This window comes from Gymnogyps californianus, chromosome 2 (genome assembly GCF_018139145.2).
Source record: "Gymnogyps californianus isolate 813 chromosome 2, ASM1813914v2, whole genome shotgun sequence".
In the NCBI taxonomy this organism is placed as follows: domain Eukaryota; kingdom Metazoa; phylum Chordata; class Aves; order Accipitriformes; family Cathartidae; genus Gymnogyps; species Gymnogyps californianus.
In genome coordinates, this window is record NC_059472.1 from 63684260 (window position 1) to 63756348 (window position 72089).

At 40.8% G+C, this 72089-nt stretch overlaps 2 protein-coding genes across 2 annotated transcripts; one reads left to right on the top strand and one right to left on the bottom strand.

The window, feature by feature from the left end:
• Nucleotides 1-401: 401 nt before the first annotated feature.
• Nucleotides 402-15036, bottom strand: LOC127013119 (cytochrome b5). Its single transcript, XM_050891739.1, has 5 exons — nt 14861-15036; nt 6660-6788; nt 4940-4969; nt 2360-2394; nt 402-1510 (listed from the first exon to the last, which is right to left on the bottom strand). The coding sequence occupies exons 1-5, from the start codon at nt 15002-15004 to the stop codon at nt 1432-1434; spliced, it is 417 nt and encodes a 138-aa protein (XP_050747696.1). The 5' UTR covers nt 15005-15036; the 3' UTR covers nt 402-1431.
• A 3601-nt stretch (nt 15037-18637) lies between these two features.
• C2H18orf63 (chromosome 2 C18orf63 homolog) lies at nt 18638-35411 on the top strand. Its single transcript, XM_050892622.1, has 15 exons — nt 18638-18695; nt 18953-19122; nt 19729-19807; nt 21237-21293; nt 22707-22818; nt 24008-24049; nt 25031-25107; nt 26517-26626; nt 27285-27381; nt 27476-27561; nt 28125-28302; nt 29426-30502; nt 31487-31603; nt 34015-34102; nt 35398-35411. The coding sequence occupies exons 2-14, from the start codon at nt 18989-18991 to the stop codon at nt 34069-34071; spliced, it is 2223 nt and encodes a 740-aa protein (XP_050748579.1). The 5' UTR covers nt 18638-18695; nt 18953-18988; the 3' UTR covers nt 34072-34102; nt 35398-35411.
• The last annotated feature ends 36678 nt before the right edge of the window (nt 35412-72089 follow it).

Sequence of the window (72089 nt, forward strand, 5' to 3'; positions counted from 1 at the left end):
CAATTTTTTTTTTTTTTTTTTAAAGGCTTATGTTTACATTAGCTTTCAATTTCATTTGACAAAGGGCCTAAACTGCATGTATCTTCCCTGGTGCTACCAAGAGGCAGCCCTTGGAATAGTGTTTCAAGTCCTGATGAATGTCAGGGAGGCAGAGCTTGCAGGGCCAAACCACTGCTAAGTCACTAGTTGGTGTTGAGGTCATGCTGATGAAAACATTTACCTATGCTAACTGCTCCATAATACACTTTCTCACTTTTTATGTGAGACTTCCCTGCATAAAGGAGATATCCTGACTTTCAGCATGCACCATCAAACAGATACTTCCAAGAAGTGTCCCAATATGCAAGAGCATCCCTTCCAAGGCCTTCAAAAGACTTTGAAATGAATGTATTTGAGCTAGCAAGAGTAAGCAACTAAATCTTTATTCATGATCATTTACATATGACTAAAAACATTCACCACAAAATGCAAACAGTTTTCTTGTATTTAGCAGTGAAAACAGTCATCTCTTCGTAGTAAAGCACCAAGGAGCACATCACAGAACAGTCAGAAACAGATTCCATGTATCAGTTTTTCCCTCACAATGTACATGACAAAATTGAAGATTTTATAAAAGTCTAAAAGTTCTAGAACAAATTCTAAAGTCACCTGAGTGCTTGGCAGGAACAGTATTATTTAGTAGCAGCTACTTTTTTCTGCCTTTTTTGCAAAAAAGAGCTACTTTTCACAAAACTGAGACAGACATCATTGGGCCAAACACTGGGTTTCATACTTCACCTGAATTTTTCAATGGGAGCCAAACAGAACAGTTTACTAGCAGGAGTATCCACAACAACTGTAAGAGCAGATGTCAAGAGGAACAGAAAAAAAAAAAATCAGCTCACTATAGCCTGATTGGTAGGGCCAAACCACTTACAGGCACCTACTACCCACTACTCCACTCAGCTTTTTCCATTACATTTAATTAGCATTTCATTCAAACATACTACATTTAAGAAGACAACGTGATTTTAAGTTAAGTACGTACATGGACAAATACATGTACACAGTTTTGGTAGTCATTTAAAGCTTTAAAATTTATATGTAAAGAGAGTCCTATGGACCCCATTACAGATTAAAGAGAAGTAACCAGAATCAGAGTGTTACAAACGAAACAATATTCTAACACAGAAACCAATACAGTTATCAAATAATTCATTAGAGAATAAAATTGTTATACAAAAAGAGAAATGCTGCCTTTTTATCACTTCAGAACAGCAAATAAGAAGGCAACATTAAGAAAAGTGCACAGCAGAAAAGAATTGTTCAGTTTTCTGAAAAAGTTGAATTTTTCTTCAGACATCAGGCTTTTGTCCGGAAACATATTGGGTTAGGATTGCTTATATTCTCTCCCAGATCAGTCTCTTCTTGCATTAGTTCTCAGTAAGGCGTTTACTCTGACATGTAGGAACGATACATCAGGGCCACGATAATTGCTGCTATTGCCGGGATCACCCAGTTGGACCATGAACTAGAAGGAAGTTTTTGAAACAGCAGTTTAGGAAGTGACAACCAGCAAGTTTAAGAAAAGAGTCATTGCTTAAAGAAATCCTTCCTCCCCACTCCAACAAATACTTCAAATTTAGGGCAACAGAACACCTGGGCTGGCCAGTAATACTCTCGCCAAGTAAAAAAGCTTGTAGTGTTAAGGCTTTGTACTAGAGCTTACAAGAAGTTTGCTTACTAGATAAGAGTAAGACTCTAGACACATTTAAGTCATGGCGTGCTGCCCAGAATATCATTCATTCAAAAGCCATTTAAATAGCAGCATCACATGACACTTTCAAGCACCCAAGCTCCCCACTCAGAGAGGCATGGAACAGTCCTCTGAGGTTTCAGCAATAGGCAATTGTCAGCACGATATAACTTTATAAAGTTTGATTCAATGGCGTTCCAAAGTGTTTTTCCCCCCACCTCCCAGTTCTGACAGATTTTCCTTCTTATAGACACAATCCTCTTATGTCCCTTAGATGCAACAGTTGTAGCAAATTTTAAAAGTGAGGTGTCAATGTCAGTAAAAAAAGTCAGTAATGGCACCAAGTGTCTTCTATTCACCTGATAGACTCCAGAAATGAAGGCTTGTGCAACAAACCATTTGTTAGATACTGATACATATCAATGTGAGAAAAAAATCTAGCTAGTAAGCTAACAGGCTTGTGAAGTGACACATAGATGCCAACTTGGACTTTACGTGGAACAGAAATTTTCACACACCATCCTCTGACATCTAAGCTTCCAGCAGATAGAAGCTATTCAGCTTTCTAAGCTTCAGAAACATAATGAGGAACTTCCAAGTTTGACATCAGGTGTCATACTATACCTGGAATTAGACTGAGCAGTGGTAATAAGAGTTTCCTGGAAAGCAAAGCATAAATAGATTTACATCAGGCAGACACCTCTCTCCATCTTAACTAGCCTCTCAATTTCTCAAAACTCATTAAGTGGAACTAATTTAAAAACAGTTCAGTGCATTGCATTTGGAAAGCATTTTCTCAGCATTCCTACAACAGACTGTTGTATTAGAAGCTAGCTAGCAGCAGCTTCTGTAGTCAACATTGCATCAAAAGTTATTAAAAAAATATCATCACAAGGAATTTTGCTGCAAGTTTTCCATGAAGCTAACTTCAACCTCAGGTTACATTTGAAAAGTTTTAGTTGCCTAAAAGATAGAGATCCCTTATCTGCCTAAAATCTAATTGAAAAGACTCTGAATTAATACACAAATATTTCTTATATCAAATCTACATGAAGAAAGCTACTAATTTACATCCACGAGGCTTATTAAACTCAGTTTAGTGTGGTGTTTCAGACTGCATAAGAATCAGTCAAATTATAGTTGTTTCTGATACTGATTTGAACTTCTTGTTCAGTTTCCATAGAAAAAGCAGCGCTACAAGATCAAATCCCAGTTGGGTACACGTGCACAATTTATATGAAGACTTATTAATCTGAATACTACTAATTGCATATGGCCCTAAGTGCATTTAAGAGATCCAATCATTAAAACTGTACTTAAATTTAGTGGTACAAGATCCATCACTGAAAAATTAATTGCTTCAGTATCAGCATATTTGCAATTCATTTGACGAGCAAAAGATTCCTAACATCCTCTCATAGGTTCAAACAGGCTACTTTTGCAAGCACCCAAATCATCATAGGTTTACATGTGACAAATACCATGTTTAAAAGAGTAAGACTCAGTGACTGCATCTATACTGGTTTTGTGAACATCTCCATGAAAAACTAATCCCAAAGCCAAACAGCATGGAACAGCTGGTGCCCACACTATCAAGGCTAACACCTTCTACAAACAGACTTGCCACATCCAGTGCCAGGGGATGGTTCCCCCCACACCAAGACAGTAAGAGAAATGTGGCCTACCTCATCAAAACCTGTTTTTAAACACTGACACTGGACACGTACACTGAGGGTACTTTAAATACAGTGCAAGGATGAGAAGGACATTTGAAAGCACAAGGCCTTCTGACAGCTCCTACAGAGCCAGGACACAGGGCCTAACCTGTCACGTTACCCACCCAGAGTGCAATGCAAAGTGAAACTTATCAGCTACACCCACACATTCTGCTGGAGGAAAGCACTACAGCTTCCTTCTGGAATGATGGAACACACACATGTAGCATAGATAACTACGACCAGCACTAAAACAAGTGAATAAGCCAAATAGGAGTGTAGTAAAGAGTCATTTGGACACATCTTAACTCCCAACTGACCATGCTTTGGCCAAACTAATATTCCAAGTACTTCAGTACGTTCCTGTGAGCTTAATCAAGGGATTGTATACTACAACTCCCACTGGGCAGTCTGTTTCTCAGTTACATTTATGGTTGCTGCTCTTACAGCTTAAGTGTAAACTGCCTTGAATCTCAAAAGAAATCTGAATAGCAGATGTTATTGTTGGTGGGAGGAAGCTCTGAATTCCAGTCACCACTCCATTTCTTATTTTTATTAGTATACTAGTTCCAGTCCTTAATTAATAATAAAATTAATAATTGCCATAGCAAACATTCCAGGTTTTTTTTTTTTAAACTTTCTTTCCTTTAACTTATTCCTATTATTGGAAGATCTTACAGAAGTGATTGCTTCTTAAAAGTAATCTCTCAAAGAGAGTAAGAGTTAGCAAGAGTAAGATCCTATTCCTACTACACTTCACTTAAAAATAATCTTCAACTATTTCCTAAGCACACTGCTGTACTGTTAAGCCAGCCCTGAGCAAACATCCTCTATACACACAGCAGCAACTGTACAAATTAATCCCTGATGCACTTGCTCCTTTAATGGACATCTGAATTTCATGAGTTTGATAGCTGAGTGCCAACACAACTTTACTCTATTAAAGACAGAAAAAAAAAATAGAAAATAAGTGCACTACTGCATTGACAAGACACTCAGGAAAATCTACTGAAACAGTCAGGAAGCAAACAGTATTTTCACCTTGAAAAAGGTTCACAATTGCAAGTTAACTAATCTATAATACAGTAATCAAATGCCTCTACATTCTCTATCTACTACTGTTACCAATATATTGTTAAGCATCACATTTTTTCCCGCACAAACGCTTATTAGTTTAATCCATTCTGTCTATAAACTGATATTTTTCTTTAACTGAATACTAGAAAACCATTGACTGATTTGAGACCCACCTTTCTGCTACAGTTGAATGCCACCACACTTGGTAACCTCTTGGTTCAAAAACCACACAAATTAAAGAAAAGAACAGCTAACAGGAAGGCAGATCAACAAGTTTAAGAGATTTATGACCTGAAACACTACACTTAAATCAAGCTGAATTACTTTTGCCTCTGGGAGTATACCATTTACAGACAGACACTGTCCCTAATACCTAAAATAAACAATGTGGCATTTCAAGAAATGCACTTACTGTTGGTTTCTGAAGCTTCCCTCTATCGTCCTGCAGGAAAACAAGCAAGAAACATTCAGACAAAAACCCAAAGCATTCAAGAAAAAAAAAAAATTTATCACTAAATTCAGTTTGCAATTCATTCTGTTAATGTGTACCTATTTTTACCTAGGAAACAGACTTGCCAAAGAGTAGATGTCAGTGTATGATTTTGAGCTACCATAAACAAGATCACTTCCTTAAATAATACTTCCCAGTATACAATAAATAAGTGAAACCCAAGTCTCCAACATTTCATTATTTCTTGTGCCCATGTTTTTGCATTTCCTTTATCTCTAAACAGTATTCATAACCTTAGCTATACACTGATTACAATCATATTAGTTTACTTCTACCTCGTCTACTCATATTATCAGGCAAAGTCATTTAACTAGTTTTGGTCTGATGTCCAGTACAAAGGTCCCAAATTCTATGGATCTTCCATAAACTAATTAAGTTTTACCTGAAATTGTCACATTCACTACAAAAGCCCAACAGTATATAATCTTGATAGTTTAATGTACAAATACAGCACTGTCAAGCTGTTTGTTTCATATCAAATGAAAACAGGCACTTAAACAAGGAAGAACTGGACTGGTAGCCAGATTAAGAACAACTTTACTGGCATCAACTACCATCTGAAATAGATGACAAGCCCACAAGGTTATAAGTGTGCATCAGAGCTGAAGTATTTCATATTAAGAGAAGCTACATTATTAATATTTATCAAGAGAGGACCCAAGACAGATACAAGATCAGGAATCTTACTATGAAATATGCTACTCAAGACAGTGATATTTACCCTGAATGCAAGACAAAACATACACAAAATAGACAGAAGAGGAAAAAAAGAAGAGGCAGGCATGGGCAGCAGAGTAGAGCAGATGGGCACACTAGCAGCCTAAATCTCTAACAAGTGGTTTTCAACTATTAAGATGCAGGAGAGCTTAAATAAGGCCTCGCTGAAGGAAGCCAAGGCAGCAGCTCTGTAGCTAGAAATAAAGCCTTCAAAGCTTAAGGCAGCAGAAAGGTGCTTGTTAGAAGTACAGGAAATGGTTAAGGAGAGTATAGAAAAGAGGAAGTAACAGATGATCCAGCAGGAACTGATCATGAACAACCCTGACAACTATAAGTAGGGAACACTGATACAGCACAAAACAGGGGGAGCCAGAGAGGGTGAAGGCAGAGCATCAAACTAGAAGATGCTTACAGTAGCCATTTTCTAAACATATATATGAAGAGCCAGGACTGTACTTTTAGATCCAGATGGAAGCCTGGCATATATATTTACAATGATGAAAGAATGAAAGCGGAAGTTAGTAGTCACTCTACATATTGACATAAGAAAAGGTCTAGACATTCTGACACATCAGTCACCTTCAGGGGTTATAGAGTGTTGTTATAAAGCTCACAGGGTACACCAGAAACGGCATGATTCCATATTCAGTTTATTCAAGAACTAAGCTGTAAAATATTTCAAAGCAGCAAACTTGTAGATGCGACCATCCTTATGCTACACTAATCAAATCCCTTCACATTGGGGGAACCTATCTCCAGTCCAGGTCCATCCACAAACAGCTGCAGGGCTGGCATCCAACCAAACTAGCAGCTCTCCTTTATTTTGAAGTAAATTACCTGAGAAATAACTAGATGCAAAAAAAACTATAGTAAACAGCAAGTACTGGTACTCTCACATACTCACCGGATGAAGTTCCCCAACAATAAAGGTTTCTGACATTGTCCTTGCATCTGTGGAATGGCCAACATCTTCAAAGTTCTCAGTAGCATCTCCTCCAGCTTGCTCCCTGAGGACCTCTTCACCACCTGGGTGCTGCAATTTAATGAGTTCGAATTTGTTACTGAAAACCATTCCACATCCTAAAAATGGAAATTCTTCATTTCTACATTCCTAAAAATAAAAAAATTGTCCTTGCAAAATCAGCTGCTAGACTTCTTAGAGCAAACATAAGCCTCTGAATAACTAGAGAGGTTTATGTATTCTCTGAAGCCAAAACCGAGGAAGCTAAGTCTCTACTCCATCAGTGATGGAGCATTAAGAGGTATTACCCCTAGCAAATAAAGCATTTAGAACTTTATGGGAATCAGTCAGTCTTTTAATAGCCCAACTATTATCTAAAGTTACATTCCATGTTCTCACTTCTGCAGGAAATGTGTATTTTTATTCAAACAACACTTTATATAGCAAAAGAATAAAAGCCAAAAGGTATAAGTTGTAGCAAGAACATTCCAGGTAGATACAAAAAAAAAGCTATTCACAAGAAGAGCAATCAAGCGCTGAAACAAGTTGGCAAGGGAGCACACAGAATCTCCATCCTTTGAGGCTGCCTAGACAAGGCACTAAGGAACCTGACCTAAGTTAATCCTAGTTTGAGCTGAGGGTTGGACCCAATAACCTTCAAGGGTTCTTTCCAAAAGAAATTACTGTATTATTATCTAGTAAGCCAGCTACTTTGGAACTGCTTAAGCACAACTGAAAGCTCATATAAAACACCAGAACAGCAGTTTGGTTTTAGCAGACTATGGAATGCCAAAACCACACTGCTGATAAAACCCTCAGATTTAGAGCAGTCGTCTCCCAGCACCTCCTAATACTTCAACCCATCACCATTCCCTTAACCTAAATCCCTGCTCTCCATTGACTTTTATTGTTCCCCAGGATGCACTTTTGGGATTGCATGCAGTTCCACATTTCCATCCATCAAATATATCTTGCAGTATGTACAGACAGAGTTATTACATCTTCTAGTTCAGTGAATTTTCTCAGCTTCAAGTTACTCATTCATGTAACAGATAAGTAACATGCCATAAAAATTCACCACTCAACTTTTAAGAAGGAAACTACTATGTAAACACCAGGAATTATTAGGTAAGCAAGTTGAAAACACTTTATTACTACTGCCTTGGATTAAGGCAACCACAAAATAATTTCTAACACTTTACCACTGACAGAGGAAACAAGGCTTTGAAGCCTCAATTCTGTTTTTCATGCTTCTGACTACAGGATCTAAAATGATGAAAATAGACTACATTTCTACTACTTAGGGTCATCTTGCCTGGAGTATAGCTGAACAGAAAGGCTATGCTTAGACAGTAGATGAAAGAAGTGACATAAACATTTCTGCTAGTCTAGGCAATTCAGGTTAGCATTTACTTCAAATCCACCATATTAACCTCCTATCAATCTTTCTCTTCCAACAAAAATAAGACTTGTTCATACAGACCAGGAAGACACAATTACTATCAGTTTCCAGCAGTACCAGAACTCCAAAACTGGAATCTTTGCATTAAAGGCACACATTTATTTTAATCTGTTAAGAAAGTTGCTTTTTTTTTAGGAAAAAACCAAACAAAAAACCAAACAAAAAAAACCCAACCCAACTCTTTTTTTATAAGAGCCAAGATACCACAACTAGAAGGGTAAGGGATCCCTACCATGACTAAGCAAAAGCAAGATTAAGCAACTGATAAAGAGATTAGGCACAGCAGCTGAGCCAAAAAAGGTTAAAAGAGTGCATGCAGAGTAAAGATTATGCAAGCAGACGTGCAAATATGGCATGCTCACCAAAATCCTGCCCTTGAATACATTCTGATAAGCATTCAGGGAAAGGACTGGACAAAAGTTGAGGGATCACTCAAGTTCAGTGACTTGAAATGTACAGCACATTTAAGCAGCTGAACTGGGGTCTGGCAGGCTCTCCCAGATACTGCCACAACTAAGTCTTCAAAGAATTCCTTCAGCAACATGGGGTTTGGGGGTTTGTTTTAGTTTAATACCATGCTAAAGAATTGCACTTCCCAAAACAGAAAAATAAGTCTAGCATCTTCAGCAGAAAAGGCAAAACTCCTTGGAAAACACACTCAATAAACAAGACATCAACAAGTGGCAAAAGGCAAAGTTAAACTACCCATAAAGCACTAGTAGCATGTACTCATGCATTGCAATGAACCCAAACCCTACTCATACAAGTAGATAAAACACTAGTTACTCCAGTAAGTTGTCAAGATCACATGGTTTACACTAGTTCCCCCAAAATATTCACCAACCAGCCAAACAAGTGGATACCTACCAGTATAACTGCATATACATTACAACTATTTCAGAGTACTTTAACAAACTACCTGCAGGTTGCTGACTACAGAATGATCATATGCTATTGTTCCCAAATCCCTCCCTTGTGCCACTACAAAGTAATCATGTAGCTATATGCGCAGCTTCACTGAGGCACTCCAGCTTTTCTCTGCAGGGTTAGTTTTTGGTCTAATTAGTAACTGATCCCTCTGTCTACAAAACCACAATGTTAGCGTCACCACAGTGACCATGACCAACCCTCTCAGTAGCTATCGCACATCAGCTGAAGGGGACAAACTCACTCTGACCTCTGCTACCGTAGCTGGACAACTGATAGTGTTTTTTCTACCTTAGTCTTGCTGATGTGAGGAGAGAATCACATACAGAGTTCCTAACTTCAGCCATCTAGCAGATGTTACTAGTAACCTACTATACACACATAAAAGTACTTTGAAGCTAAACACTTTGCTTTTAGGTGGCACCTCTGCTTAAAGATGCAAACTTGCAAAAAACTAGCACTTAATACAAGTAATTAATGAAAAGACTTCACCTCCCCTAATGAAAGGGAGCAACTGTAATGTCTCACAAAGGGCAAGAAGACTTTTCTATCAAAAGCTCAGCATTTTCCATGGTTCTCAGTTTGTTTATACAGGGCCTTTGTTCACACTTCTGCATGGTAAACAAAGCTTGCTATCAGAATTTCTACTTTAATGAAGAGCCTCTGGATAGACCCTGGAACTGGAAGCCCACGAGACTATACAGATAATGACTCCCAAACCGAAATTCTGCTGATACAAATAACTAAAGTGTTTTTGCAGGCAAAATTGTGGTTCAAAGGAAATGAAAAAGCTTTTGCCAGTAAGTTAAGCTAGCCTAGCTCATTCCTAGGACATTCCCAATATAAGAACATAGATATTTCAGTTACATGCGTAACAGAAGTCTGCACAAAGCCAGCGCTAGTACATATCACAGACTAATTCCTAACAGCAGCACATTAGAAAGTTTTAGATAAAGCAAATAAGCAGTTAAATTCACTGCTCTCATCTGGGTCAGAAGTCTGTGATCACTTCATCCTGAATGCCTATCACCTCTTCTCCCCCTTGCTACAGTCATGCAACTTTCTCAGTGTCATAGTTCAAGACTCCATTAAAGTATAACTATCTTAATTCACAATTCCTGCCCCCTCCCCCTTCCCATACTGGGAGAATCAAATCTAGGGTCCAATTTAACTTTTGGGGAGATTAGCAAAAGTCTCCACCAGTGGCAGTCTTATAAATTCAAGTTTTGCTTTCTGCACTACAGGGAATGAGAAGCAGGAAGGGGCAGCAACAGAGCCAGAAACACCCAGAGAACCTCAGCTTTATTGTGCAAGACAGACAGACTAATGCTTGTTTGTTTTAAGGGCACGTTCATGCCATCTGAAGAATCCTCCAAATTATTTCCATCAACTATTTAAGTTACAGTACAGAAATTCTGTACTCATGTAAAATTTCAGGAGCCTAGGAGAGTAGATCTTTCTATGAGAGCAGATTTTTGAAAACTTTCAATGTTTCAGATGAACTGCAAAAGAAATGCCCAGTAGCTGGGTGCCCATTTTCCCACTTAGAAAACAATTACGGCTTGCAGTATCTTGCATAAGAGTGCTAAGAAGTGCTATTTTTCAAAGCATTTTCAAATCTTCCTGGAAGCTTCATCCGAGCTTAAGGAAGTGATAACACTGGTTTTAATCCTTAGACTGCAAGATTCAGCAATAAAAATTCACATGGTACATTGACAGACTTCAAAATGTGCTAGTACCGGCACCTTTCTATGTAAGCTATTCATTACCTTAAACATGGAAGGTATTATGCTACTATTCCACAATACCATCATACTGGATGAAAATAACCGACACACAGGGGAGAGAACATTTTTCATTCTGATAGAGTAAAACAATATTTGTTTTTCTGCACTTTATTTGACCAGCATTCCAAAACACATTTTGTGGGAGCTGTCTGTTCTGTTTAGAAACAGTGCTATGAAAGCATAAGTTCATACCTTATGAAAAACCTGTTTTCATTGGCCATTAATATTTTCGATAAATTTTGAGACCACTAACAACTGAAGTAACCTAAACAAGGTCTATATTAGATGAATATTAAATACATACCATAGTTAGTTTCCAGAATAAGGAATTTCTCTCAGGTAGAGACGTTCCTATGCTTGTTAGCTTCTCTGCCTAGGTTAAGGAATGCAACCAAGTTCCCATAAAAGCCATAGGGAGGACTTTCACCACAATGGGAAGTAGATCAAGACACTGATCATTTCACTGTTATTTTTATAGGCCCAGCTACTCTTGTTTAGCTCATTAGATTGACGTCAAAGCCTGACTAGTGCGATTGCTTTATTAAACTACGGAGAAATACTATCAAGCATTACCAACATACTTAATCATTAATTGACATTTAATATTATTCATATATGTAATTATCTGTAATACAGATATAGCCATAAGATCCTGCTGGGAGTACACATGCATGTCTAGTAGCTATCTTCACTTAAATGATGTAGGACCTGAAACTATGAAAAAGTTTCCCAAATATTCTATAATATAGGTCCAACAGCCTTGGAATGAAAAAGATGCTATACAAGTTTCTGGTCTCAAGAATAGTCTTTCATGCCAAGAGCTTTCAGATACTGCACTCCAAAAGCCGAGTCCAAAAGTCTCTGGATTTCCTCTCCCAGAGGATATACTTTGGTAATCAAAGAAAATTCAGAGATATATATTCAAGTTTTCCTGAGATATGCCATTTAAAAAAATATATATAAAAAAGCAGTTGCTGGAATTTTCATCTTCAGGAACCCCTAGGATAAGGTGTCAAAGTGCACAATTCTTTTCTCCTCCAGCACTTCATCTGTATTTCAAATGATCTTTTTTAAGCCTTGTCCTTAGGGAAACCAAGCTAAGATGGCCACACTATGCAATGTCTCCACTCCTTTTCAGCCTCACCCCTCCCAGCACATATACATCACCACCCCCAGTCCACTTACTATCAACTTCAATCGAGCGTTCACACAGGCTGATGGTTCCCAAAAACCAAACAAGTTTCACTAAACATCTACAAGCTTTACAAAGAGACAACAGCTGGACAGAGAAAATACACCCTTTAAGTATTGTAAGGGAGTGAAAGGCAGCAGCGTACTTTCACTTACTAAGCATGAGAGCATCCAGGGTGTCTTTAGCGCTGAAGCACTGTAAAGTTTTCAACTTCATAATCAATAAGAAAATATTTCCATAGGTTAACACAGTGCCTGGAAAGATGGCTTGTTGAATTAAGAAATGGGACTGAAGTCAGCTTCCATTCCCAGTTCTTCATTCCCTAGTAAACTGATACTTTTCCTTATTTACTACCTGGGAAGAGCAGGAACGAGGTGATGCTTTAGCTGTACATCCTCTTTAGTACTACTGGACTTATTTTAGTAGCCTACATTTAATTCTTGAAATAGTTTAAGCTCTTCTTACAAGCTTATAAGCTCTTCTTGAAATATTTTAAGTTCTTGCAAGGAACTGCAAGAAGTAAAACTGAGTTTGACCAACAGTGCTATTGAAACAGCTAACGTAATCCCCATTTCACTGAGAAGCGTTTACCGTACTCCAGAACGCACCAGCAAGAGGCTAGCTCCAACTTCTCCTTATCGGTCACATGTAAATGCCTCACGGTGTCTGACAGTGTTGAAAGAATTAGCACATTACTTGATAAATTAACCAGGCATCAAAAGCATTCAAAAAAAAAGGTAAAAAAGTGTCCTATGAAATATTTTAATCCAAGGGTTCCATCCCAAAAATCACCAACACAATGAACATGACAATATCCAAGAGCTTTCCTTAGGAGCATAACTTCATTTAGATACTTCGTTGAACATAGTTATCCAATCTCATTCATTTATTATCTCTGAGTATGACCCAGAAATTTCAGCTCCAAAACCAGCCATATTGTATTGAAAGCTGTTTAGTGTGAGGCTAAAGTTTGACCCATGTGTACCAGAGTGCATCAGACTTCCACAGTTGTCCAAGAAACAATTATTTAACTGCTTACAGACAAACTGAACTCTTTTGATATGCTCCTGAATTAGCAACGTTATCCTGAAGGCTGAAATGAAGACTTTATTGGAAAAATTTGCACAAGGTAGTGCCTCTTAATATTTACCAATTTCATCACATGTACTGAAGGAAGAAGCTGTCAGCTTGTCTGTGCAACTAAAATCCAAAAGCTCATTAGATCCTGGATTTTTTTGTGAAGCATGTTTTTCTCCTTGAGTTGGGTTTGTGGGGGCTTTGGGGTTTTTTTTTTTTGGTGGAGGGTTGTTTAGTGTGGGGTGTCGTGTCCCCCCCAATCTGGAAGTGCTTATACAATTATGTATCAGCCAAAACTGATCAAGTTTCCAAGAACAGCTACTTCAGTTTCTCAGGCTGCATGAAAAACTGCATTCTCCTCCAGGGCTTCTATAATAAAGTTGGCCTTGCCTTCCCTGCATAACCAAACAAACATTTCCGTAACTAAAGGATGAACCAGACCAGGGACACAGCTAGATGAAAAATAATCAGAGAGTCAGTAGATCAGTTTCACAATCCACCTTGCTGAAAAACCAAACAATTTGTGCTGGCACACAGCTTAAGAACAAAATACTACCTGTGTCAACACTGCCTTTGAAAAATTGCTTGTCAACCTCTTATTTGCAAAATGCTCAATTAATACTTCAAGTTTAAAGTGTTTACAACCACAAAAATCAAGATGGGGCTACAGAACTACTAAGGCTTGTCCCTACTAATCTGAACTGTATTCTCAAAGAAATGAATTTAAATCTGTAATAACACTTTTTAACTGCATGCTAGGTCTTTGCAGATTAGGAATAATGGGAGTGAGGGAGAAAACTCAAAATATCATGAATAAATCCTAGCTACAGTTAATACTGAAAAAAATTGCTCTGTAGTTGCATTTCTGCATCTCCACAGAAGAATGTTTTAGTCCAATAACTAAAAAGCTTCTTTATTAACCATGACTATCAATGATTACATCAATTATTCATCATCATCATCAAGTGATCAAAACCATCAGTCGTTACCTGGGGGGAAAAAAAAAAGACAACCAAAGGCATTCAACCTGACCACTGTACTCTACTAAGTAGAGTTTGACCTTTTGCAGCTTCGCAGTGCCCGGCTGCATGCCCACGCGGAGTGTATCAGGACAGCAGTACGAGCACAAAGCCTTTGGGGAACTTCGGTTTCTACAGTGGCAGAAAGTTCCAAGGCAGGCGAAGGGAGAAAGCAGTTCCCAGCAGCGGATTACACGCGAGTCGGGGACCGCGTGCTCGGCGCACTCGGGTTTTTCCTGACCGAGAGCAGCCCGACGGACGGCCGCTGCCCCGCCGGAGCCCGCCCCCGCCGTTAGAGCCGCCCACGCGCGCCCCCGCCCCCAACGGCCGCCGGCCCCGCCGCCCTCCGGCCCCGCGGGCGCTACAGCGAGGCCCGGGGCCGCCACACGACTGTTTCTCGAGAGCGCTATCGCGGCAGGCCGAGGACGGCACCCTGCTGCACCGCACCCACAGCGGCCGCCTCCCGCCCGCGGCCCGGGGCAGGCCGACGAGAGCCCGCAACGGGCAGCCCCCGCCCAGCCCCTGCCGCCGCGCCCCCGGCCACGGCGCGGGGATCCGGAGAAGCCAGCCGGCGAGCCTTCACCGCCCCACGGGGCTCAGGAGGCGCCAGTACCCGCAGCGTCCCGGCAGCGCGGCGCCAGGCCCCCCCGCCTCTCCTTCGCCCCTCCCCGGGCACCCACCTCGTCCAGAAACTTGGTCACATCGTAGATGCGGTGGTGCAGGATGATCCAGGTGCTCTGGCTGTTGTTGTGCTTCTGCACCTCCTCCAGCCGGTAGTACCGGCCCCGCCACGACTCGCCCCCGGCCTCGCTGGAGCCCACCATGTCCCCCGCGGCACAACGCTGCCCACAGCCCCCGCTCCGCAACGGGCTATAGCCCCGCTCCCACGCGCGCACGCTGACTGGAGCCCCGCCGCAAGCCTATCACCGCCCGACACCGCCCCCTCCCCTCCGCCCGCCCCCTCCCTGCCGGCTTCTCATTGGTGGAGCGCAATGCCTTTCAAAGAAGGCGTCAGGCTGGCGACCGAGGTGGCCGCGGGGGAAGGACTTGTCGGGTGGGTCGGCGGCCTCGCGCGCCGCCCTCTTCCCGCCCGCCGCGGGCGTGAGCGGCGCCCTCCACGTGACCAGCCGCCGGTCACGTGGCGCGCGGGGTCCCGCTGCGGCTGGCGGGTTAGGGGGGCGTGGCGCCCGGGCAGCGGTCGCCGGCGTCGTCCGGGCCGCCGCCGGGCTCCGAACCCGCAGCTTCCTCCCCCGCAGCGGGCGCATCGTGCTGCGAGGGGAGGTTACCCCAGCGCTCGTCCCCTTTGGCAGCGGTTGGCTGCGGTGATCGCCGGCCCGCGTAGCGACGAGCTGATCATTTACTTTCACCTCCCTTTCATCCCCGCGGCTGCCGCCGGTTTTCTCCGCAGGCGCGGCGGGAGGTGCGGGCGGGCGCCCCCCGTGCCGGCCGGGAGCACCCTGCCCTGTCCTGCCCGCTTTTCCACACGGCCAGGGGCTGGGGCTGGGGCTGGGGCTGGCCGGGGAAGTCACACACCCGCCCCCACACCCCCCGCGCGCGCGGCGGTTGCTCGCGCCGAAGGCGGGAGGCGCGCGGCTGCCTCGGCGACCCGCGTGGTCCGTGAGGGAGCCCGGCGGAGACAGCCTGAGGAGCGTCCCTGCCAGAGGTGCTTCCTTACAGCTCCTCAAAACATCCCGGCTGTCGCAGGAGCCCCTCGCCCTGCCTTGGGAGAGCTCTGCCGCAGGCCTTGAGCCGAGGCTTCCCTGTGACACCCCCCTGCCTCGCTGCCGGCTGGGCTGAGGGCACAGGGAGCAGCGCCTTCCCCTTCTCTTGGTGACGCCCTTTCACTCACCCGCCACCCTGTTTTCCTTCAGTTTTGTTTAAGCTGAAACCCGGTTCCTTTTCTCTGGCTTCAGATGTGTTTGATGGCTTTGTTTGCTTGTTGGGCCAGAATGGGTCCCACTGTCCCTGTCACAGCAGCACCCTGTGCTGCACTGGGTCATGCCCGTACGCTACTTGGGTGCCTCAACAGCAGTAGCCCCGTGTACACACTCCGGCGTCATTACAGGCCAGGGTTTTTTTGTGGGGTTTGTGTACAGCATAACTTCAGTGACATAAAATTTACCCAGTATGACCTCTCAAGGCACCTTTCCTCAAAGCTGGTGCTTAGGTAGTTGTTTTGTACCCTGTGCACGTGCTGTTGGTTATCTGTGTGCAGGACAGCTTCATACTTCCTCACTGAATGTCACCACGATCTTCAGATCCTGTCTCTAGTTCATTACAGTCAGCCTAATGGGAAGAGTAGCTACTGTCCCTCACAGCTTGTTATTCTCAGCTTTAATAAGGAGGCTTTTCATTCCATCTTCCAGGTTGTTACTGAAAATAACAAATATCACCGCCAAGCTCTGTGATTTACCTGTCTGTTTTGACAGAAAACCAGCGATAGCCATTCTCCGACTGATGTCCTGTTCAGCTTAGCAGGAGCTCTGTGGTAGTTTCAAGTTCACGTGTTGTGATAATCGGCATCTAAAGATGTCATTTCTCCCACACACGTTAAGTTCTCCTACTTGTACAGAAGGCAGTTGGGTTTATTTCCTATGATTTATAACTGGTAGTTCTATCTTAACTGGTAGTTCTATATTAACTGGTACTTCTCTCTTTATCCTCTCCCCTGAAGGGAGAAGCCATTTGCAAGCACTCTGTCCCATTAGCTTTTAAGATCACTGGGAAGGTTTAACTTACGCTGAATACAGCGAGTGGTTCCCACAGGGGAGTTGGCCTCAAACAGCAAGCGGATCACTGGAGCGTTGCAGGACATGTTTTACAACATCTTTGCCACAAAAATCCCCAGTTGGCAATTTAGGATTCTTTTAAACATTACGAAAGCTGAGGACCCAGCCTGTCTTTTCTGTGTTTGCAAACAGACAAGATTTTTTTCTCATTTGTTTAAAATGGTCCTTTCCCTTAAGCTGTAGCTTTTGGAATTCTCTGATGAAGTGAATGTCTTGGCTGGCATTTTAAAAAAATCTGCTTTTCATGATTGCTAGAAAAAACTTGAAATGTGTTTTCCTTTAAGAGTAAGAAACAAGGAAACGTTATTTTCTTTTAAATTGCAGTTATAAAACACAGACCTTATGATTTTTCTAGGATATGACTGAGGTTAATCTTTTTAATGTGTTACCCTGTAAACAAGGCAAAGGAAAATCATCTTTGACGTTGTTCCTCAAAAAATGTTTCCAGTTGATCATTTTTTGATCACGATTTGCAAAATTGCATTTCAGGTGAATACCTGGTGACTTCATAAAATTTGGAAACAAAAATTTTATTGCCATCTTCACTGCGCTGGTAAGACCATTTCCCAAAAGGGGGGAGAACTATTAAAACAGCTTTTTCTGGTGTGCAGTGTTTGTTCCTAGCTTTTCATAACAAGCAGACTTTCTACCTGCCTGTTTTTCTTTGAAACACTTTGATTGAGAAAGGTGCTGTAGTTAAAAGGTGTATTTGCTTTAAATACTGGAATGTTAGATGTTCTTTTTTTGTCAGAAATATTCTAGTTCCTTTACACTGAGCCTGGCCTGTGCTGCAATGCACAGGAGCGTACAACAGGCATCCAACAGGGCAGGTAACAGCCATAACTTCATATTACTCCCACTCACACGAAATTCGTTAGTACTGCATCAAAGGATCACATTCTCAGTCTGAAATTCCGGTTCTTTCGGTTGGTGCTTTTTACGAAGTTCCTGACAGAGTTGCAGCACATCTGCTCAGTGGTACGGCAGTGAACATACATGTACTCTGTATTCTAACTTCGCGTGAAATATCAGGTCATGTGCACTTCAAGATAATGATTGTGGCCTGAGCCCAAAACTGCCTCATACTCTTGAACACAAAATACAGTCAATAATTTCTGTTATGAGGCAAAGCTTAGGATGTGAGAGACAGCTTTGGTAGAACCACTATATGTCTAATCACATTCCACTCCAAGTACCAACTATGTTTTCTTCATCTTTTGATAAATATGTAGGAGTGTACCCATTAAAAAGTCCCACCAAGACAAAATGCTGTTCTTCATACATTTCTCCTTTGATAGCAAGAATGGGAGAACAAATCATCTGTGTTCATTATTAATCATATAGCTGAATGCTGTTCTGGATTAGTACAGCTTTCAGCCTGGTGTAAGACTGTACTCCGTTCTGCATAGGTTAGAATATGGTGTTCACCTGTCACTTGAGGAGAGAGATGGATTTAAGCAGGGAGCACACAAGTTCTCTGTACCACTAGGAAGGGAGCCTGGTGTGGGGAAAAAGGAAAAGATTTCCAGTGTGCCTCCGTGTTTCTGTGGTTTTCATTCTCTCCCACAGGCCAGCCATGGTCTTCGTATGACTTAGTGAGGAGATTGCTGTTGAGCTCCTGGGAATTAAACTTTCTTGCCAGACAGGAGGAGACCAACATTGCAGAGGGATTCCTCAGCTCTTGCATCCCAGATATATTCCAGCCCCAACGTAGACTGAGAAGAAGGTGGAAAGGATGCTTTTGTCATTGTCTTTACTCCGAATATTTTGACTCTTGTAAATAATTATTTTTTCAAGTATAATGCATTATTTACAGCAAAAGTATATTGAGCTGTCTGTTTTAGTTGACCAAATTATGTTATGTTGCCTACCTAATCTTAATCAGAAGATAACTGATTATTCATTTACCTGATACCATATACTTCTAAAGTTCTGTAAACAAATATCTGCCTTATAAAAATGAATTAAAATTTTTCTTTTAAGACCCAAGTGCCGCTTTGGGGCAATCGACAATATAACATGAGTGACACCAGGCACCAGTCTCTGTTCTTTGTCAGTCTGCCGGAGCTACAAAAACTCTGTGCCACTACAGTAACACTGAGTTCTCAGCTACCGGAAACTGAGACAAGGAGTACACAGATAAAGATTTGCAGGTAAAGAATTTTGAGGGTTATTATTTTCAGAAGCTGTTGGTGATTGTTATTCAAAGATTTTATTAGCATTACTAGAATGAACTGTAATAAAATCAGCAACATTCATATCAGCAGCAAACAGTATAAAATTGTTCAAAACAGTATTTTTTGGTGGGGGACTTACTGGCTATTGGGGAAAAAAACCCACATTTCTATTATATTTTAAATGTCATCAGCTAAAACTAACAAGGCCACCTACTTCAAATTAATAAATAGTTAAAATTAATCTGTGTTCACTTGCAGAGTTGGAATACATATGTATGGGCCTTAGTGTTCACCAAGCATTATGACATTCCCTTTAATAGGAAATGGGATAAATGAGAAATTCTGCCCAAGGAGCACTTTGGGGAGTTCTGTTCATGTGCCAAAGGCCTGTAGTCTTTGTCTTAGATCACTGTGGGTGGGTTAAGAGCAAGTAACTTGGACTAGTCCAATATATTATACTGAACCACTGGAAACCGATTAAAAGTGGAATGTATTATGTTTGCAGAAGGTGAGGAAAATAAATTTGAGACAATCAAGTACAGAAAATTATTTTTTAATTTTTTTCTAACTTTTTTTTTATAGACAGTTATTATTCCTGCATCAAGACATCCTTTCTGCACCTGTTATTGGAACACTAAATCAAATTTCAGTTGTAATGGCGGTCAGTATCACTGTGTAAATAAGTATATGTAGTTACATACTGTTGTAGATGAGCGGAATGCAACTCACTCAAAAGAGAGAAGCAGCAATATGTTTTATGGAGGTAAAATAATAATTTGACAGAGTTCAATAAGTTTTGTGGAATTTAACAAAATTTTAACAGTGGTTTGACAAGGTTCAATAAGTTTGATGGCAAGGTTCACCTTATTAATTACTGCATGGAAGAAACATACAAAGGAAAATTGAGTTAGAATAACTCATACAGAGACCGGAGGCACGAAAAGTAAAGAGGACCCTCCCATTGAGTCATGAGGTTCAGAGTGGACCCCCTTGCTTTCCAAACTCCTTTTTGGAGCCTAGGTGTGGCTGGATCCAATCTTAGTCTTAGACTTGGTCAACGGTTCATGTCTAATGGAATTATCCATACAATGTTTATAATATCTGAGTAGCTACATGGATTAGTAATGCTTCATAGTATTAATTCAGCATGCTATCAGTCACCGAGGATCTGTCACGGGTAAGGGATCTCTCCGCCTTGGGTAAGGAAGGATCTCTTAGTCTCAGGTAAGGAATCTCTAACCTTGAGTGGCGTCCCTGCTCAAGGGGAGAGTCACATGGCACGCAGGCCAGCTGCCATTCAGGGAGAGCTCAAATTGGGCCCATCCTGATTTTAATATTTATAGGGTGAAGTAGTTGGCTGCTAGTTGATAGTATAGACAAGACAGATGCCTTCGGTTTAGCTCTGATATCTTGTTCTGTACTTTGTTTATCTTGTACTTTTGGGTTTCAAAACCACCTTTTGAAATATTTTTCAAGACACCTTCACTCCTTTGTACATGAGCCAGGGGCTTTCCAGCTTGCAAGTTCACCCCAAGGACATGAGACCTGTTGCTTCTTGATCAGCCTGAACCAAAGTACAGCTAGGAGTCAAGCGTATCTGTCACACATGCATGCATGTTTCTCTAAGAAGTGTTTTGTTTGAGGATCAAGGATAAGTAAAATTATGTCATTTAAAGCAAACTTTTATTTTTGTGCATTAGTAATGTAGATGACAGCTTATGTCTTCTACGCTTTTGATGAAATGGCCTTTTCAGATGGTGAACCTTTTGTGGAACAGAATGGACTCAATTGGTAAGATACTACCCAATTCACAATGAGAGCAGCAGGGGCAGAGTTCTGCGATTTTGTTTTGGGCAGTCTTTCGCTTGCTTGTTAATGTATCTTTAGCTGGAAATGAGATTACACTATGACAAATGCCTGCACTAATTTTAGTTACCATTCTCCTTTAAAATACAGGATATGGTGTTTGCTTTAGCTATTCCTTAGCGTGTTTTTCTTAGGCAAAGTCACTGATGGACCAGAATTTAATTTATGATTTGCTAAAATGCCCCTTAATTTCAGACACTTGAATTTTTTTTTTTTATTTTTAGATATCATTTTACAAATCAGGAATATGTCAAGCCTACGTAAAGAAACAAGGAGCTACTGTAAGTGCTGAAAGATGTCACAGTTCTTAAGATTGTTATGCTTGTCTGCAGGTGCTGTTGCCAGAGATGAGTATTTTTCATAGGGCATGCAGTTTGCACTACAGAAGCCAAGTTTCAGGGTAAAAAAGTCTGTCCCATTGACAAAATGTCTCTTATGAATCTGGGTATAGTAAGTATACTTTGTCAGAGTCAAAAGTTTTAAGAAGTTCCTGAGTAATTTCACTAGATTTCTCTGCTGCAGTGGGATCCTGATCCTGCTCAGGGGCGTCGGGGTTTGACCTCGAGGCAACGACAGACCTGCCCTTTGGGCCCAAGACCTGCAGCTCTCCTGCTGGTGTCACCCCCTCTGCATGTGTCCCGTAGGTTCCACAGGTGGGGGTGTTCAGACAGCTGAACTGTCTCCCCATTCACATTTTGGGTTTATCCAGCCTGTATAGGACAGTCTCGGAGAAACAAAACAAGAACATAGAGAAGAAATGGAACCCATGAGCTTAACAGCTGATATATTTTTAGACCATTATGTATACGCTTTATTGTCTTCTAGTATGCAATGTATGTGTGGATGCACTAAAATTGCTGAGTCAAAAGACTGATTGTAATCAAAGCCAGTAGCTCTCATGATTCATTTGCACAGCCAGTTGGGTGTTTTTTCCTTTGTTCCAAGAAGTGTAAATGCATATCTGGATTAGTAAGACATATACTGTTCAAATACACTTACCTTACAAAACTGCTTTGTGTTGATATGTGTAACTGACCTGCCATCATTAGATTTTCCAACACCAGCAGATTAGTAGTATGAAGTATATTAATAACCATGAGCTGCAAGCAGATCCTTGCAGGATCTCATTAGAAACATCCTCCTGGAGATGTATTAGTTAACTCTTTTTAACCCATTGTAATTAGTTTCTTTTTCTTTACTAATATAACTGTCAACAGAAAGCTATGCAGGACAGGCAGGCAGGCAGGCAAGTAGTACTGCTGGGAGAACAAAGCTACGTTTATCTGTTGTTTTGCGATTGCAAGAAAATGTCTCTGGTCTTCAATTTGACAGCAGAGTTAATATATGTAAGTTTTGGATGTTGTGCCTATTGTCTGGAAAGAAATGCATATCTGGTAAAGTACTCCATGTAGTTCAATTAATCTTTTGCCCAAGTCTAATGGCAGCTGTTAAATGACAGCCATTACATTAAATGAATTGTAGTGCACCTTACTTTGATGATGCATGAAATCTAAATGCCTACATCAACTATTGTGCTAACTTCCTCTTGTAGCTAAGTAGATGAAAAGTAAAGATGTGTAACGTATACTAGGATTTGGCTCCAAGATGCAGTAGCAGTATTTTTGATTAAATTTTGACTGAAGCCTTTAAAAAAAATTAATAATGTATTTTTCTTTTCTCACTGATGTTACTAGCTGGAAGCACCAGAAACAGTTAGTCCAGCCATTCTCCAAACCTGTCTCTCCTACACACTTCCAGCCAGACTTGCACCTAGATGGAACAAGGCTGGTCATCTCTTGGTGCAAGGTATTTGACTCACCTGGGTCAGGGATCAAGCATTTAGTTTTCAGTTCTTTATTGTTGCATTTATTTTCCATAATTTCATTTCCATCATTATTTCATTCATTATATTAAATTATTTCATTCATTTATCCTATGATTTTTTTCTTTGATTGCATTTTTTTTTGTTCCTTTATCCAAGTTCAATGATTCAAGTTAACAATCTGAATGGACATATCATTCACTTTTTCATCTTCCTCCTCATCTTTGTAATAGATCAAATAATAATTTCAGCTGAACGCAACATACCAGATTAATAATTTCCAAACCAAATATTGTTGGACAGTAAATGTCTTCTAAAAATTGGGCCTCTTTTTCAGATTCATCTTTCATCAGTGGCACTTCTGCACATGGTTTGCATGCTTTTCTAATACAGAAGTGTTTTTCTGTCAGACCATCTCCTTCTACCAAGCTCTTTCTTTTTAGATGGTAGTTCCTTTGCCTGACATCTCTCTACTAACTCCTGTGTAGCATAAATGTGAACTACCAAAGTATGGAAAAACAGATGTGTTTCAGATACTGTGGTGTGCTCTTATTAAGTGGAGCAATTGTATAGATCATTCCAAATACACATTGAGAAAAGTGTATATGTTATTGTCTTATTTCCAGCCGCAATGTTAACAGTATCTTGTTTTCAATATCTTCAAAATATATAGCACTCTGAATGAAATCAGCTTGTTCAGGAATAGCAGCTAGAAGTAGAGGGCTAGATGGTAGCTGATATAAAACTGATTTAAACAAAAGACATTGACTAACAGCAATGTGATCCTGGTACATGCAGCTTGTCTAATCATATATGTTGCTAAAGCTGGGCAAAACTGATGATATATGGTAAAATATGTAGTAATACTATACAGATTTATTAACTGTTAGTCAATTAAAAATAGTTCTATGTATAAATTCCTTAGTGGGAGGAAAACACGATATATAAATTGCTGTCCACTAATATACTTTCATATATCTTTCTTTTTTATATAAGTTGTTAATGAATCAGTGAAAAGTTAATTGATAGAGAAGTTTTTCTCTCCTTAAAAGGAACAAACCTTTCAGCAGTCATGACACACACAAACAAAACTGTGTGATTTCTCCTTTTTTTTGCATAAAGACATTAGGCATATGGTTTAGAAAATAACGTCTATCTATTTTATTTATTAAGGAAAAAATTTTTTGTCTCATTCAGGAAGGCAAAATGCTGTTGGTAAGTACAATATTCTGTTAATGGTAAACTTGTGAAAGCAAGGTATAGTTGTGTGCTTTCATACTGCCATGATCTTGGTATTACCAACACAATGTCTTTTTGTTTTTCATTCTGAAATAACCTCTGTCAAAATACACTTGGTGGTAGGTGATGCTCTGTATGTAATAGTTGTCAGCTCAACTGCACCTTTGAAAAATTACCCACAAAAAAGGTAACTTTTCTACTATTAATCTACAGCCATAGATTGACATTTGCCATTTAAAAGTTATGATTATTACAATTAAATGCACTTTCCTCAAATATGAGTCTTGCAAGTGATGTGAAAGTTCCATAATAATAGATAGGAAAATGGGCTTAAGTGACTGTCCTGTATGTACTACGTTTGCTGTTCACAAAAGTTAAGTCACAAAGCATGCTGCTTACCTATTGCAAAAATTACAAAGTAATATTTTTATTCCAGTATAAAAATTAAAGATTATATTTGGAGATATTGAAGCCTAAATTTGTAACAGGGAACATAATACATTCAGTCCCTGTGCTACACCTTGCTCAGAGCTGGGTGAATGTTCTGGAGATGTGTCAATAAATGCTTGCCTTGCTCATATAGTCTTTCCTATTGACCACTTCTGGATGCGTAATACTGGGCTAGATGACTCAGTACAGCCAATGGTTATAAGAACTACATTTGCTTTGAAAATGGGTGTTTGTGTATCAAGGATATGAGTATCAAGCATCCAGTTGCATGGACAGCCGTGAGTTCCTACGGAGGTGTACTGTATGGATGGTAATTCGTTATTATTTTAATTTTTCACAGTTCAAATGCACTCAATTTTAATTTCCATGCTGAGAAAGTCTAGCCTTTTGATTTTCAAAGGCAACATTTTGACTAACGATTACTTTAAATAAGCATTTGGTTTAGCTTTCTGTCTAACAGATGAACTGTAGTTCAAAACAGGGCTTTGTCCTTTGTTTTTATTTTAGTTATAGACCTCAGTGTATCAGAGAGACAGCTTTGCATCAGTGTGGAGGCTTGCTCAATTCGATTGCCACCGCCTGAGGTAAAAAACTGTTATATTTTCTATGACTGTATTTGTCTTATTAATCTTTATCTTCTTTTCTGTTAGGTGACTTGCAATTAGCATGATGGGGATAGAAGTGCTTATTTCTGATTGCATTATGACAGTAATCATATTCATTGACTATCTGCATCTGTTACAAGTGCATAACATCCATATTATATATATATTGATGCATTCTAGCAAGCATTGTAAAATTGAGATTCTACACTAATTAGAGACCTTTCAAATAAAGCTAACAGAATGAAGTAGTGAAGTGTCTTTATGATTCTAGATTTCCTTCTAGCAGTGTTTTCTAGAAGGCATTCACTGTCTTACTGCAATACGTAGACAGTTTTGAGTAACATCTTAAAAGTGAAGATGCAGGTAAGTTGTCAGCACTATGTTTAAAGTCCCTGTATATAATTCTGGAATCTGCTTCATTTTCTGTGCAGCTTCCAAAATACTGGAGCAGCCTGGACTATGATGCTTGTAAGCACAATTAATACATTGTTTAAGAGATCATGGCTGAGGTTGAAAAATTACCATCTGTTGTGACAGCCATGTCACCTTTGTTGAATATGTCCATACATACAGGGGCATATTTGTCAGGCTTGCTGGTTTCTTCCAAAATCAGTAGTTCTGATCCAAACTCTTCTTTCTTAGAATAAAAGAATCGGATTTCTTCTGTGACCTAGTTGGACAGCATAAACATTAAAGCTATCTGTAGGAATCCAATTCCAAAATGACACAAAGCAATGATGGAAGCAATCATGATGTGGCTTCATTATCAGTTTGATCATTTTAATACTTTTCTAAAATACAAATGGTCAGATTTTCTTGTCAGTGAATAAATGCAAGCCCTGGTAGACGATAGAAAGAGAAAATGTTTCTCAAATCTCAGTGTTTGATTGGCCCCTACAGTCAAATATTTTCCCATTGTGAAAATGTGTCGTGTTTTTTGACTTCTCACAGGGTGAAACTGTATGTCCCATTAATTCTGTTGCTTGGATCTTTGCACTTGATTAGGCAAGGTGGCATACACAGTTACTAGACTGTCAAACATGGGTTTCTGGTTTGAACTTTAAAAAATGTACATGGAAGTGAGACAGTTCTTTGTTTGAGAAATTCCTTCTGTACTCTTACTTCTTAAAACACTTCAAATAAAGTTTAAATCTCACTGATTTAAATAACCTTTAAACCTTGTACTTGCATAACTTTTGGAAGTGTAGGCTCTAACATAAGATAGTGTGCAATTTGATAATGGGAATATCTTCTGAAATACTCAGTCTGATAAAAGAATAATAATGTATAAGCTTCAGTGTATTGTGATACACAGTTATTTTTGAAAATTTTAATTTTGTACTGCTGTAGAAATATTTGCAAATAACTTTTTTTTTTTCTGTTTTAAGCTGGGAGATTTTGATATTTCAGCAAACACCTTAAAGCTGTTTGACAGCAATGAGAATACAGTTATTCACCAACATTCCATATCAAGTAACTGGTGCTATGTTTTGCCAAGGTAGGAGTCTGTTTACATTTCACTAGAAACAAACATTTCCTGGAAAGTTTGCCATACAAATTGTGAATTTGATACTAGTGGTAAGAACACTTTTGTGTTACAGTCTGTTTTACATTCAGGAATTTTTCCTCTTTACTTTTATGGTCTCAGTGTTATGGAAAATGAGAAAAATTATTCAGTGAATCATAAATTACACATTTAAATATTATTTCAATTTTATTAATCTCTCTGCTACTTCTGTGATATGCAAGAGCATTAATTTTTCTCAAATATAATTTTAGCAGAAAGTGTCAATTTAAAGAAAAAACATATTTCCACCTTTGCCACAAACTATCTCTATTTTCACCTATGATTTTCATCATAAAAATATGAGAAGTAATGATATATTTGCTTTTGTTCTACATTCACTGGTAGTCAGTATTACAGACAAGAGAAATTAGACTTGTAGGTACCAAGTTCTTTTCCATACTTCAGGAAATATTGCTGTTGTTCTGTCATAAACTTATGAGCTAAAGGTATTAGTCCTCAAAACAAAAATAATCCATAAAGACTTTCCATGCCAAAAATAATACTTACTTTTTTTCCCTAAAAGTCCAGTATCTTTTCAGCTGAGTTTTATGACACCCTTTCTAAGCATCCCTTCTTTACCTATGCACAGCATGAAAATGGGTCAGATCATAAACATCAGCCACATAATTCCTCCAGAATCTCCTTTCCATTCATATAAAGAATTTCAGATGCACTGGAAGAATCTGGTAAGAAACAATATACACTGCTTTCGTTTTTCCCTCCCTTTTTTGTACCTATTGCGTTTGTATTTGTAATACACGCTTGTGTTTTTTTTTTAAGTATGGATATATTCTTCCAGAGGATCTTGAAGAGACAAAAATATACTTCAGTGTTTACTTCAAGCCAATAGGGGAAAGGTTCTTTACGTATCCTTTCAGAATATTTTTGTTACATTTCCTCTACCACACTTCTAGCAAAGATCTAAATTTTCATTTTTGATTGTGCCATATTTTATTCTTCCATAATTTCACAGAAGTCAGTGCAGAACTGTTTCACTAGACAAATTGGAACAAAATACTTAGTCAAGTCTCTTTGTCCTAATATTGAACGATAGTAAGTCAAATAGATCAGTTTGCTTCACAGCTTCTGTAAATATGGTAATGCTACTCTAAATGGTGATGTAAAAGGAAGAGTTAAATTCCTGTAAAAATATGGCCAGCAAAGATTTGTTTTAAAGAGAATTTTCCTGCTAGGAAACACTAGACTAAGGATTACTTATATTGAGTAATCTTTACTATGGTAGGTTAGTATGGCATAATCATGTTGAAGTCCTCGAACTTTATAAGCTTCAGTCTCTTAAGAAAGTAAGTGCTTTTGTTCACCTTTTTGAAAAAGCTTTAGACTTGTTCATGCTTTCTTCTCAACGAAGATGATTCATAATTGTAGAAATGTAAAGAAACTTGTTATGTATCCCTGAACACTTATTCAGGTACCCTTTAAGTTGCATTCGAAGTCAGCCAGTACAGTATTTCCCTAGAACAGATTCAGAAAGCGTGTTGAACTCTTTTCTTTCTGACATGAAGCATAATCTTTCACATCTATGTGGATTTCCAGTAAAGATGACAAGTAAAGCACTTTATGCTACTCAGGAACTCTCCAGGGCTCCGGTGCGTGTAAGGTGTTTTTATAAACATATTAATGGCATGTACTTTGTTCATGGTATGAAGTGGTCTTTATCATATTCAGAACACAGTAAGAGCGTAAAACTATGTTTTTCACAAGAAACAACTATCAATCATGTAACTTTTAATTAAATGTGTAATTAAATATTATACTGCTATTTGCCATTGTTATGTTGTTGTTGACCTCACAAATACATTAAAAAATTGGACTTAGTGTTAATTAGTTGCTATCAATATTTGCAGTTCTATAGACCTTATTTTACAGTTGGATATCCAGAACTTTCTCACACCTCTTCCATAATAATAATAACAATAATAACAACAACAATAATAACAATAACAACTATTATTATTACTACAATTTATTTTTTAAAAAAACAAACCAAGAAAAATATAAAGTTCTGTGGTCTACATTTAAAAACACTCAAGCTGTAAGATTTACTCCATGGCTGGTGATGGAAAGGAGGCAAGCAATCAAAACTCCTTTAATTTGAGGTTGTGACAAAGGCTGAGATTCAAATTTCTTTGGTAGTAGTGTGTGAAAGAAGAAATGAAGTAATTAATTCTGAACAAAGAATAGTGACAGAAATTGCAGAGATTCTAAAATAGTGTAATCCTCTTTCAGAAAGCAGTTCCTGTTTATGTCTCTTCAGTGATCAAAGCTAGAATGGCTCCTCTGTGTCATCTGCAGTTTTTATAGACATCCAAACTGTCTTTTGCTCAGAATACAGTGCCCTTAGAAGTCTTAAGAGGCAAGGAGCTCTGTCAGTCAAACTCTCTGCAGATCCCCTCAAAAGGGGTAGGCATTACCCAGTTGGAAAGCACTAAACCAAGATCATGACTGTAATTTAAGTCTTTCCTTCTGAGAAATATGATATTCCAGCATAGTTTACAAACAAAGAACTGGGGGGAGGAGAAAACAAATCTTAATTTATAGTGACAACAAAATATTGTTTAAAAATATAGTTCATTCTAATTCAAAACGGGAAAATGTATGGTTATATATTGTTATGTATATTAGGTTGATATCATATAGTGATGCATTAGGTGGCACTATCAGATTTTTAAATCCAGTTCATTCAATTTAGCAACTCTTGTTGTATTGCAGGAAATAAAATCTAAGCATATGAAATTGGCTGGTGAGATGGTTTGTGTAGTATCTCTAACGCAGGCTCCTCCAAGGAAACAGACTTTGCCTAGAATTTCTTCACCATGCAGTATGGAAAACAGCCACTGGATGGAGCGTTTGATCAAAGAGCCAGAAACACACACTTTTTCGAGTAGCCGCAAGGGTACAGAAAAGGTTAGCATTGAAGCAACAGAGAAATCAATGAATAATAGACAAATACCAGGAGTACCAGAGCTACCAGCTGTGAAATCTTTACGAATGCCTCGAAATTCAGCCTTTGAACTCCCCCCCCCAAAAGTCAGCAAAATTATACCAATTTTCAAAGGAAAGTTGATGCAAATGAATGGAAAGAGCACAAATCCAATGGATGGGAAGAAAAGAGAAAATGCTGAAAGACATTCACCAATAAAAATTATGGGTGTTTCATCTTCTATGCTGAGTGTGTGCAAGTCCAGCATAACTCAGGTTTACAAACCCGTTCAAAATATGTCAGTCAAAAATCCTACTCATAGCAGTGTACTCCAGGTAATGAACACGAAAACATACGCAAAACATGGTATACCTGTATTTCGATGGAAAACGGAGTCTGGTGGACAAATGACTAATTCTGATTTTTCTGATAACTCAGCTTCAGGTGGGAATTCAAGTGAAGTAAATCACAAAAGGGCAAATTCTCCTTCCTTTCTTAAGAATGTTGGGTCAGTGCTTCAGAAATCGAACATCAATCTGAGTCTGAATACATATGCTTCTCCTATTTCCAGTGCAAGAAGGGGAAAAAAGTTTGCAAGTCAAAATACCATGCAAGTTCTTGAGAAGCAACACCAGTCAAAGAAAGTACATTTGCAGATTTGTAAATTAGACAATGAAATGACAAGTTCCACTTTATCACAGCAACAAACAAAGAGATCAAATGAAGGAGCAGGGTTAAATATTCATGAATCTGTCTTAAAAGATACAGTGTGCATTGCTAAAAATGAAGAAAATAAAACAGCATGGCATTCTAAGGACTGTATCGCTAAGACAACCAGTCATCATTCCAAATCTAACTTTGAACAGGTACGGTAAATAACAGGGCTCATTCTCACTGGTTCGCACAAATTCGGTATGTTCTAAAACAACGTTAAGCAATAAAGAGCATGACTTTCATCATGTTCTACCATCATTCTCAATATAGTTTTCTAAAATTTCTACCATATAAGTTAATGTTTTCAGCCACTGCTGCTTTTATCTGAAAGGGAAGATGATTTACTGTGTTGTCTGAGGTACACACTTCTTTTTGGGGGGACTTTTAAGGTGGGATAATTAGTTTTCCTTTCTTTAAGACAGTTTATCGGTTTATCAAGATTTGTGTGAGGTTAACGTGGTGAAATTTTCGGTGCTCAGTCTGTCTTCATATGAAACCATATTAATGAACAGCTCCTGGAAGGAATCTCAAACCTCATCAATTGTGTAGTGCTGACTGCAGTGTATGTAAGGCATTGTGCTGTTAGACAAACATGGAAGTTTTGCAAATACAAGTTCAATTACAATTTCACTAAAAGCACAAGTTGCAACAGGAAAAATTCCTACTGGGCATAAGGAAAAAAAATCTTCAGAGTGAGAGTGGTTAAGTACTGGAACAAGTTGCACAGAGAGGTTGTAGAGTTGTTATCCTTTCAGATTCTCAGCACTTGACTGGATGGGGCCCAAAGCAATGTGATCTAACTTTGAAGTTAGCTCTGTTTTGAGTAAAAGTTATGATTAAATAACTGCTAGAGGTACTTTACAACCTAAATTTTCTATGATTCTGTCTGCATTTCAATAAAATAAATAGCTGAGCTGATTTCAGTGCAATTTTTATGAGGATGATATCCCACATATTGGGCACATGGATAAAATGTGTTGTGCTTATCACTTTTTTCGCCTATAAAATGTAATTTGGTAGGTTATTATTTCAACTTTGTGTTATGAGGGCACCTTTTGAAAAAGTAGGTCATTTTAACAAGTAGAAAAATACTGGGGTTTTTTTGCTAATGAAGGTATAAACTTCTATACTTTAAGATGATTACAGGGAACGAATATCTGACATGTGCAACGCTGACCTCAAAACCAACTTCCTCAGTCAAGGAGAGCAACATGGAAGCGTCTGTAAAGAAAGGTTGTGCCAGAAGAAGACAGGTAAAAAACCCACACACTTACACTCCTTAATCCAGTCTACAAGGACCTGAATTAAGAGATAAAAAGGAAATTTTAATTTTTTTCATTTTAGCATGTTCCAGTTAAAACGGGGAAACCAAGAAATCTTATTGAACCTGCTCTGGATAAAATTAACCTTAACCAGGATAAAACTAACCTTAACCATTGGTTATGTTCTGTTACTTCAAGCGTGCATTTAAAATATTTGTCTCCTGCAAAAGATACTACTAACATGAAAACGTTTAATGATGTTACTTAATGTAAATATGTTTCTGAAGAAGATTTTCTGACTCTACAGAAAACAGTTCTATCCTGCCCAATATAAACATGGGCATTCTCAATGGCTCTGTGTCTCATCTTAAGTGCTTGAATTCAGCAACATTTTGTAGAAACGAGTTCCAAAAGGCTATTTGTAATTCATTCTGAGTTTTTAAAAGTTACATTCTCTTAATTATTTAATGTATTTAAGTTGTTATTGTATTACTAGATGGGGTCAACAGCAGCAATTAGGTAAGTTCCTAATATGATTTTTTTTTTTTTTTTTTTACTACTTTTTCCTCTGGATGCTGCTCTAATGATAGTAGTGTGTACTTTTAAATTCCTCTTCAAAATATTTTTTCATGATTTTTAAATACTGCTTTTACCTACCACTGGGCTACACTTCTGTGTCAAAATATCAGTTCTTTAAAACTCAGTTGGATCTTCCATCTCTTTCTCCTTACAACCACATTCTCTTTGTTTTTACTACCCAGAAATTAGGCCCATTAGAAGGAACAGGTCCAAGTCTCCCATGCTCAGTACAATTGTATTTTCTCACATAGATATGTAGGTATTATTTCTGCTAATAGCCAACTGAAAATACTGTGCAATAACTCTACAGAATAAGCCAGGAGGGAAAGTTGCATGCACTTAACTCCCTTTTCACCCAGGTTCCCTTGCCTTTTATATTTCATTTCAAGTGTGACCATTTCAGGTCTCATTACCCATGCTTGATCTGAAGCGCCTTTGCCTAGTTGGATGTTGCGATACATAAACTTACCTTGTCAACATACTCATTAACTGTTGATTAAGAACTTAAGAGTATGTATCCATAATTCAGAGTCTTCCACTTAATTTGCATTTGTTAACATTAAATTTTATCTGTCATCTTTTTGTTTTGTTATGCTTTTAAAGCCAAATACAAGACAATTCTGTAACTTTTAATGGTAATTAAAAGAGCACAGTCTGTGCTATCCATGCAGTTCAGAAAGGGCCAGTAGAGCAGCCTCAGGGGTCTGCTGCAGGAACACGCTCATACCCTAGAGCTCAGGCTGCAGCAGGGAAGAGAGGAGTTGGTGTGGGAAACGCCAGCGCAGCTGCTCTGAGCTGGCCCCATCCAACCGCAGCTGGGAAGGGCCCTTGCACAGGGCCACAACTGAGTCACTAGTTACAGGCCCAGCACCGCAACGCTACAGCAGTAGAGTCAGGAGTCAGTCTCACAAAGAAGAAAAGAAAAACAGCAACTAAAAATACCTGTGGTTATAAGAATAACAACCCCAGGGGTCCGAGTACTGAAGGGAAACTTCCACCATAATACGAATTAAGTGCTGAAGTCCTTTGCCTGCCACTGGGAATGACTCAGCCGCACTAAGGCTTGTGAACACGGAGCTAGCTCTACAGCTTGGGCAGACTGGAGAAGCAGAGAGCTTGTAGTGGTCTGGCAGCACTGCTGGGGTGGGGAAGGGGTACTGTCCTGTGCTAGTCACGAGTCACAAGTGCCCCATGCCATTCCTCTCTCTCCAGGCAGGCTGTGAGTAGCACGAGTACCAGCCTGAGCCCTGCAAGCTACTTTTGGGAAGCGGCAGGAGACAGCAAGTTCTCACTGTCTGCCTGCGACACTGCCAGTGCAGCAGTGCCACTGCTGGAGCCAAGTGAGGTGGATGCACAGCTGGAGTCTCAAGAATAGGAGAGGGACTTGTCTATTAACTGGGGTAGGGATGGACTCTCTAGTGCTCATTAGTCTGATTCCTCCTCTCTCCAGATTAGAATACAATGGTGCTGACTGGGGACACTGCTAAACACTTCTCTCAAGAGTAAGCCTTTGTCATTATCTCAGGTTTGGACACCAAAAATGATCAGTTCGTTTTTAAAGTCTTGGCTGCCAGCATGTAAAAGGATATTTTCAAAATAGCTCTGGTTTTAATTATTTACCCACCGTACATATAAACATACTTTAAATTATATTTATGTTGGAAAGTAGAAACTTTTATTAATTACTTCTCATATCATTCAATGAAGCATTTCAGTCAGAAACAACTTCTTAGTTGAGCTGCTAGCTTAGTATTACTGCTTTGTTTGCTTTACTGTTTTTTGCCTTTTTGTTTGTTTGGTTGGTTTTTGTTTTTCGTTAACAGAAAGAAGAAGGTTATTCAAAGTTAAAGAAAGCCAAAAGAAGTAAGCCTTCTATTTAGGATGTTCTGGAGTACTGAAAGAAAACTCTGGGTATGCTTATTACAAATTTTAAATATTTTTCTTTATTAAAATAATATCATATGTCTATAATAGTTCCTGCTCTTTTGGATCATGATAATTACATCAGCTGTCTCCAAAGGAATCACTTTACTAAACAAATGGCTTCTAGAGCAAAATAACGAGGTAACAGAAGCTAAGATTCTTGGTTTTATTGGACACTAGCAAATAAAGTTTTGCGCTTTTTTTGTGAAGCAAGCAACGTTAAATACAAAGGCATCTTGTACTTAGTAGAACTTAGAATTTGGCTTAAATTTGTATTTTGATTGGCTCATTTTCTTTCAGACTAAAATAAACCTGGTTTTTTTGCTGCTGAGTTTCATTTGAATCTCAGCTGAAGTTAAAACCATAAACCATTAAAGTGAAGCTATGCATATTATTTAATATCATTACATGAAATGAGGTGGCTAAATGCTTTTGTGGTGCTAAGATCTAATCCAAGGACAAAATGGTCTGTCATACAAAATGAATAAATTTAGTTTTGTGATCAGATACTTCAACCTACATCATGGGTGGTTGTCGATAATAGTCTTGCAGGATAGAACAAGCTTTTACTTTGAATATTCCTTTGAATATTAAGGATACATATAGCATATGAAACCCACCAGTTTTATTGATCTAATGCTTATCACAAGTTATCAGTAGTAAAACATGTAGGAGGGAGTAGCCTATACAGTTAACTGTTTCAGAGATAAACAGAAGTATATTTATTCAAAAGAAAATATTGATGTAAGCAAGATGGTCACACAGACACAACAGCACAAAAATGAATATTATACAAAACAAACAGAAAAACATAGCAATAAAGAAGCAAAATACAAACTGTGCATCTTTTAATCTGGCTTTTGGCTTCAACGTAAGTGATAACAAGTAGCTAAACGTGCATTTTGTCTCAGAGATGCACTTTATGTCCTTCCTTTCTTTGCGTGGATAAGTTTCCTCCAGTGAACATATATATCAGTTGTCTGCTTTCCCTACAGAAAGTCCATTGTATGGATGGAAGCTTTCCATATAGGACCTTCAGACTGAAGTATTCACCATATCCTATTCCTGGGTCTAGCACTTAATCTCTCCTGCTTCAAGCCAGGCAGTTCAGGCATGGTCCTTCTTCAGAGGTTGATCTGTTTTAGTGATTCAGCATAGACATCTGTAGGTCCAAAGTCTGTGACTTTCACTGAGGACTGATGAACAGAAATAGTGTCTCTGAGAATGGTCAGAACTTTACTTCTTTTACTTCAATAAAAAAACCTATTTTTTTTCTTATTTAGGAGTTAAATGCCACAGGATCAAGTTGATCGTGGTAGGTGATGCTTAAACCCTGGAGAGGAAACAGTGTCTTTCATAAAGTGTTTAAAATATGATTTCTAAGGATCCCATTGGTATGGGTTCTTCACTGGTGTTGATGATTTAAAAAGAAAACTAGAGCTAAAATAACTTCTGCTATTGGATCGGTGCCTACAATTTTGATTCTGAAAAGCTTTGCTCTGAGTTTCTTCATTATGTATTACTACACATGCATTCAGAGTGCATGTTTTCATTTGAACACTTGAGAATTACTTGTAAGTTTTCAAATTTACTGTGTAGCAAGATTTATGGGTGAGAAGGTCTTACAATGGAATTCAATGATGTAGTCAACAGGAAGGACTTGGATCTATAATTCATGACAATAAAAACATTTTTTTACAATTATCTTGCAAAAAGGGTCAGTTTTTATGACTAACATGCCAAGTTGCACAGCCTCTTAACTTGTCCAGGAAATCACAGCATAATCCTAATTTTCTTCTTTGTTTTGCTGGTGAAAATAGTGGGTATGTTAATAAAGCAGTGTGAGAGAAGTATTTAACATTTTAAGAAGTTGAACATTTGATTCTAATACTAAATCATTCTCATTCATTCTGTTTTTACCCATATGTAGACAATCCCCCACTCTCTGGGGAAGGACTCGGGCTTTTCTTTGGCATAAAAAGAGTAGCTAGATATTAAGCATGAGTTTGAGATACCCCCCTCCTGCCCGCATATTTAGGGGTCTGGGCTATGCTGGGTACCTTGTTCTTTTTCAAGGCCATGCAGATTGGGCCAGTGGAACCGCCAAGGCTGCTGAGGTGCCCAGCCTGTGGGATGGGGGCAGGATATCTGCTGCTGAGTGAGCTCTGTAGAGTCTGTTGAGTACGTCTACTAGATTTCCATTGAATTTAATAGGAGTTTTGACATCTAACACATATGTAGACAGCTAAATATAGGTGGTCTAAATCTGGAGCTCAAAGCCATCCCAAGAGTCAGACTTGAATATTTATTCAGTTTAAATAAAGACCTGCATGATTACAGAGCTTTCAGAAGAGGTTTATAGAATTTTTTTAAGCTATATTTGCTGTCAAATTAAAAAAAAGTCTCCATGCTTAGTCCTTTATTAACAGAAGTCATCCTATCACTGTCAAGGTCAAAAACTGCTGTGAAAGGGAAGTTTGGCTTCTAAGACCAATCAGAAGAGCAGACCTTCCAAAGGAGAGTATATACTAGTACAGAAAGACGTTTTAAAAGAAGGATTTGCATCATTACAAATGTTGGTGCTAGAGCAGACATATTCAAAATAGCAACGCTGAAGTTGCCAAGCCTTTTCCACTGATCTGCAAAACTCTTCCTCTTGCTCTGCTCCAGTGTTGCCATATGATACTGACCTTTGGTTTTAGTTGCCAAATTTCATTTAGCAAATGAGAAGCTACAAATTCATCTCATATAGTAATAATTAATAGTATTATTTTACATGAAAGTAATTGCTGCCATTACTGTAAGGATATTGTATGAACACAAGATGAAGGCAGGAGATCCACACAACTGGAATGAAGTGAAAATTCTCAGCAGTTTTGTATATGAGGGCTAGAGATCTATTGGACTGTTTCTTCTAAAAGGTGGATTGCCCCAAGCCAACATTTAGGAATTTCTGTTCTAATTAGACGGCAATGGTACAGAAATTTCAACAAAGCCATCTTTCAAATGCTTTCTTGATGTGAAATATTAGGTTAAAATAATACCTTTTAAGATATCATATAAATGTAATAGCTTGAGCTGTTTTTACGAAGAAACAGTTTTAACTTAAATTTGAAAATATTTGCATGGAAATTGTATGTGGTGAAAATATTTCGGTTTTCATTGAAAAAAGATTCTGAAAATGTTTAGTCTTTCAATGAAAAAGCAATTTCTTTTATGATGGGGGCAAATTAATTTCCTAATCAAATCTAGTAGCAGAAATAACCTTTGGACTGTGTACATTAGTAGGTTGTTGGTACCTAAATACTTGAGACATACTCAAAAAAATAGATGCTATCATAACATTCTTGCTATTATCCTATCCATTTTTCATTGCTGCAGGATTGTTCCAGGTTAGGGGTAATCTAATTTACTGCATGGGTGACCATTTAAAAATGCTAAAGAATAGTTTCTTAAGATTCTGTCTCTTACTTTCTTGTAAGTATGTTAAGAGTGAAGAATGTGGTTTGGCTACCTGATTTCAGCTGGTTAAGAAGGTGTGAATAGACTTCTGCAATTGCAGTTCCTTCTTCCAGCACCACAACTATTCTGAGGGCTTTAAATTTAAAAACCCAGACCTAAGAGGAAGGATAAAGCTGTGCATAGTACCATAGATTTATCAAGGAGAGAATTCTTTCTTGTTCTGTATAAAAATGGAAACATTTAACTTTAATGCCCTGAATCCAAACTTTGTAAACAGAATGCAAATACAAATGCAGAAATACAGCAACTTTTGTTTGCATATTAACCATACAGTTCTGAGTTGTCTTTTGGTTTCTTTTGTCACCTAAACTTTTTCTATATTTTCCTCCATTCAGGTTCCCAAGAGGGCATTAACATACTTCAGGATCTCTGAGCTTTGTGAATTTTGCTCGGTTTATTTCACACCATTGGTACCTGTTTCTGAATGAAAAACTGAGGGTTAAATACATACAGTCGAGTGAATCCGTGTATCAACAACTTCTCCAGACAGTTTAGGTTAATAATCCTCTAATGAATTTGAAAATTTAGCTAATCACGTAGTTTTTGAATCACATTATGTCTGTCCTAGTACTTGCTTACACACTTAATCATTCTTCCAAGTTAGTTTGAAGTTTCAAGTCTGTCTTTTTATGATATAATTGTATTTAATTCTTTACTACAATGCTCGGCCTCTTTGTTTCATCAGTAAAACATTCCTAAATAGCTTTTCCTTGTCAAGTCAAATGGTTAGAAAATAAACAGTACATTTTTTCTTAGGGGAATAATCTGAAGGCTGGATTTGATTCAAGCTGCTTTAATTCTTGTTATCATTTTTAATGAATTTCCATTTTCAGAAATGAAACTGCTCTGTAAAAGATCTTTTTAAGTCTAATTGATAACGCCATTCTTCAGCAGTTCATGCAGAATGTGTATAACTGCCCCTGGAGTAATTTTATCATCATAAATGTATCTTCAATGACCTACTTGAAGGTGTGGTTACAAGTATATACATATACATGATTGTTGCCCCATAACTGCTGGTTTTAAGTTAATATTATTGTGTTACCTGGAAAATAAGAATCAAATGTCACACTAGCTCCTAAACTCAAATGATACAGAACTGTAAGTTTAACACTTGCTTTGGATATACATTTGCAAAACTTTTTTCCTAAAAGAATTGGTACAATGGAATTTCATGCACTTTATGAAAACCTTTTTTAGGTTTATATTGCCGTAGCTGTATTTTTATTTACCTCATTTTTCAAAGCAGGATTTTGCCCTTCTGCAGTGACAACTTCTGTTTTGTTTTGTTTTTTTTCTCGAATGGTGACTGTTAACATAGCCCTAATTTAATGGTACCAGTGTTTAAAAGGAAGTGGGCACTTCAACAACATGTAGTTTTCTCATACGTAATACAAAAAATACAAAACAACAAAAACATTACAAAAATTAGAGCAATATGCTCAGCAAGAAATCAAATTACACTTACATTTTGTCTGGAAATTGGTATACAAAGCTACTTTTCAAATGCTGTGGATTAGTTAGTCTTTCATAGGTTTGACTAAATGTAATTGATCTTTTCCTTGTCTTACAATACAAAAAAGCCTGTAGAGCAGTTGCATTTCTACTATGCTATATAAATTAGTGCTTCATCTGATCTATTTGCTATTGTTGCTTTTTAAATGCTGCCGGTTGCGAACATTTGCCTTGTATTATAACAGAAGTCATTTTGCATTATTCTTGCATTTTCAAATGTTTACATCATTTTGTGTTATCTATTATGATACTCAAAATACAGAAAATTTAACTATTGCCGATCCAGTTTCTTCCATTTAAAATAAACTATTGAATTATTCATTCGTGCTAAGTTGCTGACTACTTCCTAGTCTGTGCTGTAGGGGAGGACCCTGTTATTCAACCCCACCCACCCACTCCTTGTAAATGTATAGTAAGGTGTTGATAGTGAGTGGAAACATGCTGGGTGCAGAAGTGGTGGTGGAAATGCCACTAACGGGGAGGAAGGATTAGTGCTGTGGCTGCCTTCGGAGGATTTGGCGATGCTGAAGGGACCTTCGCTGCTGCCTTACCCTTCACTGTTTATACGGAGGGGTTGTAAAAGCCCATCTCAGTTTCTCCTTTTAATCAGTTCTTACTAACTGGGCAGAATACCCTCGCTTCTGGCAGGTACGCGAAGCTGGCAAAGCACAGGAGCCCTCGACGTCTAGGATCACCTGGAGCCTCCACGTGTGATGTCTGCAGGCGTGATTTCTCAAGATTAAAGGAACAGACCCCTCCACCTGCCCCAAAATATATACATGTACATCAGGAACGAGTGGAAATGCAAAAGGTTAAAACAACCCCTAGGAGTGAGAAACCGGTAGGAGGTCAACTGGCAGAAGATGTCACCTGCCCTTTGGCGCCTGCTGGGTTTTATAGTGTGTTATAAGTTTTTCATCAGTTTTCAAATCATCTGATTCTATGTCTAAGTCAATGCAGATTTATATTTGCGAAAGATTTCTCTGGCCACTGTATTAGAGGATTCAGAAAGCTTCAGTTGAAGTATTCATAATGAGTTCACATTATTTAGTAAATATGCACTTCCAGAGAGTGATCTTTTCTCACGTTTTAAGTCGACAGTGTCCTTTTCCTCCCTAGTCTTCACAGATGTAAGCCAGAGGGACTTCTTACATACTTTAAATTGGCATATGCTCAAGCGCTCTGTCAAATCTGAACTTAAAAGTTTACAAATTATTTTATAGGTGCTTATAACAGCAGGGAAGCTTGCTGTTTTGTTCTTTCAGTGCCGGTTTCATACCAGCTTGTGGTTAACAGCTGGTTTAAAAATAGTCAGATTAAGACCTCTAAAAGTACTATGTCACTATATCACAAAGTAATTTAGTAAACACAGCAATTTAAGGACTTTGGGCTGCATGCTGATTTGCATCAACATGCTTGTCCTAGCTTCAAGGAGAACCATGAATTGAAGAATTCTGTGGCATCTTTTGTACTACTAGTTCAGGAAAACAATTCGTCCCAGCCCTGAAAATGACAGAGTGTTCTGTCTCTTCACAAAACCGTGTAGTTCTGCTGGCCCACGGACAGCACAGAGCAGCGGCTCAACCTCTCACCTAAAAATTTGCAGCCAGGATGAGCAAGTATGTTTTCCTTGGGAACTGTGCAGAACTTGATGCAACCTCTGAACAGCTTAATCCCCCCAGGGTAGCATTAGAATCTGGGACAAAGCAGTCTAACTTTGCTGGAAAATATGTGAAAATTGTTCCCAAAGAGCTTACAATTCCATCAGGAACGCACATAGCTTCTTGCAGTGGGGTTTTTTTTTATTGTTCAAAACAGTGACAACAAATTTCTCATTAAACCCAATATGTAAAACGGATTTAAGCTTGCTCCAGTGAGAGAAGTTCAAAAGTATTGGAAGCTAATACGTCTGATCTTCTTGCAGGATGAAGCTCCTTGTCTGGGATCAAATCATCACTTTTAGGAACAGATACAGTTTTGTTCCAGTGTGAGAGCAGCCCAATATGTGTGTAAATATATATATATATATAAAAAAATGTATATATACACATACATATGTGCGTTAGAGCATGTGTGCGTGTATACACACATACATACATATAGCTATGTTTCATTACAGTTGTTTAAAAAATATGCAGAATATGTGTAATGTGAAAAATGTTGTTCTAGTACAGAGAGCTCAGACTGGGCAGCGGCGTTTGGTGATGTGCGAGGGATGATTTTCATTTTGTCATCCTGATTCCCTTGTCCACGACACAAAACTCCATTTACGTCGACGGGAACAGGCTGCCAAAACTTAGCTGGTTTTAACTGTGCTGTCTCTATCAGTCTATGAGCTTAATTAAATGCTATTAAACCATCAACTACTATTTAAATAAATCAACGGTTAGCCAAGTGTGCCGATAGTTGCCGCTTGCAGTGTGGCTATGGTATGAAATCTTGGGGAATGCCAACTTAGTAGCAAAGGTAAAACTTTCACTCTTTTCTGCGTGCCAGGACCTACCTGTTCCAATGCATCGGTCTGTGCACTGCAGGCGTGTTAAGTTGAACCTTAACGTAAATAAACGTGAAGCATGCGGTTACGTGCTTTTCAGCTTCCACAGTCCACTTTGCACAGTAAAATGCATTTCCCTTAATTATGCGTGATATCGCAGCTGTAGCGGGTTGACCCTGGCCAGATGCCAGGTGCCCACCAAAGCCGCTCTATCACTCCCCCTCCTCAACTGGACAGGGGGAGAAAATAAAATGAAAGGCTCGTAAGGTCGAGATAAGGACAGGGAGATCACTCACCAATTACCGTCACAGGCAAAACAGACTCGACTTGGGGAAAAAATTAGTTTAATTTATTGCTAGTCAAATCAGAGCAGGATAATGAGAAATAAAACCAAATCTTAAAACACCTTCCCCCCACCCCTCCCTTCTTCCCAGGCTTAACTTTACTCCTTATTTTCTCTACCTCCTCCCCCCCCGAGCGGCGCAGGGGGACGGGGAATGGGGGTTTGGGTCAGTTCATCACACGTTGTTTCTGCCGCTCCTTCCTCCTCAGGGGGAGGACTCCTCACACTCTTCCCCTGCTCCAGCGTGGGGTCCCTTCCACGGGAGACAGTCCTTCACGAACTTCTCCAACGTGAGTCCTTCCCACGGGCTACAGTTCGTCACGAACTGCTCCAGCGTGGGTCCCATCCACAGGGTGCAGTCCTTCAGGAACAAACTGCTCCAGCATGGGTCCCCCGCGGGGTCACAAGTCCTGCCAGCCAACCTGCTTCAGCGTGGGCTCCTCTCTCCATGGGGCCACGGGTCCGTAGGTCCTGCCAGGAGCCTGCTCCAGCGCGGGCTTCCCACGGGGTCACAGCGTCCTTCAGGCATCCACCTGCTCCGGCGTGGGGTCCTCCACGGGCTGCAGGTGGATATCTGCTCCACCATGGACCTCCATGGGCTGCAGGGGGACAGCCTGCCTCACCATGGTCTTCACCACGGGCTGCAGGGGAATCTCTCTCTCTGCTCCGGCGCCTGGAGCACCTCCTCCCCCTCCTTCTTCACTGACCTTGGTGTCTGCGGAGTTGTTTCTCTCACATCTTCTCACTCCGCTCTCTCTGGCTGCAACTCCCACCCCCTGTAACTTTTTTTTGCTTTTCTTAAATATGTTATCACAGAGGCGCTACCACTGTTACTGATTGGCTCGGCCTTGGCAAGCGGCGGGTCCGTCTTGGAACCCGCTAGCATTAACTTTATCGGACATAGGGGAAGCTTCTAGCAGTTTCTCACAGAAGCCACCCCTATAGGCCCCCCCCCACTACCAAAACCTTGCCACGCAAACCCAATACAGCAGCACAGATTTCAGCAAGAATAAACATTCGTCTTACAAAGCAGCTGGCCACCTGTCTCAGTCCAGCCAGTGAATAGTACCAAGGAAATCAGCTAAGACTGCTCAGTGCCGAAGTGCTTTCCAGAATAAAAAGAAGCACCACTGGGAGGAGCTCGTGAAAGATACCTATGCCCACACATCCAAAATAGATGCAGATACTGTTACGACCCAGACTGGGTAACTCAGGGGGTCGCAGTGGTTTCGTGATTCCCTTGGGCTAAATTGAGGTGAAACGACACCAAACGATCGATTGAACGTTTTATTTATGGTAGAAGCAACCTGAACTTGGAAAGCATAATGGTAGGCGGCGGGGGTTCTCTTGAGATGTTTGTAAGAAGAAAAGGAAGGAGAGGAGAAGGGGAAGGGAGGAGGGAGAGAGAGAGACAGAGAGAGAGATCACCACCCTCGGATCCCGCGATGATGATGACAGACGTGGCAATCCTCCGGTGATGGGCGCGCGCCTGGCTCCTTGGGGTTGTGCCTTTTCTAGTCTACTCCCCGCCTCTCGATCGCGCCAGTCATGCCCCTCAAGGACTCACGTAATTCTTGATCTTCTGCGCAGGCGCCATTGTGGGGGTGGTCACGAAGGGTCTTTCGGGTGGTTGTGAGCCCCTTCCTCAAATAAAGGGGCCATATATGGTGCGTTGTCATGCCGGGCCTATTGGAACACGGAACTGCGCACCCTCCGGCACACCCTCCACGTCCTATGTTAACCGATTTCTCATTTGCGGTCTGTCATTGCTCTGCAGACCGTAACTTCTTTTGCCACAACGTTTGAGACATCAACATACATTAACTGTTTCAGTCTCTCACACCACCCCGTGGCTCAAACATTGTCTATATAATCTTCATCCAGGGTGGTGATTCTCACATAACGGATAGCAGATAGGGAAGATAAAAGTCGCGAAGTCATACATTTTACAATAGCAAGGCCAATCATCAAAAACAAGAACCCACAGCCCAAAATCATAGCAATATTTATAAGCCATTTTCCCCAACCTGTAAGTCCCAGTGAATTTAGGAGAGAGTTGAACCAAGATCCAGGGCTCCAGCCGTTAAACCAGTCCTTCATCTGCATTGCCTGGAAAAGCTCTCCAGTCTGATCCGTCACCTTTCTTGTCTTCTTTCACACTTCTTCTATGGTGGTAGTTGCGTTGTGTGTGGTGAGACAGCATTCTCCATTGGTGAGATTTAACATTCCCCATACCCCCTGGTCTTTTAACAGTAACATATCTAAAGCTAATCTGTTTTGTAAAGTCATTTTAGACACCTGTATCTGTAAATTCATTTCCCCGAAGCCATAACTGGTCCAATTGCTTAGGACGTGTACTTGCCCGGTCAGATTTTCTAAGACGAACTGGTGTCTTTTAAGGGTCACATATGGGCTAAATATATTTTCTAACATCAGAGATGTTGTCAGGCCCCAGGTATAGTAATCGGGTACTCAGACTCCATGCACCACCCACTCGGGTCGCACCTGGGGCCCATCACCTTCCTGGCGCCTTCTGTTTTGATGAGGCACTGAGAAATTGAACACTCTAGAAGCACACATTGTAGGAACTCCTATTCCACACTGTAACCCGGCATGTTGTCTCACATTAAGATGGGAATATAATTTTCCATTCGAACATCCCCATAACATTCCTTGTAGGGCAGCATACCATGCCATATTACATCGGTAACCATCGTCTCTGGGTACCCAAGTACCCTGTAGGTCCCTATCCCACACCTTTCAGTGTTCTGGACCATGGCTTGTGGGAATACCGCACCTAATCGCAGTTCTTCCCGTTTTCCAGGTTCCGTCGCACCTATTGTCCAAATTTTGGAAACCCCAGGAAGGATATCCCCAGCAAATACACATATCCCATATAAAAGTTTGGAGTTCAGGGATATACCATGTCTCAATGGGGTCTCCTGCACACGTGGTGCAATTTTGGGTTGTGGTAGAGTTCATTAACTGGGAGTGTCTTGGGGAGGCAGCTTCAGCATATTTCTTATCAACTGGATGATCGGGATTGGTGTCTCCATACAACATATGTTTGATAGACCAAGCCCACTTATATCTGGTTCTATTAATTTTACCATATTCCTGGCCTGGGTGATCCAGAATCTGTATACACCATGTAGGAGACCACTTAACTGTATAGGGGTGCTCAAAAGGTTCTGTTTCAGGAGGTGGAGGCCAGTAGGGGATTTGGGTACATGATATCCTATAAGGATTCACACAGTGAGTTTGGCTCCACCATTTACCTGACACATTATGTATGTTCATCAGATCTTCAGGACAAGGAGATATTGGCAAGCTAAATGGAGCTTCCAACATGGGAGTTACCGGATCACTCATATTCTATCTATTACATGTTTTGTTCCAAAGATCAGTCCAGTTTTCCAGGGGAATTTGATAAAACGCATCCTGGTTCACCCTCCAGGCCCACCAAAAATATTGTTAGATTAATTCTGGAATGGAGCTTTCACTCTGCCCCAAGTACAGTTATTAACGATTGTACATAATTTACTTTCCAGCAACTTGGAGAGGTTAAGATTAACTATAGAAAAGCCAATACCTTCTCCTGAAGACCTGGGAATTGGGACACAAATTCCTTGGTTATTATGGTTCCAGATGTGCATGAACCCTTGAATCAGTTCCTAGGCAAGGTTTGGAGACTCACCTCCTCTTCCCTCACCAAGGATGGCAAAGGCGAGGAAGAGGGTTTTCCAAAGCATCATGCTCTGCTACAACATACAAAAACAATAAAGAAAATTACACAGATAATACAAATAATCACTAGGGGTAACAATGTAAACATATGGTCCGTAAAGGCTTTTGCAACGACCTGCAAATACATAGAACAAGAACAAAGCAGGTTTGAAAGGATGGCACGATCCATCTTGTATTAATTCCATGATCCCTTCCGTGGGCGTCGGTGGCTATCCAGGCATAGAGGGTAAGTGGAGTTTTCAGCGTTAAGGGTACTTCTCCTACTGTTGGTAAGTCTACCAAAACGGGTTGTCCTGGGAAGTGGAGTGGTTTTACTGGGTCCTTTGTTCCCTTCTTCCCTGGGAGCAGGGAGGGGGGTTCGGGGCAAAATGCGGTGAGCCTGGTACAGCCATTTACCCCCCAGTGACTGTTCACTTTTGCTACGGCATCAGGGAGTCGTGCAGGCCATCTGGAATTGTGGGGGCTAAGGACACGTTTCAGCAATCCGTTTTGTCTTTCCACTCTCCCATTAGCTTGAGGATAGTAGGGGGTGTGAAATATCCATTGTATTCCCTCGCCTTTTGCCCATTCTTGAACCACCCCAGCAGTAAAATGGCTACCATTATCTGATTGGATCGACTGGGGTTTAGGTAGATAACTAAACCATAGCTTCAGCCCTTTCACCGTGTTGTCGCCAGTTGCTCTCGCAATGGCCGCAGCCTGGGTAAGTCCCAACACCACTTCCACCCCGACAAGAACATACTGCTTCCAATCTGACTTCTTAAAAGGTCCTATGTAATCAACTTGCCAAGTCTCCCAGAGGCCCTTCCCGTCCCGTAAGTGGAGAGGGGGTTCTTGCAAAGGATGCCTCTCTAATCGGGTACGGCACTGACTACAAGCAGAAATGATCCGCGTGACACAGTTCCCCGAGTTACAGGCCAGCCCCTGCCACCGGCTTCTTTGAAAAGGTCTTTAACCCCTGAATGACTGTGTTTCACGTGTAACCACTCTAACAGGTGCTCCCCCTTTTCTTCTTCAGCTTCTGCTGCCATTGTAGCTAAATGGGTTAGTGAATCTACCTGATTATTCCAAAGGTGGGCTGGGTGATTCCCCTTTTGGTGTGCAGCTACCCATCCCACCAAGAAAGTCCCCTGTTTAGCAACATTTAAGATTTCTTCCCATTTTTCTCTTTGCCACACGGGTACCCGGTTAACTTCCCACTGATTTTGTTCCCAGAAGGGGAGCCACTCAGTACATCCTTTAAACACAGCATATGAATCCCTATAAATAAATATTGGTTCTTTGTTCTCAGCCTCTCTTTTTATCACACTCCAAAATGCTATCAACTCCCCTACCTGAGCACTTCCCTCCCCTTCCATTACAGTCCGCTTCCCTGAATCAACATGTAAGGCTACTGCCCGGTATTTCCATACCTTTCCTTCTCTTTTTGAGGATGCATCAGTAAAGTACACATTTTTCAAGTGAGGTTCAAGGATGCATCAGTAAAGTACACATTTTTCAAGTGAGGTTCGACGGGAGGAGCTGGTTTTATAAGGGAAGGGGGGCTATCCTGGTTGGATTGGTTATCGGGTGACTCTTGTGTCTGAAGTACCTTAGGTGCTCCTTGTTTTATCTTACACGCATGACAATAGTACTCCAGTTGTGCAGACCATTACCTGGCTGTTTCCTGCTGTGTGATCCCGGCAGGGGATGGGGTCCCAGCCAATACTGGCTTCAGGACCTTAAAGGGCCCTCTCAAAATAATTGGTTGTTTTCTTACGATTTTCTCGGCTTCCTGTAGGGCTAGATTAACTGTACAAAGGCCCTTCTCCCAAATGGAAGATCGTTATTCTGCATCTTTAAAGCTTCGCGAATAGAACCCGATAGGGCGAGTTGGGCCTTCAGGTCCGCGTTGCCACACGTGTATTGATAGCCCATGAATGGCAAAACCCCATTCGATACGGAGGGGATCAGTCGGGTGTATTGGCCCTAAGGCCTGATATACCCTGGCCTCAAAAATCAGCAGCTTTAAGGCTTCCTCATGGATGGGGGTCCAATCCCAAGAGGCCCTTCTGCGTGTCAGATTGTATAGGGGTCAGGCTATGATGGAAAAATCTGGAATGTGTTTCCTCCAAAACACCAGCAGGCCTAAGGCATGTCGGAGTTCCCTCCTGTTTCCCAGCATTCCCACTTGTTCAAGGGTAGTCAAGGTTTCGGGGGGAATACACACTGTCCCACCCCTCCACCAGCTACCCAGGAACTTTACCTCAGAGGATGGGAGCTGTACCTTCTCCGCCGGGATCTGGAGTTCTAAACTCTCCAGGTGAGTGATTATTTTTGTTTGGTTCTGTCCCACTACACTGGTGTCAGAGCCGCCAATCAATATATCATTAATATATTGGTATACCTTGACTCCCTTCTCAGGGGTAACCCGGGCAAGCTCCTGTGCCAGTGCATAGTGGGCGATGGTTGGTGAGTGGCGATGTCCCTGATGAAGACATGTAAAGGTGAACTGCACCCCTTCCCAGGTAAAAGCAAAACGATCTCTATCTGCTTCCTGCAAGGGAACCATAAAAAACATGTCTTTCACATCAATAGTTGCCAAGATCTGGTGGGCTTGTTCCTGTGTGGTTGCAATCACCTCAGCCATGTTAGGCACTGTAGCTGTTAAGGGGCCCATATTGGCATTCAGGCACTGATAATCAATTGCCAATTGCCACTTTTTTTGCTGCAATGCTTGAGACATCAACATACATTAACTCTTTCAGTCTCTCTCAGATACCTATTTAACTTTTTATGTTACATTTTTTATTATATTATGCAGTAGAAATATTTTTATTGCAGCTGGAGCTGCATGGCTCTGGGATATTTCAAAGCAGATGAGGTAAATGAAGCAAAATTAAACCTCTGCTGAAGAGGGAAAAAAGGGTGGTAAGTCAATTCAAAATGATAACGTATAGTTTTCAGTCTTCAAAAGAAAAACTTACGAGAAAATTAACTTCATTTCTTTTTCTACCATTCATATAATGGAAAATAATACAGAAAGAAGAAAAACGGACCCTCTGTAAAGCAGATAGCATTCTGCAGCTTACTGTGCATCTTTAACATATGTGACCTGCATTGTAAAGAACTGAAATCTGCGTAAATTCAAACATTTGTTAACCAGGAAATTTCTGTAGTGCTTTTTCTATTGAAAGAGAGACTTAAGTAAGACTCAGTTCCATAAGGTTTTATTTCCTGGGAGATCAGACACTTCGAAGGCTGACAAAAGGATTTAATTTTATATCACATCTCACAGCTCCTTTAGGAATGCCTTCACTAAAATGCCACCCAGACAAAGTGAGGACTTTGTCCTACTGACCAAACTTGGGTTATTATTTTTCAGTCTTACAGTACTAACTGGATGTTCTGCCTCTGTAGGTTTTTTAATTCAGAAAGAATAACAATAAAATCCGAATTCTGCACATCAGTGAGAGTAAAGGCATTCCAGTAATGGAAAACACATAGCTCCCAATACCTGGGCACCCGTCCAGCCCAGCTTGGTATTAAGCATACATCTTCATTAATTCTTATTTAGAGATGAATCGATTGACGTTAGCAGCGTAAGCTCAAGTAGTGTAAACCACCATTCAGATGTAAAGGAAAAAACATCAGTTTGGGGATTTTGCCCTTACTGGGAATACTGGGTGTGGGTATATCCATCGGCTATTGGCATGCACGTATCTACTTAACTCTGAGGCCCCAGCTGGGTGATGGGGGGTGCTGAGGGATGCTGAACTGTACTCCCTCACATCCTGCGCTCCCCTGGCAGAGCCAAACCTGCCGGCCTTTGGGTCAGAACGCCAATTTTACCTGCTTTCCCAGGCTTTTTCTGGGCTGGAGGGAGCTGACTGGGTGGGAGTGGGCAAGAAGTTGTGTTAAATCACAGAGACACTCCTTTAGAAAGCTGGTTTGCATGTTCAACATATGACTACGGAGATTAATTAATTTTAAATGAGTCCAAATTAAAAGGCTAAAAGGTACTAACTTTCTGCATTGTTATTCAGTGATAATAAGCCAGCAGAAATCTATCATAACAATTACGCTGGGAGTTTCAATACTCAGAATGCTGTATACATCTTTATGGAGGAAAGTTCTCATCTGCTTGGATCTTTTCCAATATTACTGGAAAGTTTAAAAGGTGCTATAGAAGAAGGGTTTTTTCTGCTTCGCAACTTTGGGGTTTTTTCCAAACTTCAGTCAAAAAAACCCTATTTTTATGCTATCACATGGAATTTGTAACCCAAGATGGAGATCTAAAGCAGTCTTATTGGCAACCGGAAAGGAGAACACAGAGTGGAAGATCTCACAGAAAGTCTCTGTAGATTAAGTAGAAGAATAAAGATACACAGAAGGAAAGCTTTTTGGTGAACTGAGCCCATTGCCCTATACATCGAGGGCTGGGTACCCATCTAGCTGGAATCTCATCTGAACCTACTGAGTTGTGCATCAGTAATGAGATAACATTGAAAGTATGCATCATTAATTTTTAAGACAGTTACTGTTAGAAGAAAACTATCAGACTTTGTGAAGAGTGTAATAGGCCTGTCAGGGCTACATTTTAACACCACAATATTTTTATTTTCATGTCTCTGAAGAGTCAGTATCTGTTTAAGTTACAGCAACACTCATTTATTGTGCAGTTTCACACAGTACCCAGGGGAAACTTGATGCAAAGTTTAGCTCCTTCAAATCAACCTCACATGCCTACTACTGCATAATCAGGGCGAGTATTTTCAGAATAGTTCAGAATAATAACACAGCAGCCTTTTAACATGTTCATTACAAAAAAAAATTTAGCATAGAATGCACCAAGCGTTTTTCTATATTTTTGTGAACATAGGATAAAATATTTGTGCAGTAACTCACTATTTCATTAAGATATAATGTTTTATTATCACTTTTAGATGTAACAGTCACGTAAACTCAAAAGGTCTGTAAAAATTTGGAAGTCACATAGCATGACTGGATATAACACTTGCTGTTCTGATGAGTTTATACTCGAACAGACAGGAGAGACATAGTTGGAGGCACAGGCTACAGATAGGAACAGAGAGCTGGTAAGTATCAAGATCTGTAACTGATTCTAGGTCACCTGGTTCCCATCGAGCTCTTTGTACATTTGATCGTGTCTCCCTTTATGATTATGGTAGCACTTCTATTAAAGCTAATTAATCAATCATATGGAATTCTGTGTCATTTTTGTCACTCCCCTCTCCCAGAAGTTTATGCACGCTCAATCCAAAGGCATAGCTCTCTGCCTGCATCCGAATGAGGGTCTTCCCACCTCTGCCTCACTACAACTTGCTTAGAACTTCAGTGTGAGTAATGTACTCTTGGGAATGCTCTACAGAAAGTAATTAATGGGGCTGGTTTTCGTTCCTAGTTAGTCGTGTTTGGGCCAGCCATAATCTTCACACAGTTTAGGTCGTTCACTCTTGCTTAATAGGACAGATGTGATTAAACACATTCAGAGTGTCAGACCCAGGTGTCTTTTGAAAAGGGGATCTAACGAGAATTGAAATAAGCTTTATTTTTCCCACTTTGGTCTTTTGAGATTGAGGTATTTCATTCATAGCCATACACATTAGATTTCTTTTACCTTTTCATTCTAACTTTTGTTCTTGGGTGAAAAATATATTTTGGCTTAAAACTGTGAGCATAGGTATCTGCTGATATATTTGCTCATGTCTTTTTTATCCTTGTCCTTTCTGCATCAACTCCCATGGCTTCTTGGTTGTGCTTACAATGCGTTGTCTCACAAAGCTACACACTCCCGTTCGTGATGATATTTTGCTGCTCTTTGCCGCTTACTGCTTTTCCTCCTGCTCCGTTCCCGAGTGGGTCATCCACAGCCGCAGTCCCTTGGGGTGTCCCTGCTCCGGGGTGTCCCTGTCCCTGCTAACATCTCCCTGGCCAGGAATGCCAGCCCAGCTGAGTGGTGGGAGGACCAGCTTTGCCTGCGGGCAGGCGTCCCTGTGGTGGCAGGGCTCCCAGGCAGGACGATATGGCTGCAGGCTCGGTCGGACGGCAGGACCCCCTCTCCTGTCCCTCAGCCTGCCCCCTCACACTCAAACATGGTTCCCTGTCCCTGCGCCGGTGGTCAGATGGCCACTGAACCCTGATCTCCCCTGTCAGCAGCAGCAGGAGAAGTGGGTAGCAGGCCGATGCAGCTTGTGTGTGCCTAGTGCTCCCACGCCTGCAGCTGCAGAAGGCGCCTGCCATGCTCCCGTCCTCAGACTCAGCCCCTGTGTCATTTTTGAGCAAGCCGGTGCTTCCCACAGCCACTTTATACAATGTCAGAAAAGATCTTAACAGGAATGGTCTTTGTTTGAATGCAAACTCTTTGCTCTAAGGTGCTGATCCTGCTTGGTACCCAGGCCCTGCCCAGCCAGCTGCCTCCCCTGATGCCCTGACACCCACCCCTCCATTTCCCCATCCCAGGCTTGCAGCGTTTATCCAGGTTGGTTGATGGCACTACGTGAGTCGCATGGAGCTGATTCCCTCCTGGGCCAGGCACCAGCTAATTCTGTGTGTCAGTACATGCCAGAAATCTATTTCTGAGCAGCCTGGTGTGCCCCAGGAAGTCAGAAAGTGCCAGCCTCTCCCGCAAGGCTCACTCTCTCCCACAGTCTTACCCCAGTCCGATGTTTTCTTAGTTTCCCAGCCAGAAATCTCTGTCACTAGTCAGTGTTTTCTTACCCCTGTCTTGGCTTCCACACTTGTATCAGCCTAAGCAAAGATCCAGGGAGGACCAAGAAGTTTGCCAGTTGCCTGCTCTTCCAGGATTTGCTTTGAAGGGACCTTTGAGAAAGGGACCTTGAGGCTTGTCCTTTAGAGCAGTGGCTTTTCCAGGGTGCGAGGGTGAGGAAACGTGCTGCTGATTTCAGATGGATGATGCTCTTCCCCTGACTGAACCACCATGTTTCTTCTAGCTCCTACATCCTTTTATGCCCAATGATCTGTGATCACTGCCAAGAAGTATATTCCTCCAGTTGTGTGTATGGATATCTGAAAGTGATCCTGTAGCATCCTAAGACGGGGTGACGGATATACCAGCAAAACTGCCCCATCCCTGCCAGACCTAGTGTTGACACAGAAGCCATTTAACAAGAAAGTTCATGATGGCTGTGCCTACTGCACAGCTTGGTTCCCATTAGGCACTACCAGAACTACCCAATGAATAGGTGTATGGAGGACATGAAGGCTAAGAAAACCCAGAGAAGGTGGATCCATGACTGACACTAATCAGTAGCCCTGCACAGCTCTACAAGCAGCTTGTTTCTCTGTTTTCAAGCTTTTACTCCTTCCCTCCTTGCCTTCTTAAAGGGGCCATCCTTCAGACTTAGTGACACCCCCAATCACAAAATGCCCTGCAGTGGGTTTCCTTGGGCTCGGCATGGTTTCTTTTGCTTTTTTAGAAAAGCAGATAGCCTTGTTTGTACTTCTCCTGCCATGGCAAGTCTTATCACAGCCTTCAGAGTGGGGCTGGCCCCCTGGTGGCTTCCAGGACGTCCCACACTGGACTGAGATTTCACAGGGCATCGAGACCATGAGAGTGCACTTCTTTGTAGCCCTGTTGCATAGGTCTGAGCAAAGCATGGGAATGAGGAAAGCAAAGGTGTTTTTAACTGAGGCAATACCAATGGACTTTGACCTTTGCAACTTAATAAAGTCTACGTCTGTGCAGGTGCTCAGGGAAACCTGAGGGTGCAAATGCCGATTGCTCCATTCAACGCCAGCTTCTGGCTGCCGGTGGCTACTGCGGGGAGCTCAGGACTGGGTTTCCCCACCTCTTCTCTTTTTGTGTGAAGTGGCAGTGGTAAACAGTGATGTAAGCCAAGCAGAGCCATTTATGTGGGGCCAGATAGTTAGGGCCCTGGATGTGTGCAATGTAAACGAGCTGGAAGAGATCTGCAAGGGCTTGGGGGTAGACCTCACGCTCAGGGTCTGCCCAGGTGCCCTAAAGGGCTGTGGTATGCAGTGCTTCAGCCTTGGCTACCCTCAGGATTAACTTAATAAAGGGGTATAGAAGTGGCTTCAGAGATGAATCCTGTGGTTCTTGACTGCTAATTAAAAGCCATGGGAGTTTCCATATGTAAGATTTGGCCCAAAACTATTCTTAGCACTTGGGGAGTACATTTTATTGCTTAGAGTTTGTGACTAAATGAGGAAGTAAGTTCTCATGCCCCTTCATCTCCCATTTATCAGCATGGCTGCATTGAAGCTAAAATAAATGACCTTAGAAAGGATAAATTTATGTTATAAAAATACTCTTACAGTATGTATGGGAAGCATGTGAATATTCCTGAAATATGATCAAAACAAAACCCAGATGACTCAAAGAGATTCAAGTGACGTTATCTTTCCTTTATTCAACCCAAGCAGAATTTAAATCCGCTGCAGGCAGTCTCTAGAAATAGCACTTAATGCGATGCCAGAATATCCAGCAGAAAAGGTGCAGCACATTAATGTACATGGATTGTCCTTGATTGCCTTTATCTGTGCGAAAGGGCATAATCGGATAACTGCACTAATGGTAATTGTGTAATCGATTCATTCACAGCGATTAGTTAAAAGTGCAGTGTTATTCTTCCATGGTGGAGAACGACAACAAGAATTTAGACCATTGTCTCAATTATTAAAATAAATCTTGGTTAGTTTGTCTTGTAGGGGTCTTTGAAACTTGTATTAGAAAGATGACAGTAACTTTCTGGAGTAGTACTTTGCACGTTGTTTTGGGGTTTTTTTAATGTTTTTACTTTTCTTGCCCTTGCCCCTGGGCTCTCTGCCTGATTTTACTTCTCTGTGGGCTTTGAGGTTGGTGGATTTACAGAACATTCTTGTGCTTGTCTCAGGTTTTCAGTGTGCCCTTATAGTGCCGTCCTGCTGAACCCAGCCTGTAAACAGACGGCAGATGGACCCACCCCAGCGCAGTGACATTAACATAGCGAGAGACATTAACAGTTCTTGAATCTGAGGGGACTGTGTGGAAGAAATATTTCAGTCAAAGCAGTAAAGCATGCATTAGCATTGAGAGCAAAACTTCCATAGGTTTCAATGGATGCAGACCCAGCTATTTTCTTCTCTCTGCTGTGTTTTCTGCCTTTTTGAGTAATTCCTGTTTCTTCTGGGCATCTGAGGCCTCAGTTTCTCTGTCCATCTTGATTTCAGGGTAGAGCTGGCAGAGAAGAAACAGCTTTCTAATGAAAATACAACTATTGAATGCCATAGTTGGGACTTTAAGGTTTTTCCCTGTGAGTTTTGTTACACACAGGTGAAGCTTTGAGTTTTATTTCATTCTCTTTAGTCAGCCAGACTGTCCGCTGGTATTTCTTTAGAGTTTCCAGTGCTGTTCTGGCCTATTCCTTAGACAGTGGATTTCTCTAACTTCATAAACAGACACGTGAGATATAGACAAGAATGCAGATGTTCGTTATACAAAGCAGAAGAACAAATACGTAGCTTTTTGTATTTTGCCAATTCTCAATAATACCTGCCTAGAGAAATATTAAAATAAACCCATATGCTCATATAATGCTCAATGCCTTTTAAAAATGCTATATAAAACACTAATTCACTGTGGGTTTTTAATTTAAATTCATTTAAATAAATATATAAAGAGTTTATAATTAAAAATGCTAACAACTATTCCTGCAGAGCATTTTGCTTGAGCAGATGTAGCTTGCCAGTGCCTGACCCTGACTTACCCAAAGCTGTCTTTCTTACTTCATGAGAGAGACATTGTAAGAATAGATGGCTGGAAGCCAGCATCAGACAGATTTAATTGAGAAACAAGTGAGGATGATTAGCCATTGGAACGAACTACGAAGAGAAGTGGAGGGCTTGCCATGTCTGGATGTCTTCAAATCAACAATGAAGTCTCACATGGAAGAAATGAGTAATCAAACAAACATTTTTTGGGCCTCAACAAAGCTTAACTGTATGAAAGTCAATGGCCTGTGATCTACAGAAGATTACAATATTTAATCATTCCTTCTGGGCTTAAGTCTGAGTTCAGGGCAAATTAAAATACTGATAACGCAAGTGTGACTTTCTGAACTCTGAATTCCCTTGCAGATCTTTTTCTCAAGTCTGCCAAACTCCAAATGTCCAACTATTGAGTGAATATGGAAATAATTTTGAAAAAGCCCGGTTTTGAAGTTGCCAAGAAAATCATGGGCCCATGTGTCACAGGAGACATCTGTAGGTGAAAACTTCTCACAGCAGAGAGAAGCTGTTTTTATCCTGATGGGCTATCAAGGAGCCCGACTGAGAGACGGTCTGCCCACCACTGGCACTCTTTGGCCCAGAAAACCCCTTGTGTCAGACTGAGATAATTCTCTGACCTGGTAAGTTGTTCTAGATGGACGTCAAATGTAAATGCTGCCAGGATTTGATTGTCTTCATGCTCGGCAAGTCCAAGGACAGAAAAATGGATTGAGCAAACCGACTTGTAAGTCATCACCAGTTCTCTCAAAACATATTTTCCATCTATGCATTGACTCATGTGATAAAACATTTTATCATATGATAAAACTGAGCTGTCAGGGGTTAAGGCACAAGAACAGGCTATTACATGGGAAACAAATCATTACATTAGATGTTTGTGGTGATAGTCTCCACTCTGAGACCAGCAGACAGACACCGCTTGGGACTGCTCGGGGTGCGCTGCAGCGAGTGCTGGGAGCACATGTAACCCACTGCAATTGCCCCTCCATGATAATAACTTAGCTAGCAAGCATAGAGTTCATAATCAGTCAGTATTTAAAATACCCATATGAACAGTGGCACATGTGTCTGTACGTAACAAATAAATAGCAATTAGAGGAGGAAGAATTCAGTAGCTTTTCTCTTCACAGCAAATTATTGTTTGTGAGTTATTAAAAGAGCTGCAGCTCTTTCAACCCCTTTTTACAGTATTTCTCTTGCAAAATAAGCAGATACGTGTTTTAATTTCAGGCTAGCACTCTAACCAGTGGGTTTTTTTTTTCAAAATTAGAAAGAAAAATTGGTTCCTTTGCTGGGTGGATTCCTGTGATCTAAAGTTGCAGTGAGATATTTCCCCTGTTATCAGTATGCAGCTGCTTGCTTTAAATCGCTAACTTCTGAAACACTTTTTCAAACATGCCTGAAGTAGAATATTTCATGTGGAAATAAATGAGTTTGTGAAACCCTTTTAATTATTTTACTTCAGTGAAAAGATGAAAATCTAAGTCTCTCTCGCTCCACATCCATGTTGTAACTTAAAAGAAGACAAAAGCGATTAATCATTTTCATGCCAAATACAGAACAAAGTCTATTTTTTCCTTTCCCCCACACAATCTGAAAGCCATCAAGTTTCACCGCCCACCTACTGTGTGTATGAGTTGAACATTGTCAAGTACAAATTAAGGATCTGATCTAGCAATTGCTTCTGAACGTGGTCTTACAGAGCCGTGCCGGCTGCGGTGGGGAATTGCAGGCTTGATTCAAAGCCTGCAGAGCGCTTCCCTAGTATGCTGGGGATCAAGCATCTCAGAGAAATAAAAAGGCTCTGAATCTGCAAATATGGCCCATATCTAATTGTAACTGTAAAAAAAATTGTTACTGCCTCAATTTTAGAAAAATGTAACATCATTTAACAATAAAATGGCCTCATGAGTTTTTGGAGGGGAGGAGGTACTTGTCTTGAGGGGTTGTTTGGGAATCAGGTTGGTGAGAAACTAGACCTCAAAATTTGGGTCTTTTTGAGTTCATATGGTTTTGTAGTGCCGTTTCCTCCCAGTGAACATACTAAGCCTTCTGCCCCACTCCCAGGGAAGCCAGTCGCTGGGAATAAATTAAGGAATGAGGGCTTAAATGTAGCCTGCTGGCCCCTGGGTTACAGCTGGTGAATACCACGCCACACACTGCAGAGCCATGAAAACCCTGATTGCAGTTTGGTTCGCTGTAATTTGCACTTTGTATTTGTACTATGCATTTTAAATCAGGTGTGCATTAATGCATCAATTATCAAAAATGAGCAGCACAGAGTATCGAGGTTTTTATAAAGACTTATTCAAGGGTAGCTGATTTTTAATGTGTGTGATTAGTTGCAACCAAAATTACAGTAATTGAAATAAAATTATATACAAAACAGAATAGGCGGCTTTTACATAAGAATGGGCCAAATGATACAACAAATGCCAAATTGATTTCTAATGCTGATTCAAATAAAATGTTTATAAGAATACTTATGCTTTAATCTCAGTACTGGAAAATGTGAAGCTTTTGTTTATTAAAAAATACTTCAAAGCTATTAAACTCTCTGTTAATGGAGGGCATGCCCATATTTGTAAATACTATAAAGAGTGACACTAAAATTGGGAGTTTGTTTTATGCAGCATAGTGAGCATCATTCACAGCAACAGAGGAATCCCAAATGTTATGGGGAGTTCTGCATCTCAAAGTCCCTTTTTGCTCGAAGTCTCCAGTTCCCAGATGGTGAGTCTGTTCTCTGAAAATCATCGAGTTGGGGCTTCTACAATGCTGATTTTGCAAAAGGGTTCTGGAAACTGTGGGGTCATATGCTTTGAGGCAGCTCACAAATTAGGGCTGCTCCTAGGTACAAAAATTTTGGCATCTGCAGGACCACTCCCTTTGCCGAGCAGCCACAGAACAACAGATCCTAGTCATTAAGCCTAGTAGGTGACTTGGCAAAAAAAATACACTAGTTCAGTGCCATTTTTGTGTTCCTGTGGATATTTCTCAAAGCAGATAAATTTTTTTGCAAAAGATTTGCTTTGATTAATTGGTATTTCTCAGCTTTAAAAAGTTGCTAAAAAAATTCCCAAGCAGCTGGCTATGGAGGCTTTACACAAGAAATAATACTTAAGTACCCTTGAATCCAGTCCTAAGAAGCACTACGCTTCTCTAGAGCAATTTATCCCCAGAATCTTCTGTAATGTCTGGTCAATTGTTGTCTGTTTTCTCTGGCTCTGCTCCATGCCTTTGAGTAATTTCTCTCACCAGCTCACTCAGTGCCTTCACCATGAACAGATTTCCTGCTAAGTTTCAAATTTTTCCTGTGCCCCTCAGGTATTCTAGGTTTCCTAACGGAATTAGTTTGGGCCCCTCGGCTATGATTTGACTGATAGGAAAAAGGGTTTCTGTTCCCTGGGTTCCATATTTGATGTTTATTCACCTGATTCTCCATTCGTGCCTGCTGCATATGTGTTTCCACACATTTCATCACCTGCTTTCTTCTGAAACACTGCCAAATGCCACCTCAGCTTTATAGCCTGCAAAGGAAAGTAAATGAACTTGCACCAAACTTGCTCTTGACCCCAGGGAGGCTGACTTTCGGTGTCTGAGCTAACCTTTCTACCTTACCTCCAGTCTCTGCAGCTGTAGTGGAGGCACTGCTGCAACTCCTCTCCTCCCTTCTGAAAGGACTGAAGGAGAGAGGCACAGAGATCTCCACAGAGATCCCACCACCTGATTGTTTTTTCAGTGCTACAGACCACGGAGATGGTTGGTGCTTTAGAGCCGCCAACCCCAGCACTACCTTGGGCTTCAGGGTGCTTTGCTGGGCAGGCAGGATGCCAGCCCAGGGTGGTAATGCAAGGCATGCACAGGGGCTGGAGGCTTTGGGCTGAAAATGCTGGCCCAAAGGTCAGGGTTTCACTCTTACCTTTCCTCTAAGCATCTTGTGTCCTTCAGCGTGTCAGTTCAGGCCAGGCTTAAAAGACACTTGTGCCGGGAGATGCAAATAAGTACGTAGCTGGAGTATCTACCTGCAATGTACCTAGCTCCCCATGACTGTTAATAATCCAAATAATAGTCTAGCTACTCCTTTTTCTCTCTAAAACTCATTACAAATGAGAGGTGTTTGAGATACATGGAACAGTAGCAAAGCCCTGCTTTGTAGAGGTATCACTTGAGGATAAATGCATTAATGTTTGTGGGGTTCTCAGCCTCTGTGTCCTGGGGGCTGTAACAGTGACAGAGGCAATTCAAGCATGGGAAAATACTAAAATGTGAAAAAAATCCAAATCAATCAGTTACCTTCATGTAATTTGGAGGCAGGATGTTTGTTGCATCTTTTAGAAGTTGACTGTGAACATGTTTATCAAGGTAGCCCAGCCTATAACACAACTAACCCTTTGTACAGCTATAGACTCAGTTGTGGTGGTAAAGGGGATCCACTGTGTTTGCCCCTGGGGTGTAAGTGATACAGAAATGACGCGGTGCTTCGTAAGAACTGAGCATGTAAAAACTCCCCTAGGCCATAGGAATGAGGTTTTGAACCACCGAGGCTTGATTAAAGCCTGAAATGTGTATTTTTTGTAGGATGTTCTGGTTTTGTTGTTTAAGGAAGGCCAAACCCTCAAGAAGTTTGCTGTTAGATGCAACTTGCTTGTTTCTCATTATTAAAAATAAATTTGTGTCTTTGCCCTGAGGTAACAAGTAACAAATATGAGGTAGTGCATAACAAATGCACATGTCAGAGCACAACTTGACTGTGTAATTTCACTTGCAACGTTAGACAAGATGTTAGTCTGTCACTAGAATGATGCCAGATTGTAGCCAGTGAGGATCTGACTGCTAATTTTCCTCTCCCAATGGCCTGTACTATTTTGAAAAGAAGTTTTCTTTAATGAAAATTCCATTAACATTATTCTCTTTCACTACCGTTAGCTGAGAAGATTCCATTTACTTTATTAAAAAAACATTTTTCAAATAAACTTATTCTGATGTTTTCTTGTTCTGATGATGAGAAAATCTCTGAATAATGTGAGAGGAATAAAAATGTGCTGCCCTTTTTTTTCTGTGAGGAATATATTGTAAAAGATACTTGCCAGCTCCACCAGAACTGTTTTTGTGAGAGTATTTGTGGCTTTCCTGATAGCAGGGCTGTTGTTAGACAATTATTTTGTCTGACTCGGAGTGCCTCCCTGACATGTCCCATTTGATAACTGATGAGACTGCACAGCCAGCTTAAAATGTTCAGCGCCAGATCCTCAGACTGTGTAAAAAGCCCCAGCTCCATTAACTTTACTGGAGATGTGTCTATTTACACCAGCTGGCATAGTGTGAAATGCAGCTATTGTCCGTGGAGGGAAGAGGATATGAAATGTTGGAGAGGCAGCCACTGACAAATAGATTATATTTGACAACAAAAGAGGAGCAGAATGAAATCTCCATTACTTTTTTCAATACTGCTATTAAATGCTTTTCCACTAACTAATGCCACAGATCTTCTTTTTCCTCCTACAAGCAGCAGGCTTGTGTTAGCACAGATCACAATTTATAATGTGCTAACAATTTCTGAGGACTCTTCTAAGGAAAGTCTTAAGGTAACTCTCAGATATTTGGAGGTTGCAGCAAAATTAGACCAAAGATCCTCAAGTATTCATCCCAGATGTTAGAAAGTCAAAATGTTGTTGTCAATGGTGACAAAACAGCTCATCACCAAATTCCTAGGAAGCCTGTGCACCTACTGAAGAGAGCTTGATAGGCTTCTTTGCTGTGGCCTCACCATGTTCTGCTCCAAGACAATAAAGCCCTGGGGTGCACCATAGATGCAGCAATTCATGCCAGTGATTTCCAGCTGCTTACTTGGTGGATGACAGTATCCCTAATTCTCAGCAACAAGCCTTTTCTCTCTCTCTAAGCTCACTGATGCAGAGGAGCCGGTTTTGTTTTCTTTTTAGCAGTTGCCATTCTCTGCTGCTTCTGCCATGCAGCAAAGAACACATTGCTGATTAGAAAATAAAGGTTTTTATTGCCTCCTCTCTGCAAGTGTGATAAGGTATGACAAGGTATATGTTACCTTTATCCTTTCTGGCATTCTAATGAACTGCCTCTACGTTTTTTGTCAGTCCAAGCTGCCCTCTCACTGCAATGGAAGTGGAAGGTGAGGCAGGAGCATCCATGGCTGCAGTCAGCTGGGTGCCATTGCAGCTTCAAGCAGAGGAGGAATCCCAACCTGCCTGAGCTCGTTCCTACCTAGAGACCCATGGGATGCATTCAGACCTCTCCTTCACCTGATATGGGTCAGATTTATGAAGAATTACTATTTTTGCCGCATTGCAAGGGGTCAATTTCAGAGTCTCCAGCACTGTTTTATTAATGAAAACTAAAACGGTTGAAAACTGTGCTAATTAGGAGACCTTAACAGCCTTTGACTTAATCTTCAGATCTGTTGTAGGTCATGTATGGGGGAATACGGTTTCATACAATTATAAATTAATGAGAATGTTATTAGTGACAATGAACTCTTTGTGGTTTATGCCTTACTGAAGAATATTTTTTAAAAGAAGACTTTGTGCTCTCAGGGCAATTTATGTTGGAACAAGAACGTCTATAAACTGCAGGTGTCTCATTAAATTCTGCTGGTGATTAGAAGAAGCAGCCATGTGCAGAGATGTTCATCAGGGGCTCCATGGTTTGTGTTGTCATGCTTGGTTTTTCCCCAATAGCTACACACTACTTAGCATTGATGCTCAGCTGCTGCGAGCAGAACTCTGCAAAAATAGTCGGTTTCCATTCAGAAGCAAATGGCATCAAGCCAGCTATTGATTTATAGACTGACACATACCCCTTTATAATGACCGTGAAAAAGTTTGCTACTTACCTGTTAGCTTTCTTCAGGAGTACATTAAACATAATTTTCCACTTGATAAACGGAAGCATGCAGCATGATATTTTTACTGGTCATTTTCATGGAGAAATCTGCAAAGGGTTGCTTTACACAACTGCACTGGAGAGAGAGAGGTTGAGAAAGTTTGTCAGTATTCCCAGTTCTGGTTAAATGGTTTGGCCTGAAGGCAGGATGGATACATGCCCATTTCTTCCCAGCATTGACATGTGTTTGAAAACAGCAACTTGGCATAACGCTTTAAAAAAAAAAAACTAAACACAAAAGAACAACCCTTTTGTATCTGCCATATATACAACTTCTTTGGGGAGAAAAAGCAATAATATTCAAGCTTCTAACAGTAGTGATACATTATTCAGAATCTTGCTATGTCTTATTCATCTGAACAACTAAAAGGCATTTATTTTTATATTTCTGCAGAATTTATTTTATAACTCTCTGCTAGTTACATGACAGCTACTTTTTAAAATCTCTGTACCTCCAGTGCTTGGCTGGTCTCTTTTTGTCCTTGATCTTGCAATTGTGCCTAAGATAAAGGAGGAGCAGTGGGGTTTTCTCAGCAGTGAGGTTCTGTTTGGGAGGAAGAACCTAAGTCACACCAAACTATGGGCTTGATTCCTGTTTTTTCTCATGTTGATGTCTTGCAGTGGACATAGATTATACTGAGATCCACTCTTGCCCCTGAAGGTCTTTTACAGAGCAGGCCAGAGGGGTCCAAATGTGAATGCAAACTCAGGCATTGTTTATTACTCTGGTCCTGTCCAGCACCTGGCACAATGAGGCCCTTATCCACTTAGCCTAATAGAGACAACAAAATGTTTAAACCATGATCATATAGTCCTAGACGTTCAGATGGAGATTAAATCTTGGGATTCAAGAATTTTGCAGAGGATTCATCCTGTTGGCAATGCAACTCTGCAGTTCCTTGGCATTCATGAAACTCTTGTTGTCCCCATTCCTCAGCTTCCTCAGAGCCTGAGTTGGCTTTGGCTAGGCCATAGTGTGAAATTCGTGCTTCAGTTTAGAGCAGAAGATGCCTGCAAACAACTGGATGGAGCACTTGTTGTTAGATAGAGACCAAATACGTGCTTTTGGCTCCTTCACAGAAAGAATATTCACAGTTACAAGAAAAATTTGGGCATTTTGAGTAATAATAGTTAAGAAAGACCATTATGGTTCACTGATTTTTAAACTGTGCTTGATACTGTTGAAAGGCTGCATGCTGGCAGCCTCTGAGACATGGAGGTCACCTAGTCCAACCCCCTGCTCGAAGGAGGCCCAATTAGACCAGATTTCTCAGGGCTTTGTCCTGTCAATCTTGAATATCTCCAAGGAAGGAGACTCCACAGCCTCTCTGGGACCCTGTTTCAGTGCCTGACCCTCTTCACAGTATAAAACTTTTTCCCAATAGTGAGTTAGAATTTCCCATGTTCCAGCTTGCGCCTGTTGCCTCTCTTCCTGCCACCATGAGCTTCCAAGAAGAGTTTGGCTCCATCTTCTTTAGCCACTCCCATTAGCTGTAGACAGCAGTCACTTCTTATGGCTAAACGTGCCCAATTCTACCAGCCTCTTCTCATAATAATCTTCCCTATTCCTATGCAGGAGAAAGGCTGTATTTTTTTGGTATGGCTTTCTTCTTTTAATGAAAAGACACCATTATCTTCTTTTAATAGCGCTTCACAGTACCAGAAATGTCCACAGAGATACATACAAGCACCCTTTAAAAGCCCATACCTATGGATTTGGCATTGCTCCAGCTCTGCTCTGCACTCCAGCATCACTGAAGCTTGAGAACACACACTCAGAGCAGCTAGTTTAAATATTTATAGCTGTGTAGTGGCACACTCCAGCTACCAGACTTTTATCCAAATGCCCTAGCAGGTGTGTGTGCCTGCATTGAAATCCCTGTTGCTTCCAGAGACGCCATCTGACCTGGCTGACAGCTTTGTGAACTCCTGGACTACAAATTAGGCACAGCCTTGCTGTGCTTTGCTGTCCATAATATGAAAGGATGGAGCCCAACAAATTCTTTCTCTTCCTTTATGCTTTCCAGAAAAGCTGCCTTATTTTGTAGTGATTATTCAGACAATTCTTATCTGTTTCCCACATGGAAAAGCAGATAGTATTAAATTAAGCCCTGCAACCTTTTTGCAGTGGGCTATGTTATGAGAGTAGGTCTTTCTCAGCAAAGTTTATGTGGGGCTGTCAAAATCTTGGAGCTGTGGGAACGATGTGAAATCAATCAACAAGAAACTTCCAATGGTGCCACGTTTGTTTTGTTTTCTTTCACTGCTCTTGTTGACATGAATGCGGTGTTTCTCTGAGGCGACAGTCTTGGCATGGGAAAGGCTCTTGCAGCCCACGCCAGAGAAGCGGGACAGCGAGTGGTGGGGTGAGCTCCCCACACAGCACCCCACCATTGTGCCAGGACTGGGAAGGGCCCCAGTCATGAGAGAGACTTTCCTGGAGGAGACACCTCAGCACTGGGAACGGTGCTAGAGACTCACCCTCCAGCACCCTATGAAGATCCATTATAGAAGTGGCTTTTATTTCCCGGTGAGCTTGCACTCAAGGACTGGGAGGGTGAACGCTCGTAACTCATTGCCTAACCATCAGCACTATTGGAGGAGAGGGGCTGAGCTACGGCCTTCAACCAGCACGTTGGCCTGATCTATCTGCTCATCCGTCCAGGTGCAGGAGAGAAGAAGAACCCGTGCCCCCAAGCTCCCTGCCCTGCAGCCCCATCGCCAGTGTGCCGGACGCCGTTGCAGAGCCAGCGTCTGTGGAGTGATAGTGATGGACAGTGCTGTGGTCCTTGAGGAGCATCCGTGGATCGCTTCCGAGACGGCGCAGCTGTGTGTCACCCTCTCTACAGAGATTTCAGCTAGGGAAAGAAAAAAAGCTCTGGGCTATAGTTAAACTTCTGTATTCTCGCATTTATTAAATAAGCTTATTGCTCATATTACTCCTACCTCTGCCTATTTAAAATGCAAGGAGCTCCTGCTCTCCTGCTGACGTGAATCAAGAGCACACACCAAAATGCCAGTGAGTTATGCTGATGTAAATCCAACTTGAGCTTTAAAACACGCTAATATCACATGTGAATTCATGTAAGTACATATGCAAGGGAAAACGAATGCAAAATGAATGAGGTGGGACTGAAGATCTGTCCCTGCAGAGTCCATTTGGAGGCATTTCAGTAGTCCTTATCACTGTCCTGTCCGACTCCTGGCTTCATTTCTTCGCTTTTGAGAGATATCTACTGAAATGGCAATGGAAATTCATGCAGTATGCTTGCATTATCTAATGCCTCTTCAGTGATAATGCTTTGGCTAATGTAATACTGTTCATCCGATATTTTCTAACAGTTGGAGACTAGAATCTGATCCAACAAATTTAACTCTCTAATCACTTAAGAGAGCTCAGTGAAATCAATGGGTAAAAATGCAGAATTTGATTAAACATTCTGTTCATTTTTCATTATTTCTGTACACTGTGTGATGCTCATTCATGTTGCTAATTACTCTTGCATTTTCCCAAGTTATATAGAATATAATAGGAAAAATAAAAATACTGGGAAATTGTGGACGATTCACTGGGCATTTGTTACATGAAGTTACAGTTCAACAAACAGATGCATGAGTATCTGTGTGCGCACACACTGCCTTTACTCCACAAACAATTGAATATGATGACTAAAAGAAACACCATGCATATAAGTTTGTAAGGGTTATTTTTTGTTCCTCTATGCTCCGGTCTAGATATACAGTTTTGCCAAGAGTCAGTCGTAGTCTTAATCCATGTGAAAACATATGTGAACATAAGTTTGGCAAAGCACTTACTTGTAATCTAGAATCAAATAGGATGACACTGGTATCGTTCCATTAAAAGTAAAATTCTGAACACTGGAGTAATTACATGGGTATTTATTTAGTTATTCTTAGACATTGAGTCCATTAATCAGGCCCTGGTTTCATGTAATAAATATTTAGCCACTGATAACTCTCTGCAAGATTTGAAGGGTGCTTAATAACCCTTGAACAAGAGAAAAAATTAATTTTTGGAAACTGTATTTTTCCAGATATTCACTTTCTTGGGATAATGGAAAAAATCCATTTCCTAAGGACAAAGATACAACCTGAAATGTTTGACGCAGAAATGGGAAAGAAGTAATAATTGGCATACCTGTGAAATTTGGAGTAGTAAACACGTTCTGCTTTTTTAATTTTCTTTTGAATGGGAAAGGAGCAGAGGGCTTTAGATTATGCAAATACAGATGAACGTTAATTCATAAATGTACATGGGATATCGGTTGAAAAATCATTTTTTCAGCTACTTATATTTAGCCAGAGAACCTCTTCTTTAGAAATAAAAATTAACCTCTCTTCTTTCCTGCAGCTTTGCATGTCGTACCTTTAAGAGAATGAACCCATCCTGAACTCGATGCAGTTTGGTCTTTTCCTGCTGTAGCATGAAACTTGGAGAGATTATAACCAATTTAAGCAGGATGGGGGATTCTGTTTCTAACTAGCTACAAGCAAACCGCTAAGGAACCAGCAAGGGAAAATGAGAGGTATTCACAATAGTCTCCAGCTTGGATTACATGTATCTTGAAAGCACTAGCAGCAGATGCTTGTGGAAGTGATTATGCGCTGGATCATATGCACATCCTTCTGGCTGCCGTCACCACTTAGGCACATTTGTCGTGTAGGAAAAAGCCCCTTCAGTTTGCAGAAAAAAGGAGCTCAAAGTATATTGCAGGAGGCACCAATAATCACGGAGTTTAAAGGAGCTCAGCAATCACCCTGCTGCTTAGGGGCCCAAGCCTGCAGGATCAAAACTTTAAACAAACTACAGGATTATGGATCGTAGCCTTCCAGGGATTTCAACATTTTGCCGTATTTTAATTTATAGACATAACAACACTTTTATTGAGAAAAGCACTCTTTTCTCCTTTTTTGGCTGACATAGGCTGTTACTAATTAGGACAGTTTTCTGCATTTATGTAAATAGTAGTTCTAAAAGCTTTTGCTAAGTTATTTTATTCTGTCTAGCCTTTAGGCTGCAGACATCATGATACAGCTCCGCAGTCTACTTGACAGATCCCTAGACACATACAACAAATGGCTTTGGAGATGCCTGCACTATAGCCCCTGTGCCGCTGTTCTTTTTTATTTTAAAAAACTACAATAGAAGTGTTTGGGATTTTTTTTCCAATCAATTTATTGACATTCTCTGATTTTTCGGTACAGGGTCTCTTATTAGCTTCGGTTCTGAGTCTGGATTTTCATTCTTCCAAGCAACACATTCTTTCCCTCTCTGCGTGTTGCTGCCTCTTTCTGCTACTGAAAGCCTAGTAGCCTTTCTCCTGATTTCACTGAGGATCCAGGAAAGTGGCAGCGACTGAGGCTCCTGCAGAGTGACTCTACTTACTGCTTGGATTCGCTGCAGGTCAGCCCCGACAGAGGGATTTCATCGTTCATCTGTACTAGGCTTCTGAGAGCATCTGCCAAGATGGCTAATCTGATTGTATGCTTCCACTGATAGTTGTTATGGGGTTTTTCTACAGTTGATTGTCCAGATGTGTAAACTGATATTACAACCACAAGGCTCCAATGTTACAGCCTGATACTCATTAAGAGCTGCAATTTATCACCTTCCTGCCCATTACATACAACAATATGATCTGCTGAAAGACGCAACACGGTATGTGGCTTCTTTAATTCTTTTTTTTTTTTTTTTTGAAAACTACGTAAAAAAAAATAGGGCAGCTTCAGTCTACACTTTTCAATGAAGGAAAAAAAAATCAGTAAGGAGTCCCTAACTCCTTCAAGTTCATGATCCCATTTTTCACCTGTAGGAAGTGTTTCATTCAGTCAATGTTTCTAATCAAGAGAAAACGAACCCTTCCCTCTCTTCTCCCCCAGTCCCAAATATCTGTTGTTATCTCTGGTGCTGCCTCCAGCAATGTATCTGAATGCTCTCAGTGGAGGGGGGATTCCGTGAATTCACACTAGGGAGTAGTACTCTCTATATGAAAAACTGTGGCTATAGCAATGACCTGCTGTTCTGGGTTAGTCACCATTAAGTCAACCTCAAAACACAAGGGAGACCATGTAAATCCTTTGGGGCAAGGAGTTTTGCTCTGTTTCACATCACCCTAGTACAGGACTATTGCTTGCAGATGTTTTTGCAGAGCATACAATGCCAATTGGAGAAAAATCTGCATTTAAGAACTAGTTGTTCTGTGAAAATCTTGAGCAAAGGGTTGAATTTATCTTTCCTAAAGATTATGAAGTAGACCTCCAACTGGACTCACCTCTTGTAAAATGTGGGAATAGACAGTGTACTTAGATTATTGCAGAGTTGAAGCACATGCTGCTAACCGAGATGCAAAGAAGGAATAAACAATGACTTAATGCCTTTCCTGTTTCACAGAGAGCCATAAATATGGGGAGAAAGTTGCTGAGTAAGGCACTAATGCAGCAAGTGGTAGAAATGAATCAAGAGGTAGTGCCACTTTTATAGGGCGAAAAGGATTCAGGAACAGACTGACCGAGCAAAGAGATGGGGCTGAGATCAATTGAACAGGAACAGCCTTCTTGGATTAAGTGACCATTCCCAGTGCAGTCAAATGCTATTAGTGAACCTATATAAAAGGAGTCATCTTTTATATGGAGGGGATGAACAGTGTGAAGAATCTTATGTAGTCTATGATGTTGCTAAGCTGTGGTGAACTAGATACCAAACAGGGATGCCAGTAGGCAGGAGCTTTGGAGAAAGCTGAAAGTGAGAGAAATCGAGCAGAAACCATTGCAGCCCAAGTTAAGATGACAAACAGTATGCAGAAATGAAGTGGGAAGCAAAGGTGATTTCAAAAACTATACATGGACCTCCTCTTTTCCGGATCTGACCACTGGGGCTGGGTGAAAAAGTCTCCGGAACAGATTTTGAGCTTTCACGAAATTTCTCATCTGAATTGGGATGAAAATTAAACATCAGAAAGTGATGAGGGTACTAACAAGCTTCACTGCGTAGACCAGACAAAACATTGTTTTTTACATTGTGATTAATTTCAATCTTCATCTTTTTATTTTGCAAGCCTTTTCAGTAGGAATTAACTAAAATTGGGAAAATAACTTGCAGATTTTTCCATATAGAAACTGTCAAAACTGAGTATGTTAAGACATTTTCAAAATTGACTTAAAAGCATTTTAAATTGAGTGTTTTGGTGTCCTGGGTTTTTTTTAATTAGACTCTTGTAGTGCATAATATATTTTTTGACAACTTTTCATTTTCTGACCATACCCCAGGACTGTTTCACTGCAGAATTTATCAGCTATCGCTGCTGGCTCTTGTATTGCAACAAACAGTGCCAACAGCCCGGGTTCAACAGCACACAGGACTCTCATTCAATACCCACCTGACCTGGCCATGCCCTCTGAAGTACGTGCCAGCTGGGTATCTCTTTATGCCAGGGCTATTTGTGGTGGGCAGTGCTGCAAAGGCAGCATGAAAAGGGCTTTGCTGAAAGGGACATGTGAGTCTGGTTCTTCATTGTCAAACACCTGTATAGATATTTCCACCATAACACATGGGTGTAAAATAATGCAGTTTGCGCTTGCCTCCTTAAGGTAAATGGCAACTAAACCAGTGTCTTCATTTTCTTTTCTTTCTGTCCCAGGGAGATAAAGGCATGACTACTGTTTTTTTCCTGTTTTGGTCACTGGTACCTGTGCTAAATAAGCCGGAATATTTAATTTCCTTCACCGGTAGTATTTTTCTCTCCTGTTTCCCAGGTTTCAGTGACTTCTTTACAAGGCACAGGGGAGGCAGTGAATAATCAAGCCCTGTGTTCACACAGCCTGTCAGATTGTCCTTGTCTTTCCACTCACCGGTGAAGGTGTATCAAAGCCAGCCAGAGCTGGCTGCATCAGTGATATGCAATCTCACAGCCTGGCCAAGTACAAATAACCCATTTGTGTCGCTCTTGAAAGGTTTCTGAGGATTATTCTCTGTATCCTGAAAAGAAGAAGTGAAACCTAATGACCTGGGACAGTGTGTGGTGTGGGGGAAGGAGGTCCCTGCCAGGTGGAGGTGGCTGCAGCCAGGCCCTGGGGGGTTTGGAGAAATCTGTCAAAGGCAGCTTCCCTTCCTAAATCCTGCCAAGGAGAAGGACCTTCTGAACAGAGTGATATTCCACCACTGTTTGGCTGCCACCGGCTTTCATTTCGCTATGTTTTTTCCACCTGTTTTAAAACTGAAATATCACATCCAACAGAAATTTATCCTGTTTGAAATGCAAACCTGAAAATGGGAAGGGGAGCCCTGCCATGGTGGAGTGTAACACTGCTGCAAAGCACCGAGTGTCTGCATGATGCTTGCTTTTCCCTGATGGTACCCTCCGGGCTTGGGAAGGAGGAAAGAATTAATGGGACCAGGGAAACAGGAGAGCGATAACGTATAAGATCTTCAGGTTCCCCAGCAGCATTTGGGGTATATACTGAGTCACTCCTGACCTAGCAAGGATCGGTGCCTTCAGTAGGGAGGTCATGTGGGGAACACACGAACCCTGATCACACCACCAGGCTCTGTAACATCATTTGCACAGCTGGAGATCTCTGTGCCTTCCCTTCCCGGGGGACGCCACGGATTTGCACATGTAAGGTAAAGGAGAGTTACCTATCCCCGTGTCTCAGAAGGGTGGATTTTATTGTGAGGGAGTCACAAGAGCACAAACATAAAGCTGGTAGTAACAGAATCACAGGACTTGGAGGTAAAAGGCTACCTCAAGGCAGGATCATCGATGTAACTGCACGTACATCATTCCTGACAGGCACTCACTCTTGCCTGTAGTTAAAAATCACAGCTTATGAAGACTGACATTTTCCCAAATGATCTGTGCCATATCTCCACTGTTCCTTACTATTAGAAAGCCTGTAACAAATGTCTAGCCTGAATTTTCCTTGCTACAATTTAAGCTCATTCCTTGTCATATCCACCAATGAAATCTGGACAGGGCAGTTCTCTCCTATTCTCTTTTTATCAGCCTCTTTCTGTTTCTGAAGAGTGTTACCATGCTTCTCTTCAGCCTCTTCTTCCTCAGACTAAATGCCAGTTTATTCAATCTTACATCATAAATCATGTTTTCACAAAGTGGGCCATATTTTTTACTTAATTTTTCCTATTTCTCCTTCATCTCTTTTTCCTCATCTTCTCTCTACCTGATACTTTATCTGTCTCCAACTCTTTGCCATAATCTGATTCTATCCTTAATTATTTTCTCCTCTATCAATTTCACGACTTTGTAACAGAGCTTGTTCTGGAATTTGGGTTTCTTCTTATTCTGCTTTGCCTTCCTGATTTTGCAAAGGACGATCTTAAACTATTGAAACACTGTCTGTCTCCCTGGTTAGAGAAGTGCAGACTGAGCACAACTTCACCAGTCAGAGCTCCTAAGCCGTAGCTCTAGCTTAGCAGCAGCTTGTCTTCAGTACAGCCCCAGGCAAGGCAGCCAACCTTGCCCTCGCTATGAGCTTCTTGAGGCCTTGCGTGATTTTTAAAATTACAGTAGTTTATTGCAAGAAATAGAAAAAAACCTAGCACTAGTCTGAAAATTTGAGCTAGTTTTGGGTAAGTGTCAAGGTCTCCTAAGCAGCTCACATTTCTCTGGTCACAGGCAGTCTTTAACATCACTTTAAAGAACCACTCC

Excerpts from the sequence above, each read along its gene's own strand:
- C2H18orf63 (XM_050892622.1), top strand. The coding sequence starts at position 18,989 with ATGAGTGACACCAGGCACCAGTCTCTGTTCTTTGTCAGTCTGCCGGAG. Across the intron at positions 19,123-19,728 it reads ACACAGATAAAGATTTGCAG|ACAGTTATTATTCCTGCATC; the intron begins GTAAAGAATTTT and ends TTTTTTTTATAG. Across the intron at positions 27,382-27,475 it reads AGATGCACTGGAAGAATCTG|TATGGATATATTCTTCCAGA; the intron begins GTAAGAAACAAT and ends TTTTTTTTTAAG.
- LOC127013119 (XM_050891739.1), bottom strand. The coding sequence starts at position 15,004 with ATGGTGGGCTCCAGCGAGGCCGGGGGCGAGTCGTGGCGGGGCCGGTAC. Across the intron at positions 4,970-6,659 it reads TTGTTGGGGAACTTCATCCG|GACGATAGAGGGAAGCTTCA; the intron begins GTGAGTATGTGA and ends GTTTTCCTGCAG. Across the intron at positions 2,395-4,939 it reads GGAAGCTTCAGAAACCAACA|GAAACTCTTATTACCACTGC; the intron begins GTAAGTGCATTT and ends TTTGCTTTCCAG.